Source organism: Nomascus leucogenys, unplaced genomic scaffold (genome assembly GCF_006542625.1).
Source record: "Nomascus leucogenys isolate Asia unplaced genomic scaffold, Asia_NLE_v1 000670F_135029_qpd_obj, whole genome shotgun sequence".
Lineage (NCBI taxonomy): Eukaryota > Metazoa > Chordata > Mammalia > Primates > Hylobatidae > Nomascus > Nomascus leucogenys.
In genome coordinates, this window is record NW_022097098.1 from 18,582 (window position 1) to 90,670 (window position 72,089).

Genomic DNA, 72,089 nt, shown 5'->3' on the forward strand with positions numbered 1-72,089 from the left:
CGTCTCTATATTTCAACATTGTATGACCCCATTGTGTGTATCTGTGTGTTAACATTTTTTAGCAATGAAATTCATTTTCATTAAGATATGTACATTGTTATTTAGACACGTTATTTATGTATGTGCATTTGTTTAATAGACATAATTTATTTCAGAGTTATTCTATAGCATAGTGCAAACATAACTCATAAGCAGTGTCAACCCAAAAATTGTGTGACTCACATTACTGATTCTTTTCTATTGCAGTGGTCGAGAATAAAATCTCTATATCTCCAACTTATGTCTGTGTATTACCATTGAATTGGCCCCATTTCCTGTAATGATAGAACACTATTCCCGTACTATGACAAGAGCTGTGGGCTGTGGGGACGTCAGGGATAGGATGACACAGAAGTGAAGATAAGACATTCTCTTTTTCACATCTTTATTAAATACAAATTCCATATGAAAGAAATTTAAAATTCCAAACAACATTAATGTTTATTTCATTACATAAAATGAAAATTATAAAGCAACCAAACAAGTAATTAATACACTTAGATAATGAAAGATTGTATGATCTCAGTACAAAATACAAGTAGAATATACCTCAAATATAACAAAATACACTGTATTGTAGTATGTGATGAAATCTCCATATCCTGCAATATAGTACAATCAATTGAAATGTATAAAATACAATAAAATATAAATTTAGGATTTTAAAATGAAATAAAACATAAGTCAGTTCAATAAATAAGTACAATCATTTGCCATTTAATATATCTTGACTTAAATTTTATGTAGGAATATTAAAAGTAAACAGTTTGCATAGTAATTTTACTATAATTATATCAAACTGTAAAAATGTATAGACATTTTTTCACAGGGAGTGCTATTAATGATTTGTGGATATTAGTACTCCATGGGTTCAGGCTGGAAGAGTGAGAGCCTACAACATTTTCCGGATTAAAAAAGAAGCAATTTCAGGCCGGGCGCGGTGGCTCACGCTTGTAATCCCAGCACTTTGGGAGGCCGAGGCGGGTGGATCACGAGGTCAGGAGATCGAGACCACGGTGAAACCCCGTCTCTACTAAAAATACAAAAAATTAGCCGGGCGTGGTGGCGGGCGCCTGTAGTCCCAGCTACTCGGAGAGGCTGAGGCAGGAGAATGGCGTGAACCAGGGAGGCGGAGCTTGCAGTGAGCCGAGATTGCGCCACTGCACTCCAGCCTGGGCGACAGAGCGAGACTCCGTCTCAAAAAAAAAAAAAAAAAAAAAAAAAGAGGGGGCTCATGCCTGTAATCCCAGCACGTTGGGAGTTGGAGGCTGGAGGATCACCTGAGTTCGAGGCCAACATGGCCAAAGTGACAAAACTCTGTCTCTACTAACAATACAAAAAAAAATTAGCCAGGCATGGCAGTACATTCCTGTAGTCCCAGCTACTTGGGATGCTGAGGCATGAGAGTTGTTTGAACCCAGGAAGCAGAGGCTGCAGTGAGCTAAGATTTTGCCACTGCACTCCAGCCTGGGTAACATAGCAAGACTGTCTCAAAAAAAAAAAAAGGAGCATATAATTTTATATTTACTTTTCTACAGTCTAAAATACGCAAATTCACGATTACATTCTAATATTTTTCTGATTATATAGAAATGCACGACTTTCAGACATCCAAAAGGCATCAAATGACTAACATGAAATATAAAATTTGTCTATAGCCTTAGCGGTCTGCAAAATGCAGGGCTCACCATTCTGAGTATACCGCTCAAGTTTCTTTCCTATGACTTCTTCAGGTTCTGTCATTTATTAACACAGTGTGTCTGAAATTGTCACTGCTGGTCATCTGGAAGAATCTGAGAAGAAGCAGGTCCTTGTTCTCATTCCCAGAGCTGCATCTCTGCTGAATAGGGTCAGGGTGCTCCCAGCTTAGCCTCATCTGATCCACTGACAGGCTCAGTTATCTCCTTCCCACGGAAGGGCTGGGCTTCTCTCTCCAGGGCTGAATCCCCAGGACCAGGCAGTGTGGCTGGGACAAGCCAGCCCTCTACGGTGAAGACATAAGCTGCCTGGGTGGCCATGGAATACAAGGTCTGCAACTGGGCACACAGAGGCCCCCGGAGCTGAGTGAGCAGTGTCAGCTGCTCACAGGTCAGTGGAGAATTGATCTGCTGTGCCCACACCTGGGATAGGTCTTGATAAACAGCCTCTGACATAGCTCGCACCGAGGTCACCAAGCTTTTTTGAAGTGACGATGCTTGGACTCCTAGGGCCCGAGACCTGTGCCGCTTGCTGTGCCCAGTGCGAGCCCTGGAATGTCCCCTACGGTGGGCATCACAGGTCTCCTGGATTTCACTGTTGTGCACAGCAGTGGAGGATCTTGATTTTTTTTCAACATCAAGCTTCACTCCTCTTCTGGACGGTTCCCTGCAAAGTAAGCATGTGAGAGACTCACCAGAGCAGTCCCAACAGACCCTCATTTCCAGAACCCCCTGTGCACTCAGGTGAACCCCTCTCGTCTCTCCCATTCCTTCCTGACCATCTCAGCACTGGAATGAAGTGAGGCTGAACTTCTTGGGAGTCCCCAGATATTCTCAGAGTGCCAAGATCTCAAAAACTTACTCGTCAATAGGTAACTCCCTTTCTGCTCAAGCCTCGTATAAGTTTCCTGATTATTTGCCTTTTGGGGCAAACCAAAAACAAAAAAACCACCACCACCACCAACAACAAAAAACACCAAGATTCTACCTGCTCTGTCTTGGCAGCTGTTTTTGGAACTGATTTTTCTTTTCCTGCAGTTTTCCCAATATGAGCTGGACTCTGGTTCTGTGAATACAATAAGAGTTTGAGAAAGTGCCTCCAGCTGAACACCCTGAAATTCCTAGTCCATCCTGGACACAGAGGAGCTGAGGTTGCCACCAAACCCCAGCTCTCTTCTGTTTTACAGTGTCCAGGATCTGTATGGCCCTGGCTGCCAAGGAGCTCCCAGTGTCCTTGCCGGGGGAGGCTGTGTTGCTGCCCTGTCCCTTCTCACCTTGAAAGAGTCAAATCTTACCTGATCCAGCAGTGCTGTTCCCGGCCTTGAGCTTGGTTTCCTCAGAATTCTCCTTGTTTGGATTGGGCTCTGATCCTGCTGCAAAAGAAAGTTTCGATGACTCACCTCTCCCTAGGCAGAGTCCCATAATCTATCTCTGATGCATTTTTGTGAATCAGTCTTTCATGGAAGTTCTTCTGCCAGTGTCACGAGTGAACACATTTCTCAAAGTCCCCTGAGGGCACTAAGCCATTTCCCATCCCCAAATCTCAAAATAAAACCCTGCTAAAGACACATAGCTCAGTATCCCTGATTCCAACCCTCTTTCCAGCCTCCATAGGAGCAGCCCAAAGCCTTACCTTGCCTTTGTATGTGCTTCTCACTGAATGGGAGAAGGCGGGCTTGCCTTTTCCTTTGAATGGTTTCTTCTCATCTGAGCCCTTTTCTGTAAAGGAGATCTGTTGGAAAGGGGGCTGGTCAGTGGAGCATCGGATGGAGGAGCAGTGGAGATCGGGGTCTTCATTTCCCTTTCCCATGTTGAAGCTCAAGTGAAAGGTGCACTCTCTCACACGTTCAAAGGCAGAGTGTGGGTTATTCTGATAGACCTGCCTTTTATACGTCCCTCGGCTGTGCGTGGCTTACTCTTATTGGCTGAACAGTTTTCTCATTCCTGCCGCTTCTTAGAGCCTCAATCAGAAGTTTCTTGCTGTAGTTCTACTGGGGACCTAGACACAGTTAAGGGGAGACATTTTCAGGATCCTGTCATAGTGTCAAGAAAACAAAGAACCAGTAGCACAGGGATCGGAAGATTAGGGAATCATTTCTTCCGATTTCTGTCCCAGTTCCTACCTGGAAGTATTTATGATCCCGTTCACCTTTCAAGATGCACAATTAAACATGCCTATATTGACATACGTTATATGTTTTGCACAGAAAGAATTTATTATACATGGTGTTAACATTGTATGCATAGATATTGTAATTTCTTAAATGCTTGGAAACAACAAATGTCAAATTATGGTTGATTGTATTAGATCCACACATGATGAAATAAAAATGCAGAGAAAAAATAAATACCAAATGAAATGACCCTTCCTACCTTAAAAATGGGGAAGATAATTAGATCAAATGCAATAAAATTGAAATGATTAGGTTGAGCCAATGCTAACCTAATCAGCTCCTGATTCCTGAGGTAGCAAAAAGTCTAGGTGGAAAAAGTTTCCCCCTTTCTCACCCTTCCTCAGTCATCCTGGGAGCGCCATTGTGTTCTGTGGAATTTATTCAGCCTCCCTAGTAAAAATGGACTTGCTCTCAAACAGGTAACCCAACTGATCACAAGAAAAGCAGCCTCGATTCTGAACATTCAGCTCCTGTCTTCATACCACAGACACCACCTGAATCCCGGCAAAGCCCACATTGTTTCTCAACATCACCATATTCCAGGGCAGCCTCTCAAAATTGCCTCAGTGAGACAGGACAAGGTGTGGTGGAGCTCCAGCTTCAGAACAGCTGCCTCGTCCCTTCCTACTGCGGCGGAGTCTGTCTCTGCCGGTCAGAGCCCTCCAACTAGCCTCGTCTATGTCCAAGCAAGTGTCCCCTAAAAGGACCTTCTTGTCTCCCCCTCTGCTGAGGAAAGCATGCAGGAATGAGACCTTCTATGTTAGGGAGTACTCAGCCTCCAGTCCCACATGACTGGATTGACTGATGAACTGATCCCTTGAGGAGGAGAAAGACACGGGGAAGAGACTGTGTTGGGTGAGGCTGTGTTTTCCCAGCTGTGCTGCCTGTGCAAATAGTGGAACCAAAAAAAAAATTAGTGGTAGACAGACACTGCCTAGTGAAGTTGTCTGAATGTAAATGGAACTTATCATAATATAATATCGTTATATATTATAATATTATCATATCATAAAATTTATTTGACATCTAAATAAATTTTGATATATTATGATATAATATATAAAATTTGATCAGGTAATTTTATAAGAAAATTGAGTTAAATTTTGTAACAACATTAACATATAAATTCAACAGAAAGTTAGGAAAATTGTCTGCTCTTGTGTAAATGACTGCTTTTTGGATAACTCTGTAAAAGGTGTGAAGAGGGGTCTGTTACTTACTTGATAAGTAAGTACTTGATAAGACATCAACTTCCACATCTTTGCTGTTTTTAACCAGTGCCCTCTCAAGATATGAGAATATTTTACTCTAAGAAAGTATTTTCATAGGTATCATAATAGGAATTTTGTTCATTTTAGTTAATAAATTATTATAACATTTAGTGATTATTAATAATTTATGCCATTGTTAAAATACACTCCTACAGACAACATATTACACATGTGTTTTGACTTGCCCTTTAATCTCAGGTAAATTTTTTAAATTTTTATTTATTAAATTCTATTCATTTTAGATAAAAGAGTCTTTGTAACTGCCACATGATGTACTTTCTTAGAAAGAGAAACTCTCAGTCAAAACTCAGACTTGGCCAGGCACGGTGGCTCATGCCTGTAATCCCAGCAATTTGGGAGGCCAAGGAGGGTGGATCACCTTAGGTAAGGAGTTCAAGGCTAGCCTAGCCAACATAAGGAAACCCCATTTGTACTAAAAATACAAAAAAAATTAACTGAATGTGGTGGCTCACGCCTGTAATCCCAGCTACTTCGGAGGCAGGAGGATTGCTTGAACCCCCAGGAGGCAGAGGTTTTGGTGAGCTGAGATCACACCACTGCACTCCAGCTCAGTGACAGAGCAAAACTCCATCTCAAAAAAAGAAAAAAATCAGGCTCATTTTTATCAAAATCTAGATTTTAAATAACATTTTTAGGTGTAAAAATCCAAACCAAAACAAACAAAAAATTTCTAGGTAATTCCCATGAATATTAATAACTGTTAAATTGGGGACTTTTATTTTTAAGAGAGGGATTGTTTATATGGACGTGTTGATGTGTCAAAAATGTACAGTTAAAATTGTACCTTTTTTTGACAGACCCTCACTCTGTCCCTCTGGATGGAGTGCAGTGGTGCAATCACAGCTCACTGCAGCCTTGACCTCCCAGACTCCAGTGATCCTCCCAAGTCAGCCTCCCAAATAGCTGTGACTATAAGTGTGCACCACTATGCCCAACTAACTTTTGAAAATTTGTTGTAGAGGTGAGGTCTTACTATCTTGCCCCAGTGAGATCTTGTTATGTTGCCTAGGCTGGTCTCAAACTCTTGAGCTCTGGCTTCCAAAGTGATGAGGTTACGAATGTGAGCCACCGTGCCCAGCCAAGATTAGACCTTACAATGAGTGCACATCTTACCTCAAAAAAAAAAAAAGAAACTTATTAAAAGATAAAGTCTGAGTTAAAAATGGGTTCACATTAATGATTTTTAATTTGGTACTTCTATTGTTAAAAGAGGGATTGTTTATATGGGTGTGTTTATGTGTAAAAAGCTAGCTAAGGTTGAACCTCTGTTTATTTTTCTTTGAGACAGTTTCACTCTGTCACCCAGGCTGATGTGCAGTGGCACAATCACAACTCACTGTAGCCTCAAACTCATAGAATCAAGGGATCCTGCTATGTCAACATCCCAAGTAGCTGGAACTACAGGCATGCACCACCGCACCTGATTAATTAAAAAAAAAATTAATAAAGATGTGGCCTCACTATGCTGCCCAGGCTGCTCTCAAACTCCTGACCTGAAATGATCCTCCTGCCTTGTCATTCCAAAGTGATGGGATTACACGGGCTTAAGCCACTGTGCTCAGCCAAGATTTTACCTTCAATGAGCACACATTTTATATCAGAAAAAAAATAATAATAAAGTCTGTGTGAGAAATGAGTTGAAGTAGAGATAATACAAAATTGGCATGTTATTAGTCGTTGTTGAGCCTGGGTAACAGGCCTATTGTACTGTTTCTTTTATTTTGTGTGTTTTAAATTTTCTGTAATAAAACATGTATAATAATACAAAGTTGATCTACAATGTTAGCTCTTAAGATCTTAGTGACTTTGGGGGAGCAAAAAGAGAGAAAGTGGTTGCCAGGGAATCAGTGAGGCTGGTTCTATTTCTAGGTTACACACGTGTGTTCACTTTGTAATAATTCATTGAACTCTACATGATTTCTTTGTATACATCTTTCTGCATGAATGTTATACATATATAAAAATTTAAATATTACCTATTTGCACAAAATTTTAACTTCATATCTCAAAATAATAGCACTATTTCATATCGTTTTAAAGTGGGACATGTTTGCTCAGCGCATTATCAGATGGATTTTAATATTCCAAGGTATTTACTTATGTCCTAACTCTTTGGTGACCTTCTAGGTCTTCCCATGTTTACATCAATTTAGTAAGTAAGATAGTTTTAATTTTCTAGGGTATAGGCCAAGCACAGTGGCTCATGCTTACAGTCTCAGCTCTTTGGGAGGCCAAGGCAGGAGGATCATTTGAGTCCACTGTTTTGAGTTTTTTTAGGATACAATTATTATTCAGCAAAGTCCTCTCCCCAAAGTGAGGTTCAGCAATGCAAGGGCACCTAGTGCATACTATTCATTTGGTATGAGTAGAACTGGATTGAATCAGGAATAAAATGTGTAGCAGAGGTCAGTTCAGCAAAGAAAAGTAGGTAATGCAGGTAAGATCAGAAGACCACAACCCAGCAGCAAATCTTTCCATTTATTTCAGGAATACATTTGCCACTAGTTCACTGGAAGAGGCTGATTTAAAGCAGCAGTTTGGGGGCTTGGTTGTACCCCATACTCACCCAGAGAGCTTTAAACAGCACTGTGGCTGAGGTCCCACTGCAGGGATTCTGAATTCATTTATCTATTGCCTTTTGAGTTTAGGTGATTTTAAAAGCCTCCCTGGCGATTCTCGTGTGCACCCACGGGGAACAACCCCTGGTTCGGGGTGAGAAATGTGTTTGCTGCCCATGCATTCCATGTGTGCAGCAGTGATTTGCCCCGTGGCCACTCCTGAGTTTGGGGTCTTAGAAAATAGACTTGTCCTGTTGAAAACCAAAAAATAACTTCAAGACACACTCAGTTGTTTTGCTAAAATGCAACAGGAGAAAATATCTTCTCAACAGATGTATCTGGATGGCACTTGCTTTCAGAGTAAAAGGTGGTTTCAAGCACAATATAGCACATTTTCCCAAAGGCTTTTAAGGCCTTATACTATCATATCCTTATGAATCACAGGAATAAAAAAATCACAGTTATATAACTGTCAAATATTGTATTAGGAAAAAAATTAAGGGCATGTCTTCCATGCTCAGGTACCCTGATTAAAATCAGTTAAGACCCATCTGCCCTGTGTGGTGGCTCACACCTATAATTCCAGCACTTTGAAAGGCAGGGGCTGGAGGATCACTTGACCTCAGGAGTCCAAGACCAGCATGCTCAACAGAGAAAAACCTCATTTCTGCCAAAAATACAAATATCTGGTTGTGGTAGTGTGCACGTGTGGCCCCAGCTACTTGGGAGGCTGAGGTGGGAGAATCACTGGAGCACAGAATATCAAAGCTGCAGTGAGCCACTGCACCCCAGCCAGAATGACAGGGAAAGAGACCCTGTCTCAGAAATAAAAATAAATAAAGATACGCATTCTTTCAGACACTCTTATTCTTCTACATAAAACACGGGGCTTTTGACTGAAATGTTTTAAGATGAACTGAAGATTCTCCCATGATCAGGAGCAGTAGATGGGGGTTGCTCCTTTCCTGTTCTTTGAGTTGAAGCAAAGCAGAGGTCTGGAGACTCAAACTGGTAAATACTCAAACTGGTAAATATATCAATTGCTTTCTTTTCATATGATGTATTAAGCTATTCTTGCATTGCTATTTAAAAAACCTGAGACTGGGTAATTTATAAGAAAAGAATTTGATTGTCTCATGGTTCTGCAGGCTGTACAGGAAGCACAGCACCAGCATCTGCTTCTGAGAAGGCCTGGGGAAGCTTACAATCATAGTGAAAGAGAAGCAGGCATCTCACATGGTAGAAGCAGAAACAAGAAAGATGCGGGAGGGATGGGCCACACTTCTAAACAACCAGATCTCACGAGTACTCACTATCACAAGGACGGCACAGAGTCATAAGGGACTCACCTTGTGATTCAACCACCTCCTCCGCAGGCCCCACCTGCCATATTAGGGATTAAAATTCAATATGAGATTTGGAGGGGATAGCTAAACTACATCACGTGACCATCAGAAAATCAGATGAAGAATTCATGGTTTCTACTGTCCAGAAACTTTTCATCTAGAGCAAACGGATTAATGGCTGAATCCAGCATCCTGTAGTCAGAAGGGAAACGGATTAATGGTGGAATTCAGCATCTTGTGTTCAGAAGGGAAACGGATTAATGGCTGAATTAAACATCCTGTAGTTGGAAGCGAAATGGATTAATGGCTGAATTATGCATCCTGTGGTCAGAAGGGAAACAGATTAATGGCTGAATTCAGCATCCTGTGGTCGGAAGGGAAATGGATTAATGGCTGAATTCAGCATCTTGTGGTTGGAAGGGAAATGGATTAATGGCTGAGTTCAACATCCTGTGGTCAGAAGGGAGAAGGGAGCTGCACAGGGGGCCTAGGCTGCATTTGCTCCACTTCCCTTATGCTGTTCCTTGAGTTCTGATGTCACCACATGAAGGGCTATTCTTGGACAAAAGAATTATTGTTATTGTTGTGATTATGTCTATTACTTTTATCTTGGTAAAAATAAGTTTTTAGCTTCTCATATAATTGTCCTAAAAAACCCTAAGAGTTTTGCTTAAGTTTCTTGTTATTGTGTGTTATAAAAATTGACAGGGAAGTGGCTAAAACAGATTAAAATTACACAAGCTCTAAGAGTCAAGTCTCTGTCAGGCAGGCTTAGGAAAGACAGAACTGGAAATACTCCACCAGCATGAACATCAGAAACACGGGGTCCACTTTCTGTTCCAGCCCTGCCCCGATCCACCCTTTTCTAAGGCCTCATCCAGATCTGGCCTCACCCTGGAATCTTCTCTCACAAAACTGATTAAAGGAGACCAGAGATTCCGGCGGGGGCTCCTGCTGCCTCTCCTGAGCTGGTGCCCACAATTTCCTAAAATGGAAAAGCAGATAAATGGAAAAAAATATTCTATATGTGGGGGCTATAATTTCTTTTTCATTGAAGCCAGTGCTTCTAGAGACACCCCACCTAGCAACTTGTTTTCCATTCCTGCAAATTCAGTAGCTGCTCCACAAGGCACAAGAAGGTAAATACAAATATAAAACATCTCTCTGAACAGTTCACCCTTTTTTCTCTATCCCTCTCATCTGTCAATATAGCTTTTATTCTGCACATTTTATTTTCCAGGTAAATAATTTTTAAAATGGAAGAAGAAATAGAAACGCTAGGCCCTTCATTTAAATCCTGAAAATTACAGAAAACTTAGCACCCAACTCCCAGGGTGCTATGAGGATTAACTCACATCATGTAATGTTTCCTGAACAGTGCTCTATAACAGACTTCTGAACACATAGTATGTGCTCAATAAACATTGTATTAACTCATGTGCACATGTTTTCCAAATGCAGACTTACTCAAACATTGATGCCTTCTCCAGGCTTTCTAAACTGTAAAGAGCCAGCAGAAAATGACATGTTTGAAAATGGTGATTGGTGGCTTCCACCTTGGGCCAAATATATTTGTGTTGTGGTAAGAGTGTTGGGTGTCAGGAGCTCTGTGCTGTGCCTACTTTCTCTAGCTGAGTGCTACTATATTGGATGTAGTGGAAGCAACATCAGCATTAAGAGGAGACTTTTTAAAGAAGCCAATTCATGGACCCCTTCCAAACCTGCAGAATCACATTACTAAGAGAGAGCCTGGAATCGGAAATAATTCATATGCACATTGAAACTTGAGAGGCAGCTGGGCGTGGTGACTCATGCCTGTAATCCCAACACTTTGGGAGGCCGAAGTGGGCAGATCACATGAGGTCAGGAGCTCAAGACCAGCCTGGGCAACATAACCAAACCATGTCTGTACTAAAACATACAAAAGTTAGCCAGGTGTGGTGGCTGGTGCCTGTAATCCTAGCTACTCAGGTGGCTGAGACTGCAGAATCACTCGAACCTGGGTGGTGGAGGTTGCAGTGGGCCAAGATGGCGCCACTGCACTCCTGCCTGGACAATGAGTGAAAATTCTGTCGAAAGAAAAGGAAGAAAGAAAGAAATGAAGAAAGAAAGAAAGAAAAGAAAGGAAAGAAAGAAAGAAAGGAAAGGAAAGAAAGAAAGAAAAAAATAGAAAGAAAGAAAGAAGAAAGAAAGAAAGACTTGAGAGGCAATGCTTAGCTAAGTGGCTCTCGGCCCATGCTTCCAACCATAATCACATGGCCAGCTTAAAGAAATACCATCACCTGTGCCCTCCACAGAGACTCTGTCTATTGGTCTTGGTGGCAGCATCTATGTGGTTGTAATTAGAAAGTCAAATTGTCCCTCTTTGATGATTATATAATATCATATATACAAAAATTCTAAAGACCACCAAAAAAACTCTTAGATTTGATAAATAAATTTAATAATATTTCACGATGCAAAAATGAATGTACAAAAATTGGTAGCATTTTTATACACTAATGATGATCAAGCTGACAACTGAATTAAAAAGTCACTTCCTTTTACAATAGCTACAAAAAAGGTAAAATGCTTAGAACTAGAATTAGTCAAAGAGATGAAAGATCCCTACAAGGAAAACTACAAAACACAGATGAAAGAAATTGTACATGACACAAATGAGAAAAACATCCCATGCTCATGGATTGGAAGAATTATGATCATTAAAATGACTCTACTGCCCAAAGCAATCTACATATTAAATGAAATTCCTACCAAAATGCTAATGTTATTTTTTATAAAATTAGAAAAAAACATTAAAATTCACATGGAACCACAAAAAGAGCCTGAATAACCAATGCAAATCTAAGCGAAGAGAATAAAGCTGGAGATATTACATTATCTGACTTAAAATTATGCTAGAAGGCTGTAGTAACCAAAACAGCATGGTACTGATATAAATTGACACATAGATCAATGGTACAGAATACAGAATCTAGAAATAAAGCCACATACCTACAAACAACTGATCTTTTACAAAGTCAACAAAAACATACACTGGAGAAATGACATCCTAGTCAACAAATTGTGCTGGAAAAATTATATTGCCGTATGCAGAAGTATGGAATGGGACCTGTATGTCCCACCATATACAAAAATCAACTCAATAGGATTAAAAGACTAAAATGTAAGACCTGAAACTATAAAAATCCTAGAAGAAACTCTAGGATAAACTCTTCTAGAGATTGACTTGGACAAAGAATTTATGACTAAGATCTCAAAAGCAGATGTAACAATAACAAAAATAGACAAAACGAACTCAATTAAACCAAAAAGCTCCTGAAAATGAGCTTTTTAATTAACACAGTGAACAGAAAACCTATGGAATGAGATAAATGTTTACAAATTTTGCATGTGACAAAGATCTAATGTCCAGAATATACAAGGAACTCAAACAGCTCAACAAAAATAAAGCACATAACCTTATTAAAAAGCAAGTAAAGAACATGAACCATAAAAAAAAAAAAGACAGTGAGGGTCAATGGTCAACAAGCATGTAAAAAATGCTTAACGTTGTCAATGGTCAGAGAAATGCCAATTAAAAACCACAATGAGATACCAACTTACATCATGCAGAATGGCTATTACTAAAAAGCAGAAAAATGAGCTATCAGCAAGGATACAGAGAAAAGAGAACACTTATACATTGGTTGTGGGAAAGTAACTTTCTCCAACCTCTATGGAAAACAGTATGGAGATTTCAAAATAGACTAAAAATAGAACTTTCATTTGATTCAGCACTCTCATTACTTGGTATCTACCCAAAGGAAAATAATTTGTTACATAAAGAAAATACCCATGCTCACATGTTTATTACAGCACTATTCACAATAGCCCATATATGAAATCAATTTAAATGTATCAATCAATAATTGAATAAAGAAAATGTGCTATACAAGTATACCATGGAATGCTACTCAGCCATGAAGAAGAATAAAATCATGTCTTTTGCAACAACATGAATAAAACCAGAGGCCATTATTGTAAGTGAAAAAACTCAGAAACAGAAAATCAAATTCTGTATTTTCTCACTTGTATGTGGGAACTCAATTATGCACACACTTGGATATAGAGACTGGAAAAATAGACACTGGAGACTCAGAAAGATGGGAGGTTGAAGAGGGTTTAGGAATGAGAAAATAGCTAATTGGGACAATAAACAACTTTCAGATGATTGTCACACCAAAAGCCCATACTTCATCACTATGCAACATGCTTCTTTAAGGGAGCTGCATTTGTACTCTCTAACGTATTAATAAAGAGATAATAAAAAGGCCTGGCGTGCTGGCTCGAGCCTATAATCCCAGCACTTTGGGAGGCTGAGGCGGGAGGATCACGTGGTCAGGAGTTCAAGACCAGCCTGGCCAATATAGTGAAACCCCGTCTCTACTAAAAATACAAAAATTAGCCGGGCATGGTGGAGCACGCCTGTAGTCCCAGCTACTCGGGAGGCTGAGGCAAGAGAATCACTTGAACCCGGGAAGTGGAGGTTGTGGTGAGCCGAGATTGTGTCACTGCACTCCAGCGTGGGGAACAGAGGGAGACTCCGTGTCAAAAAAAAAAAAAGAGAGAGAGAAAAAAAAAGAGGACAAACTGAATAGACCTCATAATTTTCATAAATAATTAGATTAGGCAAAAAAACTTTAATAAAAATAAATAAAAAATAATATTGTATTTTAAGAATGGTATAGAAAGATAATTTGATGAATTAGAGTAGTTAGTACTTAGCACATACAGTATGTTAGGCAAGATTCTAAGCCACTTAGACCTTTATGGACAGAATATGTAACAGAGTAAAATAAATAACACAAAGATTCATTGGCAATGACAAATTGACATATTTTCAATCATATTTGATGATATCAAAACCATTAACAAATTTACTGCTTAGTTTCATAATAAAAAAGAATGTTAAATAACTTCATTAAAAAGTTTGACTAGTTAGGCATATAGATAAATGGGCAGCATTTTGACCAATACACAGAGGATACACATTTTCAAAGACCAGTCAAAATTATTTATTTATTTTTTGGTGGGAGAGAATAGTTTTATTATCTGGGGATACAGTGGGGTCCTCTCCCTGGGAGGTGGGTCTTCCACTGGTTACCCCCGCCAGGGCTCCAGGGGGCGCCATGTGATTCAGTGGTGGGCTCCGCTGGGGGCCGCGCCTTGGAGAAGGCGAACTGTGCGGGGAAGCAGCAGCTGTGGGGTCCTCACAGCCCGCTCCGCCCGGTTGCACCGGGTCTCTTGGTGCTCCTCAGGCTCCCGCCGAGTCTGCGTCTCTGGAGGGCGGCGAACCATCCTGGCCAGAACCTTATCCTCACAGCCCAGTTTGACGCAGGTCAGCCATTTCTGCTTCCTCCCCTCGGGCTGGACTTTGCACTTGGGTTTCTTCCAGTCCTTCCTCCGGCCGCTTCTCTGCCCGAGCTTAAATTCCAGCCTCACAAATGTTCCTGCTGGGAAGGGCGTGTCCAGGGCTCTGTCCACACTGGTCTTCCGGAAGGCCCGCTGCACGGGCGGGTGCTTGCAGATTCCTCCTGGGCCACCTGCAGGTCCCGGCGCTGTGCCCGTGAGCTCGGCCCCTCCCGCCTGCCCCGCGCCCACCCACGGTGCCAGCGAGATCCGCAGCCGTCTCAGGCTTCTCATGTCACCCCGGCCCTGCGAAGCGGGTGTGCGCCCCTTAGTTCTCCGAGCCCACCGGGAGCCACCTCCTCCCCTGCCCTGCCCCTGGGGGGGCCTGCTCGCAGAACGCTGGGCAGAGGCGAAGGAACCGGGAAATGTCCCTTTCTCCACACTGACCTTGGGGTCTGCTGGGTCCTCTCCACTCCCTCCCACCCAGCCCGCGCTCTTCCCTGGGGCCCGCAGTTTCAGCAAAGTTTCCTGCCGCGCCGGGAAGCCGTCCTGTTGCTCACTGTCACCCTTCCTCCTTTTCTGTCCCATTCTCTCTCCCCACTGGGTCTCTGACACGACCCTCTCTCCTCCCGGCTGTCCCCAAGCCTCTCTCTACTTCCCCAGCTCAGCCCCCTCTCTGACGGCTTCTCCCTCCCACCCCCAAGCGAATCTCCGGGCTCCCACGGGGTGCCCCCAATCCCTGGGGCCTAGGTCAACCAGATAAAATTACTTTAAATGGGAAGATTTGAATTCCATTGAATTCATGAAAGCAGGAATCCATCTGGTCATATTTTAAATAATTTTGAAATGATAATAGCAACTATCAATTTAAAGTTTAACCAGAATTCAGAATACTCACCATTTTACCAGAAAAAAAAAAAAACCTGTTATAACTAACCAAGTCAGTAAATTTTCAGGATACAATATTAACATATGAACATCAGTTGCATTTTTTTACAGTAACAACAAAATATTTGAAACAAGAATAAAGATAGTTTTATTTACAATATTATCAAATAGAATGAAATACTTAGGAATGAGTTAATGAAGAATATGAAAGATCTGCATACTGAAAACTATAAAATGTTGAGGAAAGAAAATAAAGAATACAAAATGGAAAATATGTGTTCATGGATTCTAAAAATTAATATTGTTAAAATATCCATATTACACAAAGTGATCTACAAAGTTAAATTTCTATCAAAATTTAAATGCCATTTTATTAAAAATGTAGAACAACAATTTTAAAATTAATATGGAACCACAAAAGACCTCAAATAGCCAAATACTGAGAAGAACAAAAAGGCTGAAAGCCTCACACTTCCTGATTTCAAACTATATTACAAAGCTATAGTCATCAATATAGTATAAAAACCAATAGAACAGAATAGAGGACCCAGAAATAAACTCACAGATGTACAGTCAACCGATCCCACAGAATGGAGAAAGGATAAGCACATCAAGGAGTGGTGTAGGAATAACTAGCTATGCACAGAAAAAAATGAACCTTTCTCTCATATCATCACAAAATGAATTTGAAATGAAATAAAGACTTAAACATAAGAACTGAAATCATGAATCCTCTTTAAAAAAATGGGGAAAAACCTCCTTGTCACTGGTCATGGCAATGATGTTTTCGATATGACACCAAGAACACAGTCAACAAAAGCAAAAATAAACAAGTGGAACTATGTCAAAGTAAAAATTTTCTGCACAATAAAGGAAACAATCAACAAAATATAAAGGCATTATAGGGAATGGGAGAAAATATTTGTAAACCATATGTAGGATAATATGTTACTATCCAAAATATATGTCATACTAATCAATACAAAAAAAGAACCCACAGCAGAATTAAAAGCAATTTCTTGATTAATAATTGGGCAAAATATATAAATAGCAATTTTTCCAAAGATATACAAATGGCCAGCAGGTTTATAAAAATAAAGTATAAAAGCTACACAAATTTAAAAAAATGAAGCAGTTTAAATATTCTGCAATTTGCACTTACTTTCTTAAATTATAGAATATCCTAGGATGTAATATTGCACAATGAATAAAATGATGTTTGAGAAAACTGTCAAAAATCAATCAATAAATAAATAAAATAAAAAAATGCTCAACGTCACTACTTATCAGAGTAATTAAAATCAAAATCACAATGAGGTATCACCTTATCGTGGTGTTTGGATGCCTATTATCAAAAAGTCAAAAGATACAAAGTGTTAGGCTGTAGAAAGAGAGAACACTTGTACACTGTTGATGAGGATGTCAATTGGTGCAGCTATCATGAAAAACAGTATGGAGGTTCCTTAAAAATTTTAAACTAGAACTACCACTAATCCCAATTGGGAGTATATAGCCAAAGGACATAAAATCAGGATCATCAAGGGCATCTGCGCTCCTCTGATACAGATAAATAAACTGAGAGATACATAGTTTCAGCTTTAATACAAATGAAACTCTTTCATCTACAACAATATTGATAAATCTTGCAGACATTATACTAAGTGAAATAAGCCGAATACAGAAGGACAACTACTGCATGATCTCGTTTTATGTAAAATCTAAAAAAGTAAATAAAAATAAAAAATAAAAAGCCATGGAAACAGTAGAACGATGGTTCCCATGGGCTAGGAAGAGGGGAAAGTGGGGAGATACCCATGGAAGGGGCGCACGTTCAGTTATAAGGTGAGTAACTGCTGGGGACCTAATGTACAGAATAGTGACTATAGTTAACAATACTGTGTACTTGAAATTTGCTACAAGAGTAGATCTCAGGTGCTCTCACCACACACACAGAAACGTATTAACTATGTGAGGGGATAGATATGCTAACTAGCTGAAGTGAGATAATTTAAAGACTACTGACATCTCAAAACACTATTGTACACCCTAAAAATATACACTTTTCAATTTGTCAATCATAGCTCAACGAATGGAGAAAAAAATAAGAGTGACCAGCAGGTCATATCTAGCCACACGGAAACTCGATTTAAAACACGCTTGGCCACTGTTTCCAGCTCAACTCAGGGAAGGCCGGAGCGCTTCTGGCCACTGGACTTGGACGCTCCTCCCGCCGCCCCCGTGGCTGGGGAAGGTACCTTCGTTCCCAGGATTCCAGGCCACGCAGATCCGGCGGGGCCATCGCCATCCCCTTGCTCTTGCCGAAGCCCCGTTAGGCTCCGCGTTTCGGGGCGTCCAGGCCCAGGCCGGGGAGGCTGCCTGTGGCTGCCCGCGCGCCCCCGTGGCTGTGGCTCCGCCGGCCCCCGCTTCGGCCCCGCGCAGCCCCTCCGAGGCCGCAGCCGTCTGGCGCCCGAACTCACGGCCTCGGGCCCGTACCCGCCGCCAGCGCCTTGGCTGTGGCCGCTCCTCCCCCTCCCCGAGCCCGAGCTGGCCCTGCGGAGAAGGAGGGCGGAGACGCTGGAACGCGAACGCTGAGCTGCAGGCGGCAGGTGCGGGAACGGTAGAAGCTATGGCCTCGCACAGGACGGCTGCTCAGAGCGACACGAGCGACCGCCAGGAGCTCCGCACGCAGCTGGAAGAACTCAGTACTGTACTCCGCTGTGGGAGAAATGGAGATAATAAAAGTCTGATGTAGAAGTACTCACAGAGAACCATGCTCCTTCGTCAGTCTAGATTATTATTATCAGACCTACTCTAATGATGTTAGTCTTCCAAATAAAGTGAGTGACTGAACAGTCAAATCAGCAAGATCAGGATATTGAAACTCCTGTTTTGAATTCTAACGACCAGTTATAAATAGAAAATGGTGCTCACCCTGGTACTGATAGGACAGCAAATGTTGAATGTAGACAAGAGGGTCATTTGCCTCAAATTCACAGGAGCCAGCATCTGCATTAGCAGCACAAGGTACGTCCTTAGAAGGTTCATCATTAGCTGGAAGTTTGAGAGCTGCAGCAGAAGCGGCTTTATCACAGACTGGATTTAGTTATGATGAAAATACTGGACTGTATTTTGACCACAGCACTGGTTTCTATTAAGATTCTGAGAATCAAATATATTATGATTTAATTTAGTACTACTGTGATGTGGAAAGTGGTCGCTATCAGTTTCATTCTTGAGTAGATTTGCAACCTTATCAGACTTACAGCACAAAACAAAAATAAAAAATTGAGAAAAGAAAGGATCCAGATTCTTCTACCAAAAAAAAATGAGGAAAACGATTTGAATTCAGAGGATCAAGAAGCCTTCAGTGTTGAACATACAGGCTGCAATGGGAAAGACAATTTCACAAATGTGAAAAAAAAGCCAAAATAGGCATTCATCACAAAAATAATCCCCCAAAATTCACTGTTCCAGTTAGTGGAAATACTATGGAATCTCCTCTTAATGAAAACGTCTCAATTCAACTTTAAGGATGAGAAAATCACAGAGACTCATAGTGAACCAGAAGAAGGTGAAATTACAGACTCTCAGACCGAGGGTAGTTATGATGAAGGTGTTACCGGTAAAGGCAATGCAACTGCAAAAGATGCTGAGGAGGAAGATGAGGAAAAAGTGTGGCCGTCATATATGAGAGTAACTGTCATTAGATCACCTGTGTTACAGACAGGATCACTCTTCATCATTACTGCTGTGAAACCTGCTACAATTGGAAGGGAAAATGATAGGGAGCATACTCTTTGAATCCCTGAAGTTGGTGTAAGTTTCATGCAGAGATTTATTTTGACCATGACTTACAAAGTTATGTCCTTTTGGATCAGGCCGTCAAAATGGAACAATTGTTAATGGAAAATGGATTGTTCAGCTGAAAACTAAATGTGACCCTTATGAACCTGAGCATGGAGATAAAGTGAAAGTTGGAGACACTGTGTTATCTTATTACATTCACCCTGGCAGTAATAGCTGTGTTGGATGTGAACCAGGGCAGGTTAGAGCTCACCTTTTCCTTGATAAGAAAGATGAATCATTTGTTGGTCCATCATTAACTAAGAAGGAAACGAGTTGGAAAGGAGAAAAGGATTTTAAAAATATATGAGTAAAATATGGTTTACAGAATACATGCTACAAAGATGATAAGATACTAGAGAATCAAAAATATAAAGATAGAGCTGGAAAACATAGGGAGCAGATTGGAAGTGAAGGAAATTTCCAAAGAGATGATGCTCCTGCATCTGTTCATTCTGAAATTACTGATAGCGACAAAGGTCAGAAGATGTTGAAAAAGATGTGTTGAAAACAGGAGAAGGCCTGGGGAAGGATGGTGGGAGAATAAAAACTCCAATACAGCCTCAGATTTGGCAAACACATGCAGGGTTGGAGACAGACAAACCATCCTCAATTAAAGAGACTCACCTTCTCCAAAACAAGAACAACAACAACAACAACAACAACAACTGGGACAAAGCACAGGAAAGCTTTCCAGAAACTAAACTTCCAAAAGATGACCTAGGAACCATTCCTTGGGTAAAAGGGACGGGGGAGTGAAGGTTAATCACAGAAGAAAACTCAAGCTTTTTTATAAATAGAGTTTGGAAACTCTTATTTTATTGCAGAATGTTTCTCCCCAAAAAAGTCAGTGGCACAAGAATGCTGGGGCACAGTTCACCCCTTCCTGATTCAGAAATGTGTAATAAAGTGTGGTTTTCAGCTTTTAAAAAACATTTTTTAAACTAATTATTAGTGACTGAATTAAGTTATATAGTAAGTGAACTAAAGTTCACAGGGCACAGATAAGTTTATCAAACTTTACTGTTTTATCTTGTCATTTACAACATCCATATAAGCAATTAGCCATATGAGCAAAATTCATATAACCACTTAAATGTACATTTGTCCTTGTCTCCATGTATTCATACTAGTATGCACAGAAAATACAGCAAAAGAAACATCTAAAGTCTATAAAAATAAATCTGACAATATACATTCTTTTTTATGCCCTCTAGGACCTAGATAAAAAATGTTGAGACAACATGGATAGTGATGCATACATTTTCTTACATTTGGAATAGCCTAAATCATATTAAAGAACTTATGAACCGGTGACATGTCACAGAAAATTCAACTTTTATTGTTTTCTTCAGTGAAGAATCTGAATTTTTTGATATATATTATACATCAGAATTTGTATTTGGTTTGTTTCATAGCTAATGAAATGTTTATACATGAACAAATGAGTACAGTATTGAAATAGTCCATGTGCTGGCATTCATACTTTTTCTAAATACCATTGCAGGCAATGAAGTTGTGCCAGAAAAATCTGATTTCGAGTACAAAAGGAATACTTAGCCAGGACCTCAAGCTCAATATATTTATTGAAAATGTCCTAAATTGCCATAAAACATTATAACGTTAAATTACTCATTTCAATAAATTATGAATTAAACAAAAAATACGAATGATGTCTTTTATGGATCAGGGAAGTGCTAATGAGACAGAATGGCCATTGAAGCGAAAAGGTCTGAATTCAGGTAAATAATTTTACTCTTATTAGTTTTATGTTAGAGAAAACAATACTTCTGGCCATACACTATTTACTGCAGTGGAGTATTTCAAAAATATGTGCGTAATGTATAATTAATTTTCTAATTGTATAAAAGTAATCACATTCTACAAATTATTACAATATGGTCTATTGATGAGAAGGGTGTTTCAAAGGAAAAAACTTGGAATTTCTCATGGTGATAGATGCCATAGAAAATCTATGTAAAATATTTCATTCATATATGCAATTATTGATATTTCTGCTTTTCAGAAAAATAATATACTTTAAACACTTAATGCAGACCATTAAAATCACCAAGAAGTTACAAGAATTCACAGAATGCCTAATATAGTTGAAAGGAAATTAAGAAAACTTCCCAGGACTGGAAGTAAATAAAGGTAATGATCCAGAGAAGTAATCAACCTAAGAGTCCAGGGCTCCACTCAGATGCGTCTGATCACAAGAATGTCAGGTCCATGTGGGTTGTTCCCTTCTGACAAGGCAAATGGAATAAACAAAGAGACACTGCCTGCAGGCATTGGAATGTGGTGTCTCCCATATGTGAGGATTAAATTGTAAATTCTGTTATACACGAGGAGATGAGCTACTGGGGTGAAGCATCAGAAGAAATTATATGGCAGATAAATCTCAGATATTGAATTTATATTTAAATGTTTAAGTCAATATAATGGAAAAACAAGAAAGCAAAATAACGTGGAAAGAAACTACGAGTTTGTCAAGCTATCTTTGGAAAAGAGGCAAATGAAAAGTAAAGTATTGACAGTGTTGTAAAACAATTAAATGTACAACATACAAATTACATATTAAAATACGCTGGGCAAAAAAGAGGATTAGTAAAGTGAAATGCTGATCACAATTAATGTAGTCATATATATTATAGAAGGCAAATTAATAGAAAATATAAATATATTTATATATGAAGATTAGATTGAGAAGAAATAAAAAGCATTTAATTGTTTTACCAGACTCTCTAAATAGGAAGACAAGAGTCAAAGAATCAGTGACTCATAAGTTTCAGAAATTGGAAACCAGACATGAATCCTTTAAAAGTTTAGGGTGTAATATATGAAAAAAAGGTAAATTAAGAAATACTTAGAAGAAATAGTGGTTTGGGTTATTGTGAATACTGCTTAATAAACATGAGAGTGCAGTTATCTTTTTTGACATGCTTATTTTTTTCCCCTTGATATAAACCCAGCAATGAGATTGCTGGATCATATGGTAGTTCTATTTATAATTTATCGAAAAACCTCCATACTGTTCTCCCTATAGAAATGGGAAATGATTGTACTAATTTACATTCCTACCAACAGTGTATAAGTGCCCATCTACAGAATGAATGAAGGAAATGACTACACACACACACACACGCGCATACACACATGCACACACACACAGGAATAATGTTCAGTCATAAAACAGAATGAAGTTCCGTCATTTGTGTCAACATAGATGAGGCTAGAGGACATTATGTTAAGTGGAATAAGCCAGGCACAGAAACAGACCACGTGCTCTCACTCATGTGACATCTGAAGAAGTCTATCTCATAGAAGTAGACGGTAGGTTGGTGGTTACCAGAGGTTAGTGATGGCAGAAGGATGAGGGAGTGGGGAGAGCTTTGTCACTGGGTGCAAAGTTACTGTTAGGAAGAATAAATCCTGGCGTTCTATTATGCAGCACGATGACTATAGCTAATAATAATGTACAGTTTATTCTATAACAGCTTGAAGCGAGGATTTTGAACTTTATTAGCACAAGGAAATAAATGTTTAAAGTTTTAAATATGCTAATTATTCTGGTTCAATCACTGTACAGTGTATATGGTACAATGTGATGCAGTGAAACATCATATAATTAACATAATTATACATGTTTGTGGAGTACAGTGTGATGTTTCACTGCATCACACTGTACTGCATCACATTGTACCATGTAGTATGATGCAGTGAAACATCATGTAATTAACACATGATAGTTATATATGTTTACGGAGTACAATGTTATGTTTCACTGCATGTCACTGTACTGTGTAGTATGATGCAGTGGAACATCATATAATTAACATATGATAATTATACATGTTTATGGAGTACAGTGTGATGTTTCACTGCATCACACTGTACCATGTAGTATGATGCAGTGAAACATCACACTGTACCCCATAAATATTGCTGGTTCAGCAGGGAACTGTAGGACACAGAGAAACTCCGGGTTAGCCATGACCAGCAGCTTCACCCGTGCAGGGTAATGAGAGGGAAGGGCTCTGTGCTCAGCTGAGCGTTGACCCCTGACCCCATCCACTTTGACTGCTAGGTGCCAGCAGAGGTCAGGGACCCCTAACTTCAGGCAGAGGCAGGAAGCAAGGTCATTGCCTCTTTTTTTTTTTTTTTTGAGAGAGTCTCACTCTATCACCCAGGCTGGAGTGCAGTGGTGCGATCTCGGCTCACTGCAACGTACATAGAGGAGTACATCAGAATCACATCTGCAGGAAGGTCCCTGGGTGAGATTAACAATCCCACATAGAGGTGTACGTCAGAATCACACCTTCAGGAAGGTCTCTGGGTGAGGTTAACAATCCCACATAAGTGCCGGTTGTGGGTATGAGAGTCAACGCCTCCTGTATGTTGCGTCTATGTACATAAGTCACAATCTCAATGGTGGAATGGATTTTTCCATGAGAGCCTTAATGCCTTTTGAATATTAAGTTATCTTAGTGGAGTCACAGCCTCACAAGTGTTTTGGATCTTGATCAGGGAGTCACAAACCCACTTGTGGACAATATCCACTTATGAGAGCCAACTTTCCAACTTTTGACTGCCTCTGGGTGTCAGATTCAGAACCTCAATTATGGGCTGTGTTCGTGTGGGAGAATGACAATTTTGACTGATGGCTGGGCTCAGGCAGGAGCCTTTCATCCTGCAGGTGTTGAGATAAATGATATGTCACAATACCCAAAATATGCTTAGTGCAGGCAAAAGAGGAGAGTCATATTGGCTGGTTGCTAGGTCCAGTTATATGTCACCACCTCCGTTTTTGGCAGGGCTAAGGCAGAAGAGGAGAGTCAGAGCTAAAGAAATGTTACAATGTCTCTGTGGGTAGGGACTATGCATAAGAATTGCATCACCTAGTCATTGAACCCAGCCATATATTACAATGCCCAGGCAAGAAAGGAGAGTATATCACATAGGTATTGGGTCCAGCAATGTGTCAAAATACCCCCTGAGGGAGGCTGCAGGCAACAGGGTAACATTACCTAAGTGAAGTGCCCAGAGGGATGTTTCAATGCCCCTGGTGAGTAAGATTTTGAAAAAGGAGAAGTTACATAACCTAGGGACCAGGCCTAGCTGTGTGTCACATTCACCTCCAAGACAGAGCCCAGACATGAGAGAAAAGTCACATCATGTAGGTACTGGGCAAAGTAATATGTCACAATCCTTACTGTGAGCAGGCCCTAGGAAGAAGTAGAGAGTCACATAGTCTAGATGATGGGCCCAGAGGTATTTGACAATGACTCCTGTAGGTCGGGACCAGGCAGAATAATCACTTCACCCGTGTGCTGTGCCCAGTTATAAGTCACACTTCCCTCTGTGGGCATGACCGAGGCAGGGAGAAGAGTCACATCATCCCGGTGCTTGGCCCAGAGGTATGTCACAATCTCTCTTATGGGCAATGCTCAGGTAAGAGAGGAGAGTCACATCAAATAGGTACCTCTGGAGGTATGTCACAAGGCCTTCTGTGAACTTGATCCAGGCAGAAGATTCACATCAACTTTGTGCTAAGCCCAGCAACATGTCACAATCCCTTCTGTGTAAAGGGACCAGACAGGAAAAGAGAATCACATTACCTGGCCAATGAGCACAGAGATCTGTCACAATGCCCTTTGTAGGCAGGGCCCAGGCAGAGGAGTTACATCGCCTGGGTAGTGGACCCAGGAATATACCACAGGATCCCATATGGGCACAAGCCAGAGAGTCACATAACCTGGGTGCCAGGCCAAGCTATGTAGAAAAATGTTTCCTGTGGGCAGCGCCAAGGCAGAAGAGGAGACTCACATCACCTGGGTGCAAGGTCTAGCGATATGTCAAAATGCTCACTGTGGGCATTGCCAAGGAAGGAGAATAGAGTTACACTCTCAAGGTGCTGCATCCAGCAATATGTTAATATCCCATCTATGGGCTGGGTCCATGCAAGAGCGTCAAGTCACTCAGGTGCTAGGCACTGGGAAATTTCACCATGAAACCTGCAGAATGGTCCGGGAATGAGATTAACAATCCCACAACTGTCGCAGTTGTAGGCATGACATTCAACACCTCTTGTATGTTAGGTCTAAGCCCACGAGTAACCATCTCAACACCAGACTGGATTTGTGCGTGAGATCCTCAATTCCTCTGCAGACTGTGTCACCTTAGTGAAGTCACAGCCTCACAGTTGTGCTGCATCTTGGTCTGAGAGTCACCAACCCATGAGTATCTATATATAAGTCAATTTTTCCCACCTTTGACTGACTACAGATGTGAGATTCAGAACCTCAAGAGTGACCTGTGTTCATGTGAGAGGATGACAATATTTACTGCTGGCTGGGTGTGCATATGAGTGCCACAATCTCACCTGTGTGCTCGGCCCAGTTAGCACTCTCTGTGTGCTACCCAATGGCGCTATACAGTATGAATGAGAGTTGCAATCAACTTTGAGACCTTCCTGCTGGTAGGGACCCATGACCGTGCCTGTGGCATTAAGCCCGGGTATGAGAGTCAACATCATTACAATTAACTGGGTCAGGACAGGAGAGTCCTCCCTTGCCTATAAGCTGGGTTTAGAAATGAGCCACCATTTCAACTCGGTTTAATGTTTATATATGAACACGGGCCTAGCACCAAGGTGATGTGAGTCTTTGGCCTAGACACTTCAAGCAGGAGGCAATGTGGCATATCTCTGGGCCTAACAACTATTTGATGTGACCTGATTTTTTACCTGAGCTTTCCCCATAAAAGAGATGTGACATATGTCTAGACCCAGCGTCTAGGTGATGTGGCTCTCCTTTTTTGACTAAGCCCTGTGTATTTTGGGTATTCTGACATATCCCTGGACCTAACAACTGGAAGATAAGAAGATCCAGCATGGGCCCTGCCTAAAAAGTTTTTGTGACGTATTTCTACGTTAATACCTTGGAAATGTGACTCTCCTCTCTTACCTGGGCTTTGCTCATAAGAGAGATTGTTACGTACCTCTGCAACAAGCACCTAAATGCAGTGACTTCCTTCTTGCCTGGGTCATGTCCGCAGATGAAAGCGTGGCTTATTGCTGTGTCCAGCACACCAGTTATGTGATTATTCTGCCTGATCTCTGCTCACGGGAGCCATTGTGATGTATCCCTGGGCCCAGAAACTATTTAATATGACTCTCCTCTATTACCTTAACTTTGTGCATAGGTTAAATTGTGACATATCTCTGGGTCCAGCACTTAGGTGATGTGACTCCTTTTGTGCCTTGACTACACCCACAGGAGGGAGGCTGATTTATTGCTGTGTTGAGAGCTGATGTGATACCTCCGTCCTTGTCTTCTTAGTTTATAATAATTTACACAAGAGACATACAGAAAAGAAGTACAGCATAATTTATTGGAAAAGAAAAAAATTTGAAAGTTAAGTGCAGAATACAGTACACGGTGAGAGAGATATTCCAGGGCGGGCTGCTCATAAGAGTGAGACAGCGTGGATTGTCGCTGGAGAAACCCCCTTATGGGAGTTTTACATTCTTATTAATAAGGAGGGGGGAAGAGGAGCTGCTAGTAAGACTGTTCTGACTGGTCTTCTGGGTGCACATGTGCAGTAGCTGCACATGCTTATTCATATTTTGCATGTCTCATTAGCATCTTAGATCTCTAGCCAAGAGTGTATTTTTGTATGTTTGCTTGAGGCAGAGTTTCGCTCTGTTGCCCAGGCTGGAGTGCGGCAGTGCAATCTCTGCTCACTGCAACCTCTGCCTCCCGAGTTTAAGCCATTCTCGTGCCTCAGCCTCCTGAGTAGCTGGGATTACAGGCATGCACCACCATACCTGGCTAATTTTTGTATTTTTAGTCAAGACGGGGTTTCACTATGTTGGCCAGTCTAGTCTTGAGCTTCTGGTTTCAATTGATCCATTCTTCTCAGCCTCCCAAAGTGCTGGGAGTACAGGTGTGAGCCACCGTGCCCAGCTAGGGGGTGTATTTTTTGCTATTAAAATAAGCAAAAGTTAAGTTTGAGGACAGGTAAAATCAAAATGCACATGCTCTCTAGAACAGAAAGTCCTTAATGAAGATAACTTTGCTTGAATGAGCCTAATTACAATGCGAATGCTAAGGCTTATTGTGTTGGCTGTACAGTCACCACAGTTTCAATGAAAGGGTGGCCTGCGCTTCCACACCTGTGGGTGTTTCTTGTCAGGTGGAACGAGAGACTGAGAAAAGAAAGAGACACAGAGACAAAGTATAGACAAAGAAATGTGGGCCCAGGGGACTGGCGCTCAGCATACGGAGGACCCACGCCGGCATTGGTCTCTGAGTTCCCTCAGTATTTATTGATCATTATCTCTACTATCTTGGAGACGAGAATGTGGCAGGACAATAGGGTAATAGTGGCGAGAGGGTCAGTAGGAAAACATGTGAACAAATGTCTCTGTGTCATAAACAAGGTTAGAAAAGATGCTGTGCCTTGATGTGCACGTATACAAACATCTCGGTGCATTAAAGAACAGTATTGCCGCCAGCATGTCTCAACGCCAGCCCTAAGGCCATTTTCTCCTATCTCAGTAAATAGAACATACAATCGGGTTTTACACGGAGACATTCCATTGCCCAGGGACGAGCAGGAGACAGATGCCTGCCTCTCATCTCAACTGCAAAGAGGTCTTCCTCTTTTACTCATCCTTCTCAGCACAGACCATTTACGGGTGTCGGGCTGGGGGACGGTCAGGTCTTTCCCTTCCCAGGAGGCCATATCTCAGACTATCACATGGGGAGAAACCTTGGGCAATACCTGGTTTTCCTAGGCAGAGGTCCCTGTGGCCTTCCGCAGTGTTTTGTGTCCCTGGGTACTTGAGATTAGGGAGTGGTGATGAATTTTAACAAGCATACCACCTTCGAGCACTTTTTTAACAAAGCACATTCTGCATAGCCCTAAATCCATTAAACCTTGAGTCAGCACAAGTCTCTGTGAGCACAGCGCTGGGGCTCGGGTTACAGATTAACAGCATCTCAAGGCAGAAGCATTTTTCTTGCACAGAGCAAAATGGAGACTCCTATGTCTACTTCTTTCTACATAGACACAGTAACAGTCTGATCTCTCTTTCTTTTCCCCACATTTCCGTATCCCGAGATCATGGTCATTTTCTTGACTATTCTGCCTCAATTTCCTCCTAAGAGATCTTAGGGTCATAATTGTATTGGAGGTTGAGGGGCTAGATCATTTTTTCTGGAGCTGTTTCCTGCTGAGTGGGTGTTATTCTGCCTAGCCTGGGCCCTAAAGTTTCTTCCTGTGTGATCTAACCTGGTCTAAACGATGTCATTCGTGGAACCAGTGGGCAAGATGTTGGCAGCCAAAGGTTGAAAGCCTTGCAAAACCATCATGCAAACACGGAGTTGCCATAAGCAACAGAGCAGGAAATCAGTAAACATTTTAAACAAAATTGGAACAAAAGTAAAAGCTGACAGTATAGTAATGACTGTTACTATTAAAGAGAGTAAGGCAGGTAATAGACATTGCTTTCATGTTCCCATGGAGGTTCCTAGAGATTCAATTTTGTCTGCCGGGGTGATGATATTATTAATATTTTCTTGGACTAAATCAGGCTGATTGATCTCAAAAACAGCATTCTTCTTCTAGATATAAACATGCTCCTCATTGCCCGGCTGGGAGAAGATCCCAGGCTCTTTGGTTTTGTTGGACTGCAGTGGCCATGGTGTCCAGACGTTGTTGAAGTCTGTTGAGGCCTCTGCTGCTTGTTGCGGACCCATTGAAGTTTTCTGAGAGTTTCTACTGGATTCCCAAGGCTCCACCTTATGGTGACATTTGTGCTGCAAAAGTATTTTGCATTAACATGGTGAAAGCAACAAATGTTTTAAGTATTTTCTATTTTTTTGCCAATAAGCAAAATTTTGTGCAGCTAAATTGACAGCAGTCATTCTGTCCATTTATGGATGGTACAGTTGAATGGTGGTCAAAGTTAAAGCCTGGAAGTCTTCAGTAAATGCGCTGAAGTTGTCTGCGGGCCATCAGAGTTGTTGCTTATATTGGATTAGATCATGTATTGAGAGTAGAACAAGCACTCTGATGGTCCTCTCTCTATTTGAGACTTTCTGTAAGGGGAGCAATTTCTCTGGCCCTGGATGGTGTGAAGCTCCACGTGAGTAACCGCAGCTGGGCTGGTCTCGATTGTACCTGGCAAAGGCCGATAGAGAGGAGCATAAGGAAGAGGTGAAACAAGCTTAGATTCTACATTAGACTCTGATAGTGGGAGGACGCTGGGGATTCTAAAGGAGGTGTGGTCCCCTGAGGGTCCCTGTCTGGAGCTGGTGTTGGGCTGTGGGGTCTGGGGTCCCTTTCCCTTAATAACAGTTGATCTTCCAATTTTTCTGAGGGGCTTTCTGGCTTACTAGGCTTTAGCCCACAGGTGCTGCATAGAGCTGGATTTTGTTGTCAGATCAGAAAGGTTTGCACATAGGATACGTCAGACAATTTTCCCTGATTTCCACAGAAAAGATCTAGCTGTAGGATGGAGTTAAAGTTCACAGTTGCATTCTCCAGCCATGTTTTGTCAGCTAATCTCTAGGCAGGCTAAATAGTGTTACAAAAGGAGATAGGGTTTTCTTTTTTCTAAGTTCATTTAGCCAAAAGCTGTTCTAATTTTTAGATATACATCCCAGGGGTGTTTCAGTGACAGTAGAGGAAGCGGCTCCCACGGTGCCGAGGGAATCCTGCAATGACAGAACATTTACTGAAGTCCAGAAGGCTGTGGGCATCCCCACGGGCCAAGTGGTATCACCAAGGTGTCTAGGGCATCCCCTTGAAACCCCATTAACTGAAGCTCTAGGAGGTCATAGGCATTTGCGGTACACCATCCTAGCTCTCCCCAGCGGTGGACATCTCCAGCCCTACCGAGATGACTCCCACTGCTGGCTGGGGGGCAGATGTCCGGCTGACAAGCCTTGCCCTAATTCACTGGTTTGCCATTTGTGATGCCCAATTATAACGCCTGGAATGCTCAGATGCAATCCCTACGACCGGGAATCTACATGACTATGCATCTTTTGTTCAGCAAAGAAAGCCTGTTGAAGAACAATTTCAAGGAGCTGGGAAGTGCATAAAGCCTGAAGGGACAGGGTTCTATTAATGTGCCGCTCAAAACAAAACAAAAATTTTGTAAACAGAAAACCTGACCAGAAAATACATTACAATAGCCACTAGGTGGAGATAGAGTATTGCTGAAGGGAGAGCAAACAATAAGCTGAGTCTGAACTGTGGCCAGAAAGATGTGAAACTAAGCGGCAAAGTAGCCCAAATATGAAATATTGAGGGCAACCCATGTGGTTAGTGTATTTATCGATACTACAGAAGCAGCAGCCAAAAGGAGAGCGGACATACATTCTCTCTCTAAAGAATACAGGTGACTTAAAAACGTTTCCCCCAGAACTTTACTGAAACAGCGCTGGAACAAAAAGCGCTAGTTAACCAGTTAGTCTGAAGCTGCCATAGTATTCACTGCAAGTAAAGGGAAACTGAAGTTAATGAAGCAGACATGCCTCTCCCCAGGTCATGGCACCAGAATTGTTGATAGCTGATGTAATACCTTGTTTCTGATCTTCTTAGTTTAAAAGAATTTAAACAAGAGACACACAACAAAAGAAGTACAGCAAAATTTATTGCAAAAAAAGAATATTTTGAAAATTAAGTGCAGAATAGATGGTACAGTCTGAGAAAGAGATTCCAGGGCAGCCGGCTCATAAAAGTGAAACAGCATTAATTATTGCTGGAGAAACCCTCTTTATGGTGAGTTTTGCAAGATTATTCACAAGAAGGCGGAAAGAAGTGTTACAGTAAACATGTTCTGACTGGTCTTCTGGGTGCACATGTGCAGTAGCTGTACATATTTGTGCATACATTGCATGTCGCATTAGCATCTTAAATCTCCACCCAGGAATGTGTTTTTTACTATTAAAATAAACAAAGGGTCGGCTTGAAGACAGATAAAATCAAAATGCAAATGCTTTCTAGAAGTAAAAGTCCCTACTGAAGACAGCGGGTTTCAAATGACCCCAAGTGCTCCACATCTTAAAAGTTGCCCCCATAAAGCTGGAACACTATCTGTTCCTCAGGTATCAGGTCCCATTTGTGGCTCTGAGACACTGGCAAGCCAGGCCTGACTTGAATTCAAGTGTAAAATGCCTAAATAGTCAGCAGCTTCAGGTTGTATTTCGGAGCTTGTCCACTTAAATGGGTTGATGAAAATGGCTCACAAGACTCACGCCTCAGAAATGGGGTTTTTTCCTTTGCTCTTAGCAGATTTTCTGCAACCCAATAATTAACCTTTCTGATGCCTAGACTTTCACATTCATGAAAAAGGCGACTTTGAGAGTGACATTTCCAGGAAGCCACAGCCCTTTTCACCCCCTGTAGAGCTCTGAAGCTTCTCACAAGCAGGCCAGGTGGAAGATTTCTCTCAAAAACAGTTGAGTGTGTGCTCTGACTAGAGAAAAAAGAGGGCTGCAGCACAATGAACCTTGTCTCGGACATCAGGAAAGTTTCCACAGCAGTTTAGGAAAGAAGGCAGCGCCCTGGGCTGCAGAAGACGTAATGCTCTGGAAAGAACCCTGGGTGCAACTGAAAGAGGAACCTGAGAAGGATAGGGCCAATCGGGTGAGGACAAGCCGTCCGATTTGGGAAAAGGTAAGGTATCTTCTTAGGGTAATACCCTCCTCAATGCTCAGCCCAGATCTGCCCTCCAGGTGCACCTCTGTACTCACTCTCCTTGCAAAGAGTCGGCATAGCATTAGAACTCAGCAGTGCTTTGGACACCAGGAAGTCCACACCTCTCTGCCCCTCCCTCCAGGGCTATGCACCCCCGATCCCGGTACATGCTAGGATTATAGTTCTGAAGCCTACCTACAGACAGGCTGAGAGTAGTTAACGGACTACAGCTCCCAGCATATCAGGTGGGGCGCGTACCACTCTACCTCTTCTTCCAGGTCTGCGCCTCGCCCTGGAGCCTGGCCCATGCTGGGATCGTAGTCCTGTAGCCCTTTGACCAAACGGTTGGGAGTATTTATGACAATACATCTTCCAGCAATCCTAGGGAGGCGCACACAGCCCGGTCTCTTCCTCCAGTGACACGCATTGTCCCTGAGACTTGTGCATGCTACGACTGTAGTCCTGCAGCTCTTTGAGGAAAGGACTGGAAGTGTTTATGAGCATATATCTCCCAGCAAGCCTAGGGAGATGCACACAGCCCCGCCTCTTTTTCCAGTGATGCACACTGTCCCTGACCCCTGTGCATACTGGGATGGTAGTCCTGTAGCCACGAGACCGGAAAGTCTGGGAGTCTTTATGAAACTACATCTCCCAGCAAGTAGAAGGAGGCACTCACGGTCCAGTCTCTTCCCCCAGTAATGCGCACTGTTGCCGAGCTGGGTGCATGTTGGGACTGTAGTCTTGCAGCCCGGTGATGAAAGGGCTGGGAGTGTTTATGAGACTATATCTCCCAGCAAGGCCACCGAGGCACGCACTGCCCTGCCTCTTCCTCCAGTGACGCGCACTTTCCCTGAGCCTGGTGCATGCTAGGATTGTAGTGCTGCAGCCCTATGACCAAAGGGCTGGGAGCGTTTATGAGACTACATCTCCCAGCAAGACCAGTGAGACGTGCGGAGCCTCGTCCCTTCCTCCACTGATTAGCGCACTCTCCTTGAGCCTGGTGCATGTTGGGATTGCAGTGCTGAAGCCCTGTGATCAAAGAGCTTTGTTACAATTATATGTGAATTATTCTACAAACTACTTTACTTATTACTGGAAGCCAGAAACTCAGTTGCGTTCACTTTTTGGATTTTATATAAGTGAAATTGTATAATATGTATACTTTTACATCTACTTTCTTCTATGCAACATTATAGTTATGGTATTAATTCATGATATTGCAGATAGCTATAATTTGTTTATTTAAAAATTATTTTTTACATAGTGGTAAAGTGTACAGAAAATTAACCATTTTAGCTATTGTAAGTGTGCAGCTAAGAAAAGCTAACTACATTCACATTGTTTTGCAACTATCATTCCCATTCATAGGGACCTTCTTTCAACTTGTAGAGACAAAACTCTATACCCATTAAGTAAGCTCCTTGTTACTCGCAACAATGCAGTATTTGGGCCTGTTCTTTTTTTTCTTCTTTTCTTGTTTTTGGACTGAGTCTCTCTCACTCTGTCACCCAGGCTGGGGTGCAGTTGTGCTCTCTCAGCTCACGGCAACCTCTGCTTCCCGGTTTCCAGTGATTCTTCTTCGGTAGCTGGGATTACAGGTGCTCACCACCACAGCCAGCTCGTGTCTTCTATTTTTAGTAGAGAAGGGGATTCTCCATGTTGGCCACGCTGGTATCAAACTTCTGACCTCAAGTGATCCGTCCTCCTGGGCCTCCCTAAGTACTGGGATGACAGGAGTGAGCCGCCAGGATTTCAGCCTTTAAAAGCGCAGGCCCTGCCACCTTTCGCTGCGGCCCTTATGCTCTAATGACATGTCATCTCTGCCATAGGTTGACTCCTTGAGCCTGCTATGCCATTGCACTCTAGCCTGAGCAGTAAGAGCGAAACTCCATCCCCCCACCTCCCTGTGCAATAAATAAATAAATAAATAAATAAAATATCTACACATGACCTATAAGTTTGTGTTCCCCTGAGTGATTTCTAAGAAATGGCACTGTACACTGAACGCAGTGGCTCACGTCTGTCATCCCAGCACTTTGGGAGGCAGAAGTGAGTGGGTCACGAGGTCAGGAGTTCAATGCCTCAGGTTTGTGAAACCCAGGCCCACTTGTTTGTTCTGCCAGCTGCCGGGGGGATGCTCTGAGCTCTTACAGGTGTTGCCCAGGTCTGGGCCGTGCAGCTCCCTGGGTCTGCACATCCAGGGCTGAGGAATCACCCACAGGGGAATGGAATCTCATGGAGGTTCAGTCCCTTATAAAGAGCTCAGATGATTGAATTAGACCCAGCCCTTAACAGCTATTGTTTCAGGGTATTCCTAATCTAATCAGGGGTTTGGGCGGGCTCCTCAATTCAAGGTTCCGTCCACACCCAAGGGAGGGGAAGAGGCAGGGCTAGGCTCTGGGGGGGCAGGAAATGCAGGGGGCATTTCAGAATTCTGGATTCCTCACAGAATCGCAAAGTTCACATTTCACAACAATAAAGAAAACATTGAGAGTAAAAATGAGACCTTTTATGAAGTTGCACATTAGAAAACTTAAACGTCTGAGAAAAAAATCTCTAACTCGTAGGGAAACAAGTGGTTTATCAGATACTCTGAAAATAGACTGGGCTGGGTGAGGGGAACATGAAAATATTATTTCAATCTTTTGTATTGTATTGTATTGTATTGTATTGTATTGTATTGTATTGTATTGCATTTTATTTCTTTATTTTTGAGACACAGTCTCGCTCTGTACCCCAGGCTGGATTGCAGTGGCCTGATGTCAGCTCACTGCAGCCTCTGCCTCCTGGGCCCAAGCAACTCTCCTGACTCACCCTCCAGAGTAGCTGGGACTAACTGTGCGCACCACCACACCAGGAGAAATTTGTATTCTTTAAAGTAGAGAGGAAGTTTCACCATTTTGGCCCGGCAAAGCCACAGCCTGGCAGACGCCACGAAGACCCTGGCCACTGCAGCCGCCGGCAAAAGGGCGCCGCCTACAGGAGGGATCAAGAAGCCTCACGGCTACAGGCCTGGCACTGCACAAAATCAGAAAGTACCAGAAGTCCACGCAGCTGCACCTCCTCAAGTTGCCCTTCCAGCGCCTGATGCGCAAGATCACGCAGGACATCATCCTGAACGTGCGCTTCCAGAGCGCGGCCACTGGCGCCCTACAGGAGCCCAGTGAGGCTTCCCTGGTGCACCTCTTTGAAGACACCTAGCTGTGTGCCATCCATAAAAGCCCTGCCCTCTTCTCCCCTATATATGTGTATTAGCGCTCTGCTTTGTACCCTCTTCCAGAGGAAACACAAATACATCAATTGATCATTTAAGCCTTTCTAGCTTGGGTACAACTTTTCGTGTAGTTGTACTTGTAAGCTTTGTACTTTATACTTCTAGAGACTAGACCCTTGACAGTATCTGCTTGGAATAGTGGAGCTAGCTAGCTTCAACTTTATTGAGGCATATGCTAATTACTTGTGAGGGCAAAGGCAGGCAGTGAGGTTGTTAAGCTTACCCCAAAATAGTAAATTTTGGAAAATAGTCAAGTACCGTCACTTTATGTGTTCGATATCTTGTCACCACCTTACCAGCACCAGTCAGAGACCACTTTTTTCTAGGCAATCTCCAAATGTACATTATGAGATAGACTTTAAGAATAGTAGTGAAGCTTCAGGAAAAACCTCATTGTCGTTAACGTGTAACACAACCAGCCATGAAAGCAGTCAAAGCTTTCTCCTGGAAAGATAACACTTTCTACAGACTTCTTTCTTGAGAGCTGTAGCTATATGATATTATATATTGAGAAGATTTCGTATGCGATTATTAAAGAGTCAGGAAACAACAGATGCTGGCAAGGCTGTGAAGATACAGAAACACTTTTACAATGTCTGTGAGAGTGTAAATCAGTTCAACCATTGTGGAAGACAGTGTGGCGATTCCCCAAGAGTCTAGAACCAGAAATACCATTGGACCCAGCTATCTCATTACCGGGTACATACCCAAAGGATTATCATTCATCCTACTATAAGGACACGTGCACAGGTATATTCATTGAGGCACAGTTTACAAGAGCAAAGACCTGGAACCAACCCAAATACCCATCAGTGACAGACTGGATAAAGAATATGTGTGGTATATACACCAGGGAATACTATGCTGCCATAAAAAAGAATGAGTTCCTGTTCTTTGCGGTGACATGGATGACACGGGAGACCATCATTCTCAGCAAACTAACACAGGAAAGGAAAACCAAACACCACATGTTCTCACTCATAAGCTGGAATTGATCAATGAGAACACATGGAGAGAGAAAGTGGAACGTCACACACCGTGGCCTGTCACGGGTTGGGAGGCAAGGGAAAGGAGAGCATTAGGACAAACACCCAACGCATGTGGGGCTTAAAGCCTAGATGGTGGGTTGACTGGTGCAGCAAATCGCTATGGCACATGTATACCTTGGTAAGAAACCTGCACGTTCTGCACAAGTATCCCATAACTTACAGGGAAAAAAAAAATGCGTAGGGACACTGAACCCTCTCAGCTAATCCAATTTTCCTCTCTGAGAAAACAACGCTGTGTTCCTGCTCCTGAGCTGACCTCTGAGACCTTGATGGGAACTTGTTTCAGTCTTCAGCAGTTCAGCCTTACTCAGACCCCACTCAATGTATTGAGTTCTATGAGGGGCAAGAGAAATGTTCTAAGCTTGTGTGTGGAGTCACCATCAGCACTGCTCTCTGCAGATGCTTGTCTACACCGCAGGCTGCTTGGGCCAGGTTCTCTTTTCCTCTAGTGTTCTGAAAGGGCCAGACCTGCCACATCTGCCAGAATACAGCTTCCAAGACTGCTCCATGCCATGGAAAAGGAATGAGCTGAGTGCAATCTAAAGACTGGGAGATAATGAGTCTCTTGGACCTTACTTTTTTGGGAGCTCAAGCACTTTAATTCCTGAGCGAGCCCTCCCATCTCCATCAGTTCTGCCAAGAACCTGTACCCTCCTTGTGTCTCTAAGACACACTGGTCTAACTTGTTGTACGCCTTTACAAGAAAGTTGGTAAAATAAAAGGAAAGCCGAAGAAGGCCAGAATATGGAGGTATGAAACAGAATTTCCCCATTCTTGGTAAAGTTTAGAAATTTGTGTAATACCCAAAGGCAGATTCTATGCACAATAAGTCCTATTTTAACAGCAAAAGCTGAATGTATGAGGAAATACAACTATATTGTATGGGGGTATATTTTGCTTCAGGAAGAAAAAGTACATGTTATTCTCCATTGGATATTAGAGCAGAACAATGGGGTCTTTTCGATTCTTTTGGCTTATGCTCTGTGATTCAGGGGGCACATGGCAGAGGTAAACAGACTGAAATGGCACCACGGATATCTGTGAGCTGTGCTGGGAAGGTTCACAGTGATTCCGTAATAAATCTCAGGTCTTTATTCTATAATGAAGAATTACTCATTTGCATCATAAAGGTACAGCAGTACAAGTAGAGTTCGGAATAACTTTGTCACTCGTGATGAACCTACTTGGTCTGATATTTTAATAACTTCTCCCGTGTCTCTGTACTCAGGTTTGATTTTCTGAGTGGATCATCGGTAGAATGAATAAAGTCAGGAATAGTGTCAAGCAATGTTTTGAACTAAATTTCAGTGTCTCTGGAAGCACTGGCGATATCACCATGTGTAGAAAGCTGAAGTATCAATAGGCTGTCTCTATGCCTTTTAAACTACATATAGGTTCATTAAAAATGGCGGCATGAGGAAAGGTGGTTTTGGAATTGGCTGCTCTCTAGACTTATCCAATGCATCTATACTACATTACATTCTAAAACAGGAAAGGATCACTTGCTGACATAAAGCACAGTAGGCAGGAATACGAGAAGAGTCAACTGAGAGAAAAAAATGCTTTGTGATGTAATTTTTATTTCTTCAGTTTGGAAAAGCGTTTAACTGTTTTTGTGATGACTCACAAAAATACATATGAGCATGAAGAATACACAGGACAACAATTGGGAAACATTTCTGGAGGCTTCACTTACTGAAACCCAGACATAAGCATACAAGCTAAGACACGGCAACAGCAGGCTTCAGCATGAAACCGCAGAAATCTCCTGGAAAGGGCTTCCCTCTCCGAATGCAGCTTCCTGTCCACAGGATGCTCAAGGCCCAGGCACCTTTCTTCTTCCAACTAGAAAGACATACAAAAATGCCTCAACATGACCTCGGAGGCCCAAACATTTGGCCTAGGCTACTACGAAACAATCTGCTGTCTTCATCCAGGTAAGGGCAGCTTGACATTTGAAGACACTAAGATCGTGGGTAAATCCAGGGTAGACTGAGATGCAGAAGCTCCAGCAAACGCAGTCCTGTCACTGGAAGACGAATGCAGTACTTATGCCTGCACAAACAGACCCTTCCCTCTGGCCTTGGGCCTAGAACATGATTTTTTGGTAGTTGCTGTTGGGCAAAAGGCCCTTGGGCTTTAACCTGCGAACAGCCTCCCTTAAATGCTTGGGCTGCAGTGGGGGCTTTCTCCCCACATCTCACACATGTCCAGGGCCTCTGCCACCACCTCTCTGATGAAGACCTTGGCTATTCCAGCCATGGCAATGGCCACGTTCTCAGGCACCGATCTGCCAGTGATAGACTGCATCAGACCTGCAATGCGTGCTTTTGGGAAAGCTGACCGGCGACACACTTCGTAGCGGGCCAGCTGCTCCTCAGACATGGCAGACAGCAGGGTTGCCATCCTCTGAGCCTCCTCCGCATCCACGGTGGGCTTCCTGTCCTTCTTTCCTTGGGTATCTCTTTTCCGTCTTTTGGCTGCAGGAGGAGCTGAGGCTGAGGCTTCATTGTCACCTTCTATGAGGTCCGTGACATCCTGACTGCTGAGCTCACCTTCCTGACCCCTGGGTTCTTCCAAGTGCCCATCTAGGTCCTCAGGTATTCCATCCTTGTTGCTGCCCTTCAGACCTCGGGGCATGGCGGACATCTCAGCAGACACACCCGTTTGCCTGCCTGTCTCCATGGGTGAGATTCAGGTCTGCTCCGTGACAGCAACTGTAGCAGCAGAATTTCCAGCTGAGGTGGTTGGATTATGGATCTGAAGTGAGATTTTGAGAACCTTTCAAAGGTTTTGGCTGCTATGTTTCTGATGAGCCATAGTTTAGCCACAACTGGACACAGCTCCCTGCCTCCCCTTCCCACACACAAACACACACACTGGTTTTTCTCACTTCCACAATGTGAAGAAACTTGTGGATGGAGAGTAGATTAGTTTTACATCAACGCAGAATAAATTCTCACAAATTTTGGATATTTAAAACAAACCCCAGCTCACAGGTCAGAAGTTCTACTAGGCCAAGTGACTGCCTCCTGCTGAGTCACACGAGGGACCTCCAGGATGGGTCTGTCTGTGTGGTCGTTGCCTTCACCTGAGAAGGGTCTGGCTTCGATCTGATTCGAGTTTGTGGCCGAATTCAATGCCTCAGGGTTGTGAAACCCAGGCCCACTTGTTTGTTCTGCCAGCTGCCGGGAGGATGCTCTGAGCTCCTACAGGTGTTGCCCAGGTCTGGGCTGTGCAGCTCCGTGGGTCTGCACAGCCAGTGCTGAGGAATCACCCACAGGGGAATGGAATCTCAGGGAGGTTCAGTCCATTATAAAGAACTCAGATGATTGAATTATACCCAGCTCTTAACAGCTATTGTTTCAGGGTATTCCTAACCTAATCCGGGGTTTGGGAGGGCTCATCAATTCAAGGTTCCCCCCACACTTCAGGGTGGGGAAGACACAGGGTGAGTCTCTGAGGGGCAAGAAATGTAGGGGGCATTTCAGAATTCTGTCTTCCTCCAGAATTGCAAACTTCACATTTCACAGCTGTAAAGAAAATATTTACAGTAGAAATGAGACATTTTATGAAGTTGCACATTAGAAAACTTAAATGTCTGGAAAAACTTCTCTAACTCATAAGGCAACTAGTGGTTTATCAGATACTCTGAAAACAAACTGGGCTGGGTGAGAAAGAATATGAAAATATTATTTCAATTTTATTTTGTTTTATTTTATGTGTTTATTTTGGAGACAGAGTCTTGCTCTCTCCCCCAGGCTGGTTTGCAGTGGCCTGATCTCACTGCAGCCTCTGTCTCCTGGGCTCAAGCCACTCACCTGCCTCAGACTCCAGGGTAACTGGGTTTAAATGTGAGCGCCACCACGCCTGGCTAAGTTTTGTACTTTTAAATTAGAGAGGAGGTTTCTCTGTTTTGGCCAGGCCGGTCTTGAACTGCTGACTTCAAGTGATCTGCCTCGCTTGGCTTCTCAAAGTGAAGGGATTACAGGCATGAGCCACTGCGCCCAGACTTCAATTTATATATTGCATATATATGTATACACAGGTCACAGAGAAGCACCAAAGAGACATAAAATTATGTCATGCACGAAGATACAAATCATATTTAGGGAGAATTATGTTGAGAAATGGCATAATAAGTACTTCAGAAGATAAAGAAGACACTCAAATATCTGACTTTTAAACAGCTTTTGTTTATTCAAAAATATTTGGTAGAAGATATGAAATTACTGGCCGGGCGCTGTGGGTCAAGCCTGTAATCTCAGCATTTTGGGAGGCCAAGGTGGGTGGATCTCCTGTGGTCAGGAGTTCGAGACTAGCCTGGACAACATGGTGAATCCCCTCTTTACCAGGAACACATATTTACATCGGAACCTTTGTAAGTCACGTAGGGCCTTTCCTTTCCAACATTTACCAGTTCTGAAGGCATGATTGGTAAGTTATAAGCACAAACAAATGGCAACTCAAAGAGGGAGAACCATCCAAAATTTGAAAATTAACCCCTGAAATAAAACAAACACAGATACATAAACTTCTCATAAAAATTAATTACCATATACAGTTATCTCTCACTATTCTCTAAAAAGACACTGAATTTATCTAAGCTTTATATACGCCTCATTTTTCTCTTAAACTCTAGTGGGTCTCTAGAGAGATAAATACTCTAGAAAGAGTTCTAAATTAATGACTTCTTAAATGAAAAGATAAGAAGGCCATATGTCCCCCAAAATATGCAAGATAATTGAGGCATAAAGAACAAAATTTAATGTTGATTTACGTTTATTTTTATCTAAGGAAAAAGAATTAAATTAACTAATATTTATATACAGAATGACTATAGCCCATAAATAAAGCTTATAAATAATGAGATATACATGTTGGGCTATTCAAAAATGTTTTACAGGCCGGGCATGGTGGCTCATGCCCGTAATTACAGCACTTTGGGAGGTTGAGGCAGGCAGATCACTTGAGCCCAGGAGTTTGAGATCAGCCTGGACAAGAGAGCAGAACCTCTTCTCTATAAAAAATACATAAATTAGCCAGGCACGGTGTGCATGCCAGTGGTGCCCGCTACTTGTGAGGTTGAGGTGGGAGGATCCCTTGAGCCCAGGAGGCAGAGGTTGCAGTGAGCAGAGATCTTGCTACTGCACTCCAGCCTAGGTGATAGAGCAAGAACCTATCTCATTTTTTTAAAACAAAAAGCTCTTACTGATAAGATGCAAGTGGAAAAAAATAAGAAGAGGCTCCTAGATTAACTCTTCAAAAACATAAACCTCACAGATGATAGTAACTTCAGCCATCCACTCTCCTCTGAATGGATTAGATAGATTTCCACAGAAACCTATGGTCCAGATCCAGGTCATATTTTACAGTGCTCCAGAGAAAAATTAGAGACACTTTGTACCTTACGACACACTTAGCTGCCTTCTAAGCGTCAGTGTTAGGAACATATTTGAATTGCTTTTAAAAGGATAAAAGCATTTAAAGTTTTTCCCATGAAAATAATTATCATTCTTCATCCCATTACTATAATTCTTGCTCTGAAATCTCTTCTAATTTTCTTAAGCATTTCTTCCATTTCCGTCTATGCCCAATTAAAAATTTTTTTCATTATGTCAGAAACACCATTATTATTTTGCAGAATGTATACAAAGGCATTCATAACAAGCAGAGCCTTTCCGGATGCACCCATAAAGGTGCTGGCAGAGTAAAGTGGCAAAACTGTTACACCCCAAAACCATTATGTGGCTCTAATTGTTAACTTAAGAATAAGAAACATACTAATTAGACGGCTGTTTTCTTGATCCCTGCCATCCCCTTTGTAGACAAGACTCAAAAAGCTATTTTTCAACAAATATTTATTGAACACTTTTGTACATGCTATGTATCCTGGAGGAAATGCTGTATTTATGAAGTTGAACTCTCCCGCCCTAGAAATTTAAAAATCTGATATTTTCAAGTATTATTCTCAATTTTTTTTTCCATTAGCTATGCTGGGAATTTCTTAAAGGATTTGGTCTGTCAGAAAACCAGTCAATGTCTTAGAGGCTCTAAGTCTATCCAGTATAGTTCCAGGCTGGTTTCTTGTATAGTTACTGCTTTAATTATTACACAAATACTGAATGTGGATACATAATTGACAGTGCCTTAGATATTCAGATATCATAAGTTTTTCATTTTATTATCATTGAATTTCTTATTGAGTAGAAAATGCTTCTGCACAACAAAAGAAATAATCCTCTTAGTAAACAAACAACCTATGACATGGGACAAACTATCTGCAAACTATGCATCTGACAAAGGACTAATAGATACAGAATCTACAAGGAATTCAAACAAACAAGAAAAAACAAATATAATCCCACTATAAAGTGGGCAAGTGATGTGCATAGAAATTTCTCAAAGGAATATACAACAATTGCCAAAAAAAAAAAAAAAAAAAAAAAAACAGAGGAAAAGATGCCCTGCATCACTAATCATCAGAGAAATGCAAAGTGAAACCACAATGCGGTATCATCTTACCCCACCTGAATGACCATTACTCAATAGCCAAAAACAATAGAGGTTGGGGTGGATGTGGTGAGAGGGAATGCTTAGGCACTGCTGTGGGAATGCAAATTAGTGTAATCTCCATGGCAAACAGCATGAAGATATCTCAAAGTCCATCTCCCATTTGATCCAGTAATCCAAATAGTGGGTAGACATACAAAAGAAAGAGCTCACTCTACCTAACAGACCTGCATACATATGTTTATCCTAGCACAATTCACAATTGCAAAGATATAGCATAAACCTAAGTGCCCACCAGCTGATGAGTGAGTAAAGTTGAATGGGGTTCATATATGCCATGGACTACTGCTCAGCCATAAGCAATGAAATCGTGTCTTTTACAGCAACTTAGATGAAACCACAGGCCATTATTCTCAGTGGAGTCATTCAGGAATCTACAGCCAAATGGTGCACATTCGCACTTAGAAGTGGGAGGTAAGCTGTGGGTAGGAAAGGCATACAGAGTGGTAACACGGACATTAGAGACTCAGAAGTGGCAGGGTGAGGGGGGGATGAAAAACTGCCTACTGGGTGCAATGTAGGTGTAGTAGTCACGTGATGAGCACACTAAAATTCTTGACTTTGGCCAGGCATGGTGGCTCACGCCTGTAATCCCAGCACTTTGGGAGGCCGAGGCAGGCGGATCACGAGGTCAGGATATTGAGACAATCCTGGCTACCAAGGTGATACCCCATCTCTACTAAAAATACAAAAAATTAGCCCGGCGTGGTGGCGGGCGCCTGTAGTCCCAGCTACTCGGGAGGCTGAGGCAGGAGAATGGCGTGAACCCCAGGAGGTGGAGCCTGCAGTGAGCTGAGATCGCACCACTGCACTCCAGCCTGGGCGATAGCAAGACTCCATCTCAAAAAAAATAAGATAAAATTCTTGACTTCAACACTATACAATTCATGTATGGAACAAAAACCACTTATGAGTGGTTTTTACAAGCTAATGAAACATAAATTTTTGAAAAAAAACTAAACAACTAGAAAATAATAATACTAAGCTCTAATTTAAAAAGCACTAACAGGAATTTATTTTGTAATATTGATATCATGAAATTTATCATTCTGTGCATGAAGTCTGCATTGAATTCAACAACAATTTCTATTACAGGTATCACAAAAGTTCATTAAGAGTAAATTGAAATAAACTTCACCACCTTACAATTCATCTACGGTGCCAAAAACAATTTGGTACTGCTAAAGCTATTCAAATAATGAAATGTTTTCAATGTTTACTTAGCTAAGCTGTGACCTCGGTTCAGCAATTCAGTGAGGTCGGGGCTGACTTCTCAGGACCTCATGGTGTTTTCACCCTGGACAACAACAGGATAGCTCAGTTCAGGCATCAAATACACATTCAGAGTGGAAAAGAAGCCAAAGGGGGCACCAGTGACAGTCACATGTCACCGTTTTCTCAGAACAGCTTTGCCTTCCCCAGTAGGCTACCAGCAGATTTGCAGGAGCATCACCTTTGAAGAGAAAAATGCCCCAGGAGAATCCCTCACAGAGGAGTGGCCATTTCAGGTTTCCATATTCCCCTTCCCAGTTCACTTCATCCTCATGGGACCTGATGAAGACCTCATGATCTCAAGCCTTGGAGTTTTTTCACAGACATGTAAGTTGTCTAACGTGCAACTAGTTTTTGTTTTTGTTTTTGAGATGGAGTCTCACTTTGTCACCCAGGCTGAAGTGGAGTGGTATGATCTCGGCTCACTGCAATTTCCGCCCCCCAGGTTCAAGCAATTCTCCTGCCTCAACCTCCTGAGTAGCTGTGATTACAGGTGCGTGCCACCATGCCTGGTCAATTTTTTGTATTTTTAGTAGAGACGGGGTTTCACCATGTTAGCCAGGATGGTCTAAATCTCTTGACCTCGTGATCCACCAGCCTTGGCCTCCCAAAGTGTTGGGATTACAGGCGTGAGCCACCACACCTGGCCTAACATGCAACTTTAAGTAACTATTTCCTTGATATAAATAAAATGTAAGCTTTCAGAATCCATTCGGCACACAAAACGTTAAGTGACAGATCTCATTTACCATCCCTCCCACAATGCACAATCCAGAGGTCTGTCCCTCTCTCTGCTGAGGAAGAATGCAGGGACTTAATGGGCTTTCACAGCCCTGATTAGGTTAAGCATCTGCTGAAGCACAGAACGCAGTGGAAGGTAGCTGGGGGGGTCTAATCCAATCATCCAAGCCTCCTATAAATGGCTGAATTTGGCTGAGATCACAGAGATCTCCAGCTAGAGCAGGACTGCCCGGGAGAAAGATTCCCCACTGCTGTGTGCAGACCTAGGAATTCCAAGGCTACTCAAGTAGACTGAATACAGGGACCTCGGACCCACTGATCATGAGCTGGTAAGTATGGGGCTGGGTTGGAAGGGGCTAAGTGTATGGGAGCATCTTCTGCATAGATCCCAACACACAGACTCTCTGAATCCTGCCCACAACCCCACCACCGTTGCTGTCTGGTACCAGCACTGCCTCCAGTTCACCAGGCTTAGCCCAGCGACAAGGGAGAGGCCACAGCCCTACACCATGGCTCCCATTAAGCAGACCGACCGTAAAACCACCACCTGCCAGGCCCCCAGGAAGCCCCTGGCCACCAAAGCCGCCGGCAAGAGGGTCCTGGCTACACGAGGGATCAAGAAGCCTCACCGCCACAGGCTTGGCACCCTGGCGCTGCACAAAACCAGAAAGTACCAGAAGTCCACGCAGCTGCTTCTGCACAAGCCGCCCTCCCAGCACCTAATGCGCGAGATCTCCCAGGCCATCAACCCAGACCTGCGCTTCCCATGTGCGGCCACTGGCGATTTCAGGGGAGCAGGGATGCCTACCTGGCCCCCCTCTTTAAAGACATCAACCCATGTGTTATCCATGCCAGGCGTGTCACAGTTATGCCCAGAGACATGCAGCTGGCCTGCCACCTCCGCGGAGAGGGTGCTGAGGAGCCCACGCTCCTGGGAAACGCTGCGCTCTAGACGGCTTTGTTTCCGTTTAGTTTTGTTTTTCAATTTCTCTGTGGTAATCATAGTTCTGATATTAGCAGTTCTCTTCACTTTTGCTTTTATGTCCCTCACGGGGTCCAAAAGTAGCCCTGCACATGATTGGGAGTAACAACACAGGGAGATATAACGGGTATGAGTGTTTCTGTTTTCTTTTGTTTGTAAACTTTCCATCTTCATTGATGGTCTAATGTATTCATGTCAACTGGGAATTTCTCACTGAACGCTTTTCAACAGTTCAAATCAAGAACAATTGTGAAAAAGTTTGTTCATTAATATTATTGAAAACTAAATAAATTTCTTATTGGTGGCAAATAGATAATGTCTACTGCATTTGATCAAACAGCAGATGTGATCCACACTCGCAACTCTGTGTTTGCAATGTTCCCTGTCTCCTGTGATGGTTCCGCTACTTTGCTATGAAAATACATTAAACTTCATTTTCTGCAATTTAAATAGACTCTCTATTTACAAGTCAATGCACATTATGAAAGGCAGTGTGGGTAAAATCCAGTGGGGTATATCTGTGTGTTGAAGGGAGTGAAAGGAACCCATTGGGCGTCTGATGCAGTCCATCCCTGGTGGTCTAAATTCCGGAGTGTGGTCAATGTCATGGCTGGAATGGTCAAGGCCTTGGACACAAAAGTTGTAGAAGAGGCTCTGGACACGTGTGAGATTTGAAAAGGAGATGCCTCTGAGAAAGCTTGCCTGCACATTCAAGTTTAAGGGCCACATTTTTATCAAGTACCAAAAAATTATGTGATTTCCAGCCCCAGACTAGAAAGGTAATCCTGCTCCTGAGGGAAGAAGTACCGGCTCCATCTTCCCATAACAGAAGACTCTGTGTGCTGGAGATTCCATGTCTCACTCTACCCTGGACTCACCCTCAATTTTAACATCTTCCTCAAACTCTGGCGTAGTCTCACCTAGATCATGGAAGCAGCCTTTTTCATAATCACTTTGACTAAATATTTGTTCCTCCTTGAGTGAATTGAGTCATTTTTCTACATCTTCCTAGTTGGAAGGAGAAAAGTGCACGGTCCCTGAGCACCTTTCGATCAGACAGCTGCTTTGAGAGAGAAACGCCTCCCAAGAGACTGTGATGGTTTCACACTGAAGCCTGAAGTTGCTCTGCCTTAGGATTATTTCTGGGTTTCCTTTTCTTGTCATAATCGTTACTAGTTCATATTTTCTGTTGGATTTTTAAAAAGGGCTTACTGATGAGACTATGGCTTTCTCATAAAAAATACTACTTTGGTGAAAATGTATTAAAATGAATAATACTTGAATTCCAGTACTTACAATAGTTGAACATGGCATGGTAGGTGAAAGTGAGAAGTAGAATTTGACAAACAGCATTTTACCAAACATTATGTTCCCTTGAATATGTGACTAAGAAAAACTAATTAGAAAAAAGAAACACCTTATCTATTTCATTAATAGATTTGTTTAGAAAAAAATATTTTTTACAAAATGGTAGCTATGTCTTGATATTCCTAGACATGGCACTAACTTAAAATTTCATGAATCGTCTCTCTAATATTCATGTTACTTGAGAAACTACTACAAAGGATTTGACTGCATTCATTTTATAAAAGCCCTGCTCTCTCTTCCCCTGTATATGTATTTTAGCACTCTGCGTTGTTCTCTCTTCTGTAGAAAACACAAATCCATCAATTTATCATTTCAGCTTTTTTAGTTTGGGTACAACTTTTTGTGAGTTATACTTTCAAACTTTTTACATTGTACTTTTAAAGACTAGACCCTAGATAATATGTACTTGAGAATAGTGGAGCTAGATTGCTCAAACTTTGTTTGGGCATATGCTAAGTACTTTTTTGGGGGCAAAGGCAGGCAGTGAGGATGTTAAGCTTATACCAAAATATTGAATTATTGAAAATAGTCAAGTACAGTCACTTCACTTGTTAGATATTTCATCATCACCTTACCAGACACCACATTTTTCTAGGCAGTCTCCAAAGGCACATTATGAGATAGACTTTAAGAATAGGGATGAAGCTCCCAAAAGCTTTATTGTCATTAATATGTAATACAACCAGCCATGAAAGCTAGCAAAGATTGTGCCTAGAAAGATACCACCTTCTACAGATTCCTTCCTCGAGAGTTGTGGCTATATGATGTTACATATTGAGAAGACTTTAAATGTGTAGGGACACTGAACTTTCCCAGCAAATCCATTTTTCCTCTCTGAGAAACAGCACTGTGTTCCGGCTCCTGAGCTGACCTCTGAGATCTCGATGGGATCTTGTTTCTGTCTTCAGCAGTTCAGCTTTACTCAGACCCACTCAAAGCATTGAGTTATATGGGGGGTCGGAAAAACGTTCTAAGCTTGTGTGTCCAGTCACCACTGTCACTGCTCTCTGCAGTGGCTCATCCCCACTTCAGGCTGCTTGGGCCAGGTTGTCTTTACTCTAGTTTTAAGAGCCTGCTAGGCCTGCCACAGGTGCCAGAACACAGCTCCCGAGACTCCTCAGTGCCATGGAAAAGGAATGAGCTGAGAGCAATCTAAAGACTGGGAGCTAATGAGTCTCTTGGATCTTACTTCTTTTGGTTGCTCAAGCACTTTAATTCCTGAGAGAGCCCTCCCATCTCCACCAGTTCTTCCAAGAACCTGTGCCCTCCTTGTGTCCCTCTAAGACACACTGGTCTAACTTGTTATATGCCTTTACACGGAAGGTGGTAAAATAAAATGAAAGCTAAACAATGTTAGAATATGGAGGTATGAAACAGAATTTCCCCATGCTTGGTAAAATGTAGAAATTTACGTAATGCTCAGCCAAAGATAGATTCTATGTACAATAAGTTCTATTTTAAGAGCAAAAGCTGAGTGTATGAGGAAATAAAACAACATTTTCTGGAGGTATCTTTGGCTTCAAGAAGAAAGCCACTTGAGTGTTCTTCTCCACTCAATGTGAGAGCTGAACTGTGGGGGCTTTTAGATCCTTTTTGCTTATACTCTATGATTCAGGGGGCACATGGCAAAGGTAAACAGACTGAAATAGCACCGTGGATATCTGTGAGCTGTGCTGGGAAGGTTCACATAAATCTCAGGGGTTTTTTCTGTGATGAAAAGTACCCTTTTCCACAGAAAAGGTAAAGTATGGTATGAACAAGTGGAGTGTGGAATAACTTTGTAACTCCTCATGAACCTACTTTGTCTGGTATTTTAATAATTTCTTTTCCTCTGTTGCTGTACTCCGGTTTGATTTTCTGAACGGATCACTGGCAGAATGAATAAAATTAAGAATACTCTAGGCTGGGCACAGTGGCTTACGCCTGTAATCCCAGCACATTGGGAGGCCGAGGCGGGCAGATCACGAGGTCAGGAGATAGAGACCATCCTGGCTAACACGGTGAAGCCCCGTCTCTACTGAAAATACAAAAAATTAGCTGGGCATGGTGGCAGGCACCTGTAGCCCCAGCTACTCGGGAGGCTGAGGCAGGAGAATGGCCTGAACCCAGGAGGTGGAGCTTGCAGTAAGCCGAGATCGCACCACTGCACTCCAGCCTGGGTGATACAGTGAGACTCTGTCTCAAAAAAAAAAAAAAAAAAAGAATACTCTAAAGCAATGTTTTGAACCAAATTTGGGTACCTATAGAAGCACCACAGCAAACCTGAACTATCAATACGCTCTTTCTATCTGTGTCTTTTAAACTGCTTAGATGATCATTACAAATGTCTCTTTGCAGAAAGTTGGTTTTTAGATTCTGTTTCTGTCACTCTAGTCTTATAAGATGCTCCTGTATTATGTTACTTTATAATAATGTAAAGGATCACTAGCTGACATAAAGCACAGTAGGTAGGAATATGAGAACAGTCAAGTGAGAGAAAAAAATGCTTTGCGATTTTATCTTTATTTCTGCAGGCTGGAAAACAGTTTAACAGTTTAACTGTTTTTAAGATGATTCACCAAAATCCATACCAGAATTTAAAATACATACAAGGACAACAATTCCGGTGCCCGTGCTCAGGCACAGCCTTCAGGGCAGAATATCACTAGGGAAATGTTTTTGGAGGCTTCACTTATCAAAACCCAGACATAAGCATAAGAGCTAAGGCACAGCAACTCCAGGCTTCAGTATGAAACCATACAAGACTCTTGGAAGGGATTTCCCTCTCTGAAAGCAGCTATCTGTCTACAGGATGATCAAGACCCATGCATCTTTCTTCTTCCAACCGGGAAGGCACATAAAAATGATTCAATATGTCCTAGGCAACCCAAATATTTAGTCAAGGCGATTATGAAACAATATCACAGTTTGAGAAAGATTGTGGCTAAATCCAGGGCAGACAGATGCAGAAGCTCCAGCAAATATAGTCCTATCATAGCAGACTGGATGCAGTACTTATGCCTGCACAAACACATCTTTCCCTCTGGCCTTGGGCCTAGAACAGGATTTTTTTGTAGTTGTTGGGGGAGAGGCCCTTGGGCTTTAACCTGCGAACAGCCTCCCTTAAATGTTTGGGCTGCAGTGGGGGCGTTTCTCCCCACATCTCACATACGTCCAGGGCCTCTTCCACCACCTCTCCGACGAAGACCTTGGCTATTCCAGCCATGGCAATGGCTGCATTCTCAGACAATGATCTGCCAGTGATAGACTGCATCAGACCTGCAGACCTGCAATGCGTGCTTTTGGGAAAGCTGACCAGCGACACACTTCGTAGCGGGCCAGCTGCTCCTCAGATATGGCAGACAGCAGGGCTGTCATCCTCTGAGCCTCCTCTGCATCCACGGTGGGCTTCCTCTCCTTCTTTCCTTGGGTATCTGTTTTCAGACTTTTGGCTGCAGGAGGAGCTGAGGTTGAGGCTTCATTGTCACCTTCTGTGAGGTCCGTGACATCCTGACTGCTGAGCTCACCTTCCTGACCCCTGGGTTCTTCCAAGTTCCCACCTAGGTCCTCAGGGATTCCCTCCTTGTTGCTGCCCTTCAGACCTTGGGGCATGGCGAACATCTCAGCAGATACATCTGCTTGCCTGCCTGTCTCCATGGGTGAGATTCAGGTCTGCTCCGTGACAGCAGTCAACAAGTCGTTTATCAGGTACTCTGAGGATAAACTGGGCTGGTAAGGGCAATATGGAAATATTAATTTCAATTTTTATACTATATACATATATGTATACACAGGTTGCAGAGAAGCACATAAGAGATAAAATTATTTCAGGCACAAAAATATGTACCACATTTGGAGAAAATTATGTTGGGTAAAAAGCATAAAATTAGTTCAGAAGATAAAGTAGACACTAAAATACTTGACTTTTAAAGACCTTTCATATATTTTAAAATATTTGGTAGGAGATATGAAATTACTGTATTATTGCCATTATGCTGAACATATTTAAAATAATGATCTAGTTATTTTATTTTTAAATAACAAAATTTGCAATATGTCAAACATCTTTTGCAACTATTTAAACTTGTAATGAAAATTTAGATGTCTACATAAAAATATATGAAGACTATAAAGATTTAAAAACTTTTAAAGATTGAAAACCAATGCCCCCCATACTTTGTTTATGCCATTAATTACTAAACTGAGAATTACTCAACTTCTCAGTTCAATAAATTAATATAAATGTTAAACTTAGAATTACTCAAATTCTAAGCAATTTGCCTTCTCAATATTTCTTTCCTAATTCTGATTTTGCTGGAACAAAATCAAAGGCCCTAAAAAAATCTGAGAACTTGGCAGCACTTCACTGCATATGAAGATATTAGTCTGTACTTGAATCAAGTAGTTGAAGCATTCTTTTGTTGGGTTTTATTCTTCACTGAGAAAATAAAAATAAATTTATATTTTATTATATTGTCCTCTAATTAACATCATACTAAGTATTAAAGAAACTAGATTTTAATATTTCAATGTAAAAATTGGTCCATATTTGATATGGGCTTCTTTGACTTGCCTTCTGGTATTTAATTGAATGCAGAACATGATAGCAAGACCTGGAACTCACATGACAATGATATTTAATACAAGTTCATTTAATATCAACATTGTTGAAAATTTTTCCTTGCTGTAACATTAAGGATAATCTAATCACTTGGATTACTGGTGCTTCTGGAATAAGATTAACAATGAGAATAACATAGTGATAGTCTTCAATAAATAGAGCTGAAAATGGAATCCATGACAGTCAATGAAAAGAATGACTCAAAGTTCTGAGACCTTATTATGCCTTGATACTAAGTAACCAGTTTTACTTAACTCACCTGAGGGGGCATGAATGTGGTATAAGAACACCTGTGAAAGTCATGCATCATCCAACACCGTCACTTCCCCATCTCAGCAACACAAATTTACATCACAGCCTTTGCTAGCCACCTAAGGCTTTCCCTTTTCAATATTTACTAATACTAAAGGCATGAGCAGTAGGTTGTAAGCAGAAACAAATGGTAACTCAAAGAGGGAGAACCATCCCAAACTTGAAAATTAACCCCTGAAATAAAACAAACAGCGATATATAATCTATTAATAAAAATCAACTACTGTATACAGTTATCGCTCATTATAATCTAAGGAGAGACTGAATGTATCTAAGCTTTTTATATCCCCCATTTCTCTCTTAAAGACTCTAAAATGAAGTGGGGATGAAAAGGCTATATACCCCAAGAAATATGCAAGATAATTGAGGCATAAAGAAAAAAATTAATGTCCATTTATGCTTATTTTTATCTAAAAAGCAAGAATTAAATTTCTAATATTTAATATACAAAATATAGCACATAAATAAAGTTTATAAATAACAAGATATATGCTGGGTTATTCCAAAATATTTTACTGGCTCATGCCTATAATTCCAGCACTTTGGGAGGCCAAGGCAGGCAGATGACTTGAGCCCAGGATCTGGAGACCAACCTAGGCAAGATAGTGAAAACCTGTATTTATTGCAAAAACCTCAATTGCTTTTGCACCAGGCTAATACAAAAATTAATAAAATTATCTGGGCGTGGTGGCCTGTGCCTGTAGTCTCAGCTACTTGGGAGGCTGAGGTGGGAAGATGGCTTGAGCCTAGGAGGCAAAGGTTGCAGTGAGCGGAGATTGCGCCCCTGCACTCCAGCCTGCGTGACAGGGCAAGACTCAGCCTCAAAAAAAAAAAAAAAAAAAGAAAAACGGTACATGATCTTCTGCACAGATTAGATAACCTTCCATGTAAACTATCGCAGATGGGGGAGAACCAGCTCACATTTTATAGTGCTCCAGAGAAAAATTACAGTCACTTTCTAAGCATCAGTGTCAGGATAATTTTTGAATTGCTTTTTAAAGGGATAAAAGCACTTAAAATTTTTTCCACCAAAAAGTGTCATCATTCTTCATCCCATTATGCTTATTTCAGAGAATAATTCTTGCTCTGAAATCCCTTGTAATGTTTTTTAAGCGTTTCTTCCATTTCTGTTCTATGCCCAGTTAAATTAAAAAAAATTATGCCAGAACTGCCATTATTATTTTGCAGAATGTTTGCAAAATCGCTCATGACAATCAGAGCCTTTCTGGATACATCTATAAAAGTGCTGGCAGAGGAAAGTGGTAAAACTGTTACTCCCCAAAATAATGGTGCGGCTCTGGTTTTCAAATTAAAAATAAGAAAGAAACATACCAATTAGGTGGCTGTTTTTCAGATCCTTGACAGCCTCTTTTTAGACGTATCCTTTTTTGAATACATACTCAAAAAATATTTTCAACAAATATGTATTGAACATTTTTCTACATGCTACGTATCATGGAAGAAATGGTGTGAATATGTACAAAATTTAAACTTCCTCCCTAGACCTGAAAGATCTGATATTTTAAAGTATTTTTTATTATTTTTTAGTTTTATCCCTGGCAGGGGAATTTCTTAACCATCATGGTCTTTCAGAAAACCGGTCAACGCCTTGGATGCCCTAAATCTACCAAGCAAAGTTCCAGGCATTTATTTCCTACTTGGTTTATTCTGTTGTAACTTCTTTAATTATTACACAGACACTGAATTTAAACACATAATTGAAAGTGTTTATGATATTCAAAGACCATAAGTGTTTCATTTTATTGTGGCAAAATTTCTTGTTGGGTATCAAATAGGTATAAGCAGAAGTTAGCTCTCTGATGACTCTAAGATGAATCTGAAGTTTACAAAAACCAATACTGTGCTTACAAATTATTTTGATGCTTCCTTTTTTAGCTGAACAATATAAAAGGGAGCTGGAAAAGAAAGATGAGTTCCCTTCATGGTAGAACATAGAAGCTACATGGACGGGGAAGATTGATTCCAACTCTTCATTCTACCAGATCTGAATCGACTCTGCTCTCTAGTGTGCACCCCCATCCTTTAACTTTGGGGTATGGAAAGATCAAGACAGAAGAAAATAAGAAGAAAATAAGGGGCAAGGGAACAGAAAAGAAAGAGCGGTATGCTCTATAGGAACTGGCATTTCCTTAGGAGTGGAACAAGAAAATTCAAACCCAACTGCGCCCCTCCGTCCCCTAACCTTTCCCTATCGAAGCAAGCTGCCTCCTCTCAACCACTGTACTGAGATCTCTAACAATGTTGTGCCAGCTTTCCCCTGCCTTGTTCCTCTAACATCTCTCCTCCCATCCTTGAATAATGAGAATCAGCTGACAAAGTCTGGGTCTAAGAGATCTATATGCCTCACTTGTTTTTAGCATTGGGCATGAAGATCCAAGGGGGTGACGATCACAGAGCATGGTAAGAAACACGTATTTATTTCTAAAGGCTTTCAGGTTGACTGTAGGGTGTGTTTACATTGGATGATTTGATTTCTGGGGTGTGTGTGTGTGCGTGTGAGCTTGTATGTATTGTGTAAGGATTGTATTACCACTAAAACTCTCTGGAATATAGTAAGACCAATTTAGATTTAACACTTTGGTTAGTTGGTTGATTTTATTTTATTTTTTCTCCATAAAAATAAATGATTATTTTATTTTATAATTTCTGTTTAGGTACAATCACTGAGTGTTATTAAAAAGGGAAAAAAATGCAAGCTAAAAAGAAAAAAAAAGGGAGAAAAAGGTAATTACCAACAAATTGTTAAGAGTATATACATCTGTTTTTTTAACATTGCTTATTAACATTTATTCCATAAGTATTTAGTGTTCATTGAGATTATAGCAATAATCTCCAGCTTCTCAGCAGACCACATTGTCACCTCCCTCAAAAAATTATATATGTATAATATACAGTACTTATATCTGTTATATATTATACTTCTATATAATTTTTATATATAGGTATGTATATCTATATGCCTATATAGATATATACACACCTATGTGTGTGTGTTTGTGTGTGTGTATATATATATATATAGCACGTATATATCAGATGGAAACGCATCGATTCCTACCCTTAAAGGTGTCTACATCTGTATCCAGATCAGAGTTTTCAGATTTCTCTCTTCTCTTTCATCACAATGATGATTCCTCCCCCACCTATAAATTATTCTCTACCTGTGGTCTAAGTCTTACAGTAGCCTCTCTGAAAACGTCCCTTATTTATTTATTTCTGTCTTTCCTCTCTACTACCTTTATCCCAGAAGCAGTTAAATACTGTCAAATATCTCCTGCCTTGAAAATAATTAACTTCACTCTCCTCATCTACCCACTAGCTATTGGCTATTCTCCTCCCACCTAAGAACTGGGCTCCTTCTGAGAGTTGTCAATCTGGCCTGTCTCCTCTTGGTCAACTTCTGTTGACTTCTCAAGTCTTGCTTCTGCCTTCCTCATGCCACTGACACTCCTCTCATATGTCAAATGCAGGATTTGACAATGTTCACCACTCACTTCCTTTAAAAAAATATCCTCTTCCTGTGGCTTCTGGATCAGGTTCCCAAACTATTCTAGGTTGATTTCCCTGTGTTGAAATACTTCCTTTTTTTTTTTTTTTTTTTTTTTTTTTTTTTTTTTTTTTTTTTTGAGACAGAGTCTCACCCTGTCGCCCAGGCTGGAGTGCAATGGTGCCATCTCGGCTCACTGCAACCTCCACCTCCTGGGTTCAAGTGATTCTCCTGCCTCAGCTTCCTGAGTAGCTGGGATTACAGGTGCACGCCACCATGCCCAGCTAATTTTTTTGTATCTTTAGTAGAGACGAGGTTTCATCATGTTGGTCTTGAACTCCTGACCTTGTGATCCGCCCGCCTCAGCCTCCCAAAGTGCTGGGATTACAGGCGTGAGCACCGCGCTAGGCCGACATACTTCTAAGTCTCCTACTGAGCTCATCTTTTTCTAGTTGGCTGAATGGTCATCAATTATCAGGGTCACTCTCTCAGCCTCTTAGTTTCCTCTTTTTCCTGGTTCTCCTGATGACCTCATCCATTCTAGCCTCTTACGACCATCACTATGCTAACAAATACACCTCCCATTTTCTCCCTTCATTTTCAGCTCATAGAATTTCAAAAATTGAAGAAACACAATGGAAAGAGGAATAAAAAATGTATTCCTCACACCATAGGTCTGGCGCCAACTTTTAAGTTGTTTTATTTCCCCCAAAACTTTGTAGCATTTATGCATCTAAACATTGCATTACAGGCTTTGGTTGTGAAGATCTTGATAAAAGCAGAATTCTTTGCACGGTATACGTTTTCAAACTGGAGATTAAATTGTCAATAAACTGCTTATTATATGTTTAGTAATATGACAAGAGGGGTTAGATGATGTTAACTTTGAATTGAATTATTAAATGTTGAATCTGGGTAATGAGTGCATAGGGACACATTATCTAGCATATGTTTAAATTTTCCATAATAAAAAGTTTCTTTTTAATTTCTACCCTCATAGTACTTACATGCTAGTTTACAAAATACAGAATTCTCAATTCAAAGGAATTGAACCAAAAATTAACCTAATCCCATTACCCTTCATTAGGATTAGAGAAACTAAGTGACTTTTTCATGTTTTCTACTTTCTTACACAAAAGTATTGATGAAAATGACAGCATATAGACTCATCTATTAAATATGAAATTTAACCAGGGCTGACTGTGTATTGAGCCCTTTCCAAGGGTTAAGAGAATTGAGATGAACCATTTGTGCAAATTTATACTACAGACTTTGAACCAGTGAACAAGCTAGAATAATGTAGAACATTTGGGGCAGACATCTTTATGGTTCACTATAAAAATCGCAGAGAAAGGAGCACACCACAAAAGCCTTCTACTCCTGACAACGTGGAAAACATGGATCTCTGAATCAGCTTTGAGAAGGTGACAGCTTTGGGTTTTGTGCTTTGAGGACACCTCATTTAAAAATGAAGGTGCCTTGTGTGCGCACTGAACACCTTCCCAAATGCTGTCACGTTGCCTGCAGGAATTTTTTTTTTTTTTTTTTGAGATGGAGTCTCACTCTGTCACCCAGGCTGGAGTGTGATGGTGCGATCTTGGCTCATCACAAACTCCTCCTCCCAGGTTCAAGCGATTCTCCTGCCTCAGCCTCCCGAGTAGCTGGGACTACAGGTGTGCACCACCACACCTGGCTAATTTTAGTATTTTTAGTAGAGACGGGCTTTCTCCATGTTGGCCAAGCTGGTTTCGAACTCCTGACCTCAGGTGATCTGCCCGCCTCAGCCTCCCAAAGTGCTAGGATTACAGGCATGAGCCACCGCACCTGGCCTCCTGCTTGAATATCTTAAACACTCCTATCAACATAGGTGCCTGTAGTGGAGTGAATGGTGGCACCCAAAAAGATACACATCCAGTATCATCTGTCTGGGCTCTCAGTGCAATCACATGTTCTGGGCTCTCAATGCAACCACCTGTATCCTTTTAGGAAAGGGTCTGAGTTTGGGGACAGACACACAGAGGAGAGAAACACATAAGAGGAGTAGGTGACATGAAGATGGATCAGGGAGAGACACGGCCACAAGCCAAGGGACAGCCGCAGCCACCAGAAGCTGGAAAAGGAAAGGATCACATTCATCCCTAGAGCTTCTGGGGAGTAAGGCTCTGCTGATACCTTAATTTCAGACTTCTGGTCTCCAGAATTGTGAGGACAGTAATTTCTGTTGTTTTAAGATATCTAGCGTGTGCTGATGTGTTACGGCAGCCCTGGGAAACTAATGCAGTGCTACATTTGAGGCCTTAGATTTAAGTCTTTAATACATTTTGATTTGATTTTTGTATATGGTGATACATAGGAGTCTAGTTTCATTTTTCTGCATGCTGACACCCAGTTTTCCCAGCACCACTTATTGAAGAAACAAGTCCTTTCCCCAATGTGCGTTTTTGGCACATTTGTCGAAAATGAGTTCACTACAGATGTATGGATTTGTTTCTGGGTTTTCTAGTCTTAAGCCAATGGATTTTATCATGGCTCAAAAACAGCAACAATGAGAGAAATAAGTCGTAGAGAAATAAGTTGTAAAGAACTTGTAGAACACAAGAAGTGGATCTAGGAGAAATCTGAATAAAAATGTTTCTGTATCGTATCCAACTGAGGGCTTTTCACTGATCTTTAATCAGAAGGCAAAGGAGTTTATTATCATATGCAATCATGTTTTAAGGTTTTATAGCAATTTAAGCTTCCATTAACTTCCTAGTAAAATGAATGTACTTTATATTACATGGTGTAATTCAGTCATACTCAATCAAACTTTTAGTCATCTCAAAATGCCGTGAGGTTTAAAAAAATGTGTAATCACAGTTACAGAGAGCAATGTAGATCACTGTATAAATTCTGCCATCAAAGTCTAGCATTCCACAATAAGCAACTCCAGAAAACAAGAGCCATTTACAGAATGTTATCAGAACCGAAAGTGTATTTCTATCTTGGCACTGTATTTCATGAAGCACAGGGGAGGATAGAACGAAGAGTCAGACAAATACCCTGCCTCAGAGAGCTTACACTCCAGGAACCGAAACCAAAATTGATACTTCTATATCTATATATAAACCTGCATCTACATCTGTAAGAAAAGTGGTAAATTTCAGTGGAGCCTGAAATTTAGAAGTTGGAAATAATCTCAATACTTCTTGAATCTCTCAAAATTGTCAATTTTCTCATTCCAATCCACGTACTGTTAGTTGCCCGCATCCTTTTGTCTGTTCATGTAGTGATACATCTTCATGATGAGCCATCTCCTGGCTCACCAGGGCCCAGTTACATTTTCAATAATCGAAATCCTTTTGCCTCTCATTCTCTCAGAGGAAATCACCATCTTACTAATAGCTAACACTGATTGAGCACTCTCCTAATTCCTGGCATGAATTATCTCATTTAGTACTTATAAAAATGCACAAGGGAAGACTTTAATGTTTGCATTTTACAATTGAATAAACTGAGGTCCATGGAATATAGGAAATTTGCCCAGCATCATGGGTAATAGGTGGAGGAGTCAGCATTAGGGACTGTGCACAGCTTGAACTCTTATTCTGTCTCTTGTACTGCCTCTGGATTAGGGAGAGCAGCTGCACTCTCAGTAGGTGAAATATTGTAACACATGTGCCAGAGTGAGAATTACAGCTTAGAACTGGGCCCCAAGTACAGTAAATTATCAGAGCTTGCATTCTAGATACAGCTTCTTTCAGTGATTTCTTATCTTCCCTTTTATGTACCTTATGTAATTCCTACCTCATACAACCTGGCCTCAATATTTAGATTGCTCCTTCACTGTGTTGTAGGGGTATGTTTTGATAGAAAATTTGTTACTGATTATGCACTTTCCCAAGGTTTATTCAAAACATTGACTCTTTCCCAATGAAATAATTGCTTCAGTGCATATGCTGTATTTTCCTGGGAGTGGATTGGGGATAAGAGTTCTATTCACATAATCGTGTACCTTCCTTATTCTTGGTAGAGTGCTTTGTTCTGACTACTCACCTTTGAGGCTGCATCCCCTCCATTCCCCATGCCTCCCCGCTTCCAGGTGCTATAAACCACCATTCTAAAAGTTTGAAACCTTGAACTCCTGTGGCAGGTAATCAAGCAAGGAACTACTCATTTAGTCCAAGCTGAAAACAAATTCCCCTATTCTGTAGAACATAAACAGGGTTACACCTATATCACACCTTTAAATACTTCTGATCTGAAGAATCCTGGAATTCATACTGTCTACTCATGTTCCTCCCAACATCACCTATGCTACCTTTATCACATATATGTGTTCTTCTTGTTAAAATGAAGGTGTATAAAAATGCTGCTTAAGTATAAATAATCAACACACACACACAAACACACATGCACACTAAAGATTCTTTCCAGAATGCATGTATTTATGCCAAGTAAGACTTAGCAAAAAGAGAGTAAAATGTTTAGAGTTCTGATATGTTGGAGAGCTTCTTCAAAGAATAGAATAGGGCCTCAAATTCCACCTGTAAATTGGCAACCTTGATTTACAAACAAGAGAACAGGGTAATATACTCACATAATTAACACTACACAAAGACTGTAAAAAGTAAAGTAATATTTAAGGTACCTAGTAAATCTGTGAGTCAACAATCCTTTGTCTTTTCATTGCATTTATGTTCTTAATCATTGGTGTTTGGGGGCCTTAACCATCGGAGCTTTGGGGCCTCAATATTTCAAATATTCTGTCTAGAAAATCTTTTACATAAAAATATACTGTCATTCAGCTTTTTCATATCTTTGATCTTTTTTTCTTTTTTTTTTTTTTTTTTTTGAGATGAAGTTTCACTCTGTCGCCCAGGCTGGAGTGCAGTGGCGCAGTCTCGGCTCACTGCAACCTCCGCCTCCCGGGTTCACGCCATTCTCCTGCCTCAGCCTCTCCGAGTAGCTGGGACTACAGGCGCCCGCCACCATGCCCGGCTAATTTTTTTTTTGTATTTTTAGTAGAGACGGGGTTTCACCGTGGTCTCGATCTCCTGACCTTGTGATCCACCTGCCTCGGCTTCCCAAAGTGCTGGGATTACAAGCATGAGCCACCATGCCCAGCCTGATCTTTTTTTCTTAATTTTTTTATTTTGACCTTCATTTTGGTTTATTCCTTCAAGTATTTCAAACTCATCTTACTGAAGATACCCTCTCCCCTGATTTCACATCTCAAAGCAAATGAATACAGACACACACACACACACACACATCAAGATAGCAAAGGATGAATCCAAATTCACAAAAGCAATCAATAGCAAAACAGACACACTTAAGTACAAATATTTTTACATTCTAGTTCAATCAATGTTCTGCCCACTGAACCATGTGTTCAGTGGGACATCTAGTACATTGTTACTGATCAGCAACTGCCAAATGTTTAACTACGAGTAAAAACAGCTTTGTGTTCAACCTATGAATGATACCCAGGTCAAAGCCAAACGGCCTCCAACGACTGCATTATTATCCCATCTATTGTTCCCAATTCAATGCTGCAGGCAGCCAACACAAATCAGCCTTTCCTGGTGGGTTTATTACCTTTCTATCACAGCCATACCTCCCCCAGCAAGAATAGGAACCCTGACTAAAGCAAATCACAGTGTTACCATTCTGGAAAGAGGGGCTTGAATACAGGCAGCCACCAGTACCAGCATCTCCTGCCAGGTGGAAGCACAACTCTGTGTCACAGGACTTCTCAACAAAGACACATTTGGTTACCTCCTGACACAGAGGGTCAGATGGGCTTCATCAGCTATTCATTAAATTTTACCACAGTTCTTCATTTTCTCTGCCTACATCAAGCTTCCCCTCTCTGGAATTTTCTCAGATGAACTGAGCTTTTAGCAGCATCCACTGTACTTCCAAATCATCAGTTTATTACAGGATTTATTCACCAAAATAGGTGCAGTTAAAAACATATTCAAATGGTATACTTTTACTTTTGATATTTGCATAGATGCCTTATTCTAGCAACTATTCTACTGTCTTCAGAGAAAGTGGAGAAAGAGTATTTCAAGGAGGAAATAATTTGATAATTATAAAACGCTGGAGCCAGAAGGGCCTCAATTCCAACTGCTGTCTTGGAATTGTCTCTATACCTTGGTATAGACAAGGTATAGAGAAGTTGAGGCAGTTTCAGGTCACACTAGAAAACTAGGCTAATATCTCAAACTGAAACTGAGGCCCCCAGACTCTCTGTAGAAACTTTTCATCACCCACAATGTGTTGCCCCCTTACTGCACTATAAACATGAAGCAGCCGCTATCAGCAACTGGTCATTAGGCATTGGCAAGTGACTCTCATGATGGGCTGGCTTTTATTCTCATTATTAGCTATTTATTTTCTTCATATTAAGTAACAAAGATAAAAAAGTAATCCAATAGCTCTTGTAAATTTTATTTCCTATTCTTTTTCTTTTTTTTTTTCTTTTCTTTTTTTTTTATTATACTTTAGGGTTTTAGGGTACATGTGCACAATGTGCAGGTTTGTTACATATGTATCCATGTGCCATGTTGATTTCCTGCACCCATTAACTCGTCATTTAGCATTAGGTATATCTCCTAATGCTGTCCCTCCCCCCTCCCCCACCCCACAGCAGTCCCCGGAGTCTGATGTTCCCCTTCCTGTGTCCATGAGTTCTCATTGTTCAATTCCCACCTATGAGAGAGAACATGCGGTGTTTGGTTTTTTGTCCTTGCGATAGTTTACTGAGAATGATGTTTTCCAGTTTCATCCATGTCCCTACAAAGGACACGAACTCATCATTTTTTATGGCTGCATAGTATTCCATGGTGTATATGTGCCACATTTTCTTAATCCAGTCTATCATTGTTGGACATTTGGGTTGGTTCCAACTCTTTGCTATTGTGAATAGTGCCACAATAAACATACGTGTGCATGTGTCTTTATAGCAGCATGATTTATAGTCCTTTGGGTATATACCCAGAAATGGGATGGCTGGGTCAAATGGTATTTCTAGTTCGAGATCCCTGAGGAATCGCCACACTGACTTCCACAATGGTTGAACTAGTTTACAGTCCCACCAACAGTGTAAAAGTGTTCCTATTTCTCCACATCCTCTCCAGCACCTGTTGTTTCCTGATTTTTTAATGATGGCCATTCTAACTGGTGTGAGATGGTATCTCACTGTGGTTTTGATTTGCATTTCTCTGATGGCCAGTGATGATGAGCATTTCTTCATGTGTTTTCTGGCTGCATAAATGTCTTCTTTTGAGAAGTGTCTGTTCATGTCCTCTGCCCACTTTTTGATGGGGTTGTTTGTTTTTTTCTTGTAAATTTGTTTGAGTTCATTGTAGATTCTGGATATTAGCCCTTTGTCAGATGAGTAGGTTGCAAAAATTTTCTCCCATTCTGTAGGTTGCCTGTTCATTCTGATGATAGTTTCTTTTGCTGTGCAGAAGCTCTTTAGTTTAATGAGATCCCATTTGTCGATTTTGGCTTTTGTTGCCATTGCTTTTGGTGTTTTAGACATGAAGTCCTTGCCCACGCCTATGTCCTGAATGGTATTGCCTAGGCTTTCTTGTAGGATTTTAATGGTTTTAGGTCTAACATATAAGTCTTTAATCCATCTTGAATTAATTTTTGTATAAGGTGTAAGGAAGGGATCCAGTTGCAGCTTTCTACATATGGCTAGCCAGTTTTCCCAGCACCATTTATTAAATAGGGAATCCTTTCCCCATTTCTTGTTTTTGTCAGGTTTGTCAAAGATCAGATAGTTGTAGCTATGCGGCATCATTTCTGAGGGCTCTGTTCTGTTCCATTGATCTATGTCTCTGTTGTGGTACCAGTACCATGCTGTTTTGGTTACTGTAGCCTTGTAGTATAGTTTGAAGTTAGGTAGCGTGATGCCTCCAGCTTTGTTCTTTTGGCTTAGGATTGACTTGGCGATGCGGGCTCTTTTTTGGTTCCATATGAACTTTAAAGTAGTTTTTTCCAATTCTGTGAAGAAAGTCATTGGTAGCTTGATGGGGATGGCATTGAATCTATAAATTACCTTGGGCAGTATGGCCATTTTCACGATATTGATTCTTCCAACCCTGAGCATGGAATGTTCTTCCATTTGTTTGTATCCTCTTTTATTTCATTGAGCAGTGGTTTGTAGTTCTCCTTGAAGAGGTCCTTCACATCCCTTGTAAGTTGGATTCCTAGGTATTTTATTCTCTTTGAAGCAATTGTGAATGGGAGTTCACTCATGATTTGGCTCTCTGTTTGTCTGTTATTGGTGTACAAGAATGCTTGTGATTTTTGTACATTAATTTTGTATCCTGAGACTTTGCTGAAGTTGCTAATCAGCTTAAGGAGATTTTGGGCTGAGACGATGGGGTTTTCTAGATATACAATCATGTCATCTGCAAACAGGGACAATTTGACTTCCTCTTTTCCTAATTGAATACCTTTTATTTCCTTCTCCTGCCTGATTGCTCTGGCCAGAACTTCCAGCACTATGTCGAATAGGAGCGGTGAGAGAGGGCATCCCTGTCTTGTGCCAGTTTTCAGAGGGAATGCTTCCAGTTTTTGCCCATTCAGTATGATATTGGCTGTGGGTTTGTCGTAGATAGCTCTTATTATTTTGAGATACGTCCCATCAATACCTAATTTATTGAGAGTTTTTAGCATGAAGGGTTGTTGAATTTTGTCAAAGGCCTTTTCTGCATCTATTGAGATAATCATGTGGTTTTTGTCTTTGGTTCTGTTTATATGCTGGATTACATTTATTGATTTGCGTATGTTGAACCAGCCTTGCATCCCAGGGATGAAGGCCACTTGATCATGGTGGATAAGCTTTTTGATGTGCTGCTGGATTCGGTTTGCCAGTATTTTATTGAGGATTTTTGCATCAATGTTCATCAAGGATATTGGTCTGAAATTCTCTTTTTTGGTTATGTCTCTGCCAGGTTTTGGTATCAGGACGATGCTGGCTTCATAAAATTGTTAGGGAGGATTCCCTCTTTTTCTATCAATTGGAATAGTTTCAGAAGGAATGGTACCAGTTCCTCCTTGTACCTCTGGTAGAATTCAGCTGTGAATCCATCAGGTCCTGGACTCTTTTTGGTTGGTAAGCTATTGATTATTGCCACAATTTCAGAACCTGTTATTGGTCTATTCAGAGATTCAACTTCTTCCTGGTTTAGTCTTGGGAGGGTGTATTTGTTGAGGAATTTATCCATTTCTTCTAGATTTTCTAGTTTATTTGCATAGAGGTGTTTGTAGTATTCTCTGATGGTAGATTGTATTTCTGTGGGATCGGTGGTGATATCCCCTTTTTCGTTTTTTATTGCATCTATTTGATTCTTCTCTCTTTTCTTCTTTATTAGTCTTGCTAGCGGTCCATCAATTTTGTTGATCTTTTCAAAAAACCAGCTCCTGGATTCATTAATTTTTTGAAGGGTTTTTTGTGTCTCTATTTCCTTCAGTTCTGCTCTGATTTTAGTTATTTCTAGCCTTCTGCTAGCTTTTGAATGTGTTTGCTCTTGCTTTTCTAGTTCTTTTAATTGTGATGTTAGGGAGTCAATTTTGGATCTTTCCTGCTTTCTCTTGTGGGCATTTAGTGCTATAAATTTCCCTCTACACACTGCTTTGAATGTGTCCCAGAGATTCTGGTATGTTGTGTCTTTGTTCTAGTTGGTTTCAAAGAACATCTTTATTTCTGCCTTCATTTCATTATGTACCCAATAGTCATTCAGGAGCAGGTTGTTCAGTTTCCATGTAGTTGAGCGGTTTTGAGTGAGTTTCTTAATCCTGAGTTCTAGTTTGATTGCACTGTGGTCTGAGAGACAGTTTGTTATAATTTCTGTTCTTTTACATTTGCTGAGGAGAGCTTTACTTCCAACTATGTGGTCAATTTTGGAATAGGTGTGGTGTGGTGCTGAAAAAAATGTATATTCTGTTGACTTGGGGTGGAGAGTTCTGTAGATGTCTATTAGGTCCACTTTATGTAGAGCTGAGTTCAATTCCTGGATATCCTTGTTAACTTTCTGTCTCGTTGATCTGTCTAATGTTGACAGTGGGGTGTTAAAATCTCCCATTATTATTGTGTGGGAGTTTAAATCCCTTTGTAGGTCACTCAGGACTTGCTTTATGAATCTGGGTGCTCCTGTGTTGGGTGCATATATATTTAGGATAGTTAGCTCTTCTTGTTGAATTGATCCCTTTACCATTATGTAATGGCCTTCTTTGTCTCTTTTGATCTTTGTTGGTTTAAAGTCTATTTTATCAGAGACTAGGATTGCAACCCCTGCCTTTTTTTGTTTTCCAGTTGCTTGATAGATCTTCCTCCATCCCTTTATTTTGAGCCTATGTGTGTCTCTGCACGTGAGATGGGTTTCCTGAATACAGCACACTGATGGGTCCTGACTCCTTATCCAGTTTGCCAGTCTGTGTCTTTTGATTGGAGCATTTAGCCCATTTACATTTAACGTTAATATTGTTATGTGTGAATCTGATCCTGTCATTATGATGTTAGTTGGTTATTTTGCTCGTTAGTTGCTATAGTTTCTTCCTAGTCTCGATGGTCTTTACAATTTGGCATGTTTTTGCAGTGGCTGGTACCGGTTGTTCCTTTCCATGTTTAGTGCTTCCTTCAGGAGCTCTTTTAGGGCAGGCCTGGTGGTGACAAAATCACTCAGCGTTTGCTTGTCTGTAAAGTGTTTTATTTCTTCTTCACTTATGAAGCTTAGTTTGGCGGGATAGGAGATTCTGGGTTGAAAATTCTTTTCTTTAAGAATGTTGAATATCGGCCCCCACTCTCTTCTGGCTTGTAGAGTTTCTGCTGAGAGATCAGCTGTTAGTCTGATGGGCTTCCCTTTGTGGGTAACCCGACCTTTCTCTCTGGCTGCCCTTAACATTTTTTCTTTCATTTCAACTTTGGTGAATCTGACAATAATGTGTCTTGGAGTTGCCCTTCTCGAGGAGTATCTTTGTGGCGTTCTCTGTATTTCCTGAATCTGAATGCTGGCCTGCCTTGCTAGATTGGGGAAGTTCTCCTGGATAATATCTTGCAGAGTGTTTTCCAACTTGGTTCCATTCTCCCCATCACTTTCAGGTACACCAATCAGACGTAGGTTTGGTCTTTTCACATAGTCCCAAATTTCTTGGAGGCTTTGTTCATTTCTTTTTATCCTTTTTTCTCTAAACTTCCCTTCTCTATTCATTTCATTCATTTCATCTTCCATCAGCAATACCCTTTCTTCCAGTTGATCGCATCTGCTACTGAGGCTTCTGCAATCTTCGTGTAGTTCTCGAAACTTGGCTTTCAGCTCCATCAGCTCCTTGAAGCCCTTCTCTCCATTGGTTATTCTAGTTATCCATTCTTCTAATTTTTTTTCAAAGTTTTTAACTTCTTTGCTGTTGTTTTGAATTTCCTCTCGTAGCTCAGAGTAGTTTGATCGTCTGAAGCCTTCTTCTCTCAACTCATCAAAGTCATCCTCCATCCAGCTTTGTTCCGTTGCTGGTGAGGAACTGCGTTCCTTTGGAGGAGGAGAGGTGCTCTGTTTTTTAGAGTTTCCAGTTTTTTTGGTCTGTTTTTTCCCCATCTTTGTGGTTTTATCTACTTTTTGTCTTTGATGATGGTGATGTACAGATGGGTTTTTGGTGTGGATGTCCTTTCTGTTTGTTAGTTTTCCTTCTACCAGACAGGACCCTCAGCTGCAGGTCTGTTGGAGTTTACTAGAGGTGCACTCCAGACCCTGTTTGGCTGGGTGTCAGCAGCAGTGGCTGCAGAACAGCGGATTTTCGTGAGACCACAAATTCAGCTGTCTGATAGTTCCTCTGAAAGTTTTGTCTCAGAGAAGTACCGGGTTGAATGAGGTGTCAGTCTGTCCCTACTGGGGGGTGCCTCCCAGTTAGGCTGCTCAGGGGTGAGGGACCCACTTTAGGAGGCAGTCTGACCGTTCTCAGATCTCCAGCTGCGTGCTGGGAGAACCACTACTCTCTTCAAAGCTGTCAGTCAGACAGGGACATTTAAGTCTGTGGAGTTTCTTGCAGAGTTTTTGTTTGTCTGTGCCCTGCCCCCAGAGGTGGAGCCTACAGAGGCAGGCAGGCCTCCTTGAGCTGTGGTGGGCTCCACCCAGTTCGAGCTTCCTGGCTGCTTTGTTTACATAAGCAAGCCTGGGCAATGGCGGGCGCCCCTCCCCCAGCCTCGCTGCTGCCTCGCAGCTTGATCTCAGACTGCTGTGCTAGCAATTAGTGAGACTCCGTGGGCATAGGACCCTCCGAGCCAGGTGCGGGACACAATCTCCTAGTGTGCCGTTTTCCAGGCCCGTTGGAAAAGCGCAGTATTAGGATGGGACTGACCCGATATTCCAGGTGCCGTCTGCTTCCCCTTTCTTTGACTAGGAAAGGGAACTCCCTGACCCCTTGCGCTTCCCGAGTGAGGCAATGCCTCGCCCTGCTTCGGCTCGCGCACAGTGCGCTTCACCGACTGTCCTGCACCCACTGTTAGTCACTCCCTAGTGAGATGAAACCGGTACCTCAAGCAGAAATGCAGAAATCACCCGTCTTCTGTGTCGCTGGGGCTGGGAGCTGGAGACCGGAGCTGTTCCTATTCGGCCATCTTGGCTCCACCCCTTTATTTCCTATTCTTAAACACAAAACAAGTGAACAAGTATAAAGCTCCTATTACACGATAAATAGAAACACTCATTACATTCATAAGCATTTTCACTCATATATAGATAATGGCAACGAGAACCCTTAGAAATGGATTGGCTTTTTAAAAAAACTAATTTGAGATATTCAAAAAGTTTTTTTTTCCTTGTTAATCATTATGGTATCAGAATAGTAACTATATAAAACATCTTTTCATTCTGTAATTATTTAGAAAGAAAAAAATTAAATTAGCATCAACGGACCTGGTTACAGAATTTAGTTGGTATCATGGGAACCATGGCATAGCACCATGGTTCTCAGTCTCAGCTGCACTTTGAAACATCTGAGGAACTTTTAAAATCTCAATAGCCAAATTGTAGTTACAACTGGTTATTTTTTTAAAAAGTCTATAGCGTTGGGATCAAACCATCAGTAGTTTTAAACCCCCCCAAGAAATTTCAATCTGCCGCCAAGTCTGATAATCACTGGCATAATTACAAGCTTTATATAAAATATATACAACACTGGGGGAGGTGGCTCAGGCCTGTAATTCCAGCACTTTGGGAGGCTGAGGCAGGCAGATCACGAGGTTAGGAGATCGAGACCATCCTGGCTAACATGGTGAAACCCTGTCTCTACTAAAAATACAAAAAATTAGCCAGGCACGGTGGCGGGGGCCTGTAGTCACAGCTACTCGGGACGCTGAGGCAGGAGAATGGTGTGAACCCTGGAGGCGGAGTTTGCGGTGAGCAGAGATCCTGCCACTGCACTCTAGCTTGGGCGACAGAGCAAGACTACATCTCAAGGCTGGGCGTGGTGGCTCATGCTTGTAATCCCACCACTTTGGGAGGCCGAGGCGGGCATATCACAAGGTCAGGAGCTCTAGACCAGTGCTGCCAACATAGTGTAACCCCATCTCTACTAACAATACAAAAATTAGCTGGGTGTGGTGGCACACACCTGTAGTCCCAACTACTTGGGAGGCTGAGGTGGGAGAACCACTTGAACCCAAGAGGCAGAGGTTGCAGTGAGCTGAGACCATGCCATTGCACTCCAGCCTGGCTGACACAGTGAGACTCCGTTTCAAAGAAAAAAAAAATACACACACACACACAGACACACAGATCATTGAATTCTGCATCTGTCCCTTACTTTATAAAGTTGGGCAAATTTGTTATCACTCTGTGCCTCAGTTTCTTTTCAGTAATATGATGGTGATGATTGATGATGATGATGATGACAATGATGATACTTACCTTGTAGTGTTGTTATGTGGATCATTGTTAAGGTACATAAATCTCTCCCACAGCACATAACAAAGGACTGGCAGGCAACCAATATTAGATATCAGTTTATGCAAAAATTCTGTTTCCATTTGTGGTAGAATAGCTCGTATCAGACTAAATCTCCCATAATAAGAATTATAAACTCCAGACAAATTTTTTTAAAACTGTTTGAAGGCACTGGTGTACAATCCAAAGCAGGCAGAAACTGAAGGAGCACAGTAGGTGAGCTCCGTAATTAGTTGGCTTTTTACGTTCAGGCTCCCTGCAGTACAAGGAGAAAATGAAAATCAAGCAAGAAATGTAATCCTATTGGGAGAAGGACAGGAAGACAAGTTCAGAGATTCTAGCAGAACATGAAATTGGAAGAAAAATATTCATAAAAAGGGAGACACAGAGGGGATACTGCCACATCTGCAAACAAACTCTCCTCGAATCCTTGGCTTTTACCTAAACTGTCTATTTTCATGATGAGAATCTAAGCAATCCAGAAGAAAGCAGCACCTGAAAGGATAAAGAACTGAGAAACTGTCTCAGCAGCTACCTAATGACTCTCCAGCCTGCAGCTCAAGTCTGGCTAGGTTAGAGGAGCTTGATAAATACCATTGCTGCTCATTAAAACTCTACAAGGACCACACATTAGGAATAAGAAACACATATCATGACTAAGGTCTATGGCACAGAACTAAGGGAAAAACTAAAACAGATGCCCATTCAAAAACTCTAAAACCAAGCCTCCGAAAAATCAAGGGGATATGCTAGTAACTTAGTCACCTTCCAAAGCAAAATTTAACACTCTATAAAAAGATAACAAAAGGTTTGTCATCTTAAATGTTTATCATCCAATCAAAAATTACTAGGCATACAAAAACACATGGAAATATGACCCACAACTAACAGAAAAAAAAATAGTAAATAGGAGCAGACCCTCAGACTGGTGATGTTGACATGTTGACTTTGATGTTGAAATTAACAAAGGCTTTAAAACAGTTAATAGAATTCTGATTAAAAATTTGGGGGAAAAAGTGGACAAAATAGATGAACAGATGTGGAATCTCAGCACGGATGTAGAAACCTAAAAAAAAAAAGACAACCAAATCGTAAATTTATGAAACTGAAAATACATCACCATAAATAAAAAGTTTGTTAAATCAGTTTAATTGCAGGCCAGACCTACAGAAGAAAGAATAAGCGGCCGGGCGCGGTGGCTCTCGCCTGTAATCCCAGCACTTTGGGAGGCTGAGGCGGGCGGATCACGAGGTCAGGAGATTGAGACCATCCTGGCTCACACAGTGAAACCCCGTCTCTACGAAAAATACAAAAAAAAATTAGCCAAGCGAGATGGCGGGCCCCTGTAGTCCCAGCTACTGGGGAGGCTGAGGCAGGAGAATGGCGTGAACCCCGGGGGGCAGAGCCTGCAGTGAGCCGAGATCGCGCTACTGCACTCCAGCCTGGGCGACAGCGAGACTCTCTCTAAAAAAAAAAAAAAAGAAAAAAGAAGAAAGAATAAGCAAATTAACTTAAAAACAGAAATATAGAAAAAAAAGAATAAATTCACACACAGGAACAGAGCATACAAGACCTCTGGGGCAATATTTTATTATCTAAACATATGTGTAATTGAGGTTCCAGAAAGAGATTAGAATGAAACAGAGGAAATACTTGAAGAGATAATAGCTAAAACCTATTCTAAAACTGATAAAAATACATCAACAGATCCAAAAAATTTGCAAACTGCAAGCAGGACAAACACAAAGATAAACCCATCTAGGAATTTTTTGGCCAAACTGGTGAAAACTAATGATTAAAATAAAATATATTAAAAACAATTAAAGAAAAAAATTATGCATTACATTCAGGGTGACAGCAATAAATATGACGGTTGACTTCTCATGAAAAAAAGAAGATAATGAAATGATATCTTTAAAATGCTAAATGAAAAATGTTAACTGTTCATTTTTCAAAAATGAAGGTGAATTAAAGCCATTTTCAGACAATGGCTTAGAGAATTTTACTGTAGGGTTTTCACTACCAGAAATGTTAAAGCAAGTTCCTCAGGCTGAAGGAAATGACAACAGATGAAAAGCCCAATCTGCAGAAAAGAATAAAAGAGTGGCTGGGCGCAGTTGCTCACGCCCGTATGGGAGGCCAAGGTGGGCAGATCATTTGAGGCCAGGAGTTCGAGACCTGCCTAACCAACATGTCAAAACCCTGTCTCTACTAAAAACACAGAAACAGAAGGGGCTAGGATGGCTGACTAAAAGCAGCGACATTGGGTAGCTCCTATTAAAAAAAGAGAGAAAGAAAGAAAAAACATAACAAGCATGTGACTCCTTCACCGGCAACCAAGGTATCCAGGTTCTCTCATCAGAACTGATTAGAAGGCTGGTGTGGCCCACGGAGAGGAGGAAGAGCAGTGTGGTGCTGCAGCCACGTGGGGCAGGGGAGCACCCTCCCCTCAGCCAAAGGAGGCAGTGAGTGAGTGTGCTACCTAGCCAGGGAAACCATGCTTTTTCCACAGAACTGTGCAACCC

General features: G+C 41.5%; 3 pseudogenes; 2 read left to right on the forward strand and 1 right to left on the reverse strand.

Annotated features, from left to right (window-relative positions):
• Window positions 1-1,889: 1,889 nt before the first annotated feature.
• On the reverse strand, window positions 1,890-3,546 carry LOC115834152 (annotated as a pseudogene).
• A 14,759-nt stretch (window positions 3,547-18,305) lies between these two features.
• On the forward strand, window positions 18,306-19,987 carry LOC115834151 (annotated as a pseudogene).
• An 11,844-nt stretch (window positions 19,988-31,831) lies between these two features.
• LOC100579359 lies at window positions 31,832-35,146 on the forward strand (annotated as a pseudogene).
• Window positions 35,147-72,089: the final 36,943 nt, after the last annotated feature.